This window comes from Ruditapes philippinarum, unplaced genomic scaffold (genome assembly GCF_026571515.1).
Source record: "Ruditapes philippinarum isolate M1 unplaced genomic scaffold, ASM2657151v2 ctg1159_1_1_1_1, whole genome shotgun sequence".
Lineage (NCBI taxonomy): Eukaryota > Metazoa > Mollusca > Bivalvia > Venerida > Veneridae > Ruditapes > Ruditapes philippinarum.
This window is the reverse complement of record NW_026866302.1, coordinates 24,507-96,595: the sequence shown is the minus strand read 5'-3', so window position 1 is coordinate 96,595 and position 72,089 is coordinate 24,507. Positions and strand designations below refer to the sequence as shown.

The window sequence follows — 72,089 nt, the reverse complement described above, 5'->3', positions numbered from 1 at the left end:
GTTTACTGGCTTATAATATATAGATTTTTTGGGGGTTTTGATTTTAATTCATAAATAGAACCACTGATGTTTTGTAAGCCAGCTGGGTAGCTCCCTCAGATGGCCATGTTTGGTTTCGTACCCAAAGCGGAATTATTTCTTTAAACAGAATGAAAATCTGAATGAATCAACATGAAAACTTTATATAAGATGGCTCTAGAAATGCTGTACTGAACATGTAACCAACTTTCTTACTTGTTACCAGCACTTAGGGACAACCATGACTTTAATAATTGAACAGTTTAGCATTCAATTATCAAAACAGTGATCATTTTTTACATTTATTTCAATAAACAATTATTCTTTTTACTTTGGAACTTTTTCCCCAAGGTAACAGAGAAAGAGACTTTGAAAATTTTTTAACAAATCTAGCAAATCATACACTTTTATCAAGATTTTTATACATATATATAATTAACGTTTTTCATAAAGAAACAATTCATTGTAAAATTATGCCCTAAAACACTGCTGAGCCACTTGCAAGGGGAATTTTCAAATATTTTGGAAAATATTCTAATTATTATATTTTTGGGAATTTTGGACAGTTTTGTAATATAGAAAAAGGCCTGCTGCCCCCTCCCCCACACAATATACATCACCGACAATGTATTCTGCATAATATTCTCCACTGTCTAATAACCAACAGAATCTCCACCATTAGGCAGATAATAACCAACCGAGCAAACTAAAAACTGAAAGGAACAAAAAAACTCTGGAAGATATTATGGAAACCAAATCCCCACAAAAATTGCGCCTGGTAATGAAAGAACTGCAGGTAGACCTACTTTGGAATGGGTTGAAAAGTTCAGACAAAACTGTTACAAACAGAGGTATATCATTAAAGACATATCTTCCAATTTTTTCTCTCAACTTTTTTATGATGCAACTGAATGCAGCATGATATCTCTGACAGTAAGCCCAACTGATAAAACCTTTGTATCCTCGAGCTACAGAATGGTAGAAATCATCGAGTATATTTAGTGTTTAAATATATGTATTCCAATAAATCATTCTTTACTTATGTATTAAACATTATGATTTATTATCTCTTTTCTCATAATAAGTTGATCGGGACTCTTCAGAGGTTTTTCCACATGACAGACTGGAAATATGTTTTTACGATTGGATGTACGTCTGGACCAAAAACTTGTGTGCAAAAATTCACATAATTTCCTCACACCATTTTATTTAAAAAATTAACACAAAAATAAAAAAGGATTTAAACAATACCTCAAATCGGGCTAAGAAGCCGGAAAAATATTCTGTAGTATATTTCTTTATTATTTTTGTATACCTTGAAGTTTTGTGTGCTCATGCTTTTGTTAGGCCTCAATTTAGCCCTGTTAAGATTAAAGTAGACTAAAGAGGAAACCTAATGAAGGTTATTCAACAGCTGAAGACTTTGTTTGAATTAAACTCGGAGTTCACAGTCGGCTATAGCTAATGCATGCCTACTTTAATCATTGGATCCAAACCAACTACTCTTTAAAATAGCAACTGAAACAACAAAACTTAAAGCTGTGATCCTGTTCAATGTAACCAGTGACTGAAACATCATTTCTTAATGTAGGTGACCAATTCAAACCAACCATTGTGATCTTAATGTATTTGACCAAACAAACTGAAACATCCTGAAAGTCTGTCAAGTAATATCAGGCTTGTGTCCAACAGTCAACTCTCTCACCACTGCATGCTACCTCTCGCCATGTCTACAACAAACAATTCTATCCTGACAATCATTAATTTTTTGGGTAATGAAAACAACACGATAAATTGACTAGATCAAATACGCAGAAGCGAATAATTTTCACATTTAGCCTAGCCATTCAATGTGTTTCCCTATCAGTGTTACATTAAACAACACAAACTGCTTCCTATTATTTCATGACACAACTGATAGAGATTTTTGTGTTTTTAAAAGAATGCTTTCAAAACTTGCTCACGTCAATACTTAGATTATATATTGTTAAGTGATTCCATGTGATAAAACCAAAACTTCATAAGCCTTCACATCAAAGACGTGCTCTAACATTTTGTTTGTTTTTGTTTCACAAGTTCCAGATAAAACCAGCACAGATTCTCTCCATTATTTTCCCATCATCTCCATTTGTTTGGGAAATATGTTTGTTCCTCATCATATGACACATCATTGTCTCATTTCTGTAAAAAAATCCCCTTCAAAACACACTCATAATTTCAGGCCCTTCGACATTTATAGTATTTCTTCATTCAAAAAATGGAAGATTGGTGGGCCGTGGGGGCATGTGGGCTCCATTAATCCACTCACATTGTGAACAAGTTTTTAACATAAGGTACATTATAATGAAGCTATTATATGAAAGTCAAATGAATATGCAGTTATGATTTCAGTTATGTAACAGTCATATCATAAACTTTAACCAATGATCCTGGATCCTGCACACACAATGTTACAATCTTTAAAAATTTCCCTGCTATAGGAATATCACGAAAAAAGGACTTTAATTGTTACAAAAGCTATAAATTGCAAACACTACATGTATTAGTTCTCTGTTAATTTTAATGACCATCTGATTAATTACAAAGCACCTTAAGTATCTTGATAAATCAGCATCAATAAACTCCTGATTAAAAACCAAGCATCTGTAAGACTGAGATGATCAGCAGCAACATGTGACTTCCAAATCTATTGCATGCAGAAGTAAATCAAGCACCTCGTGACAGGCGGATTCCTTTGATCAATATTTTAATCATATCAACATGTAAATCTAATCATTAACAAAGTCTGCCTGGAAAAAACAAATATAAGTGACTATTGGTAAATATACTCATCCCTCAAGTGTTTAGTTCTTCACACTGCAGTCATTTGGGAGACATCTCATCGACAGATATGGCTTGCCGAACTACATCACCAGATTTACATATTTCCAGGAGATACTGAGCAGTAATCCATCAATAACATAATCTGTCTTTCATAGATTGACTTTGCCAAGAAAAAAAATGCATAATCAAATTTTCTAAAATTAAAAATAAAGTTTGACCTGTGTGATGGGGGCATGCTTGTTTAAAAAAAAAAAAATACAGCCAGCGTTTTGCCATTCCTCCAAAGCTCAGTTTATCCAAGAAAACTGATAATTTTTGTGAAAAATAGCAACATTTTCTTTGCACTTTATATCAAAATGTATACAACCTCAAAGAGAACATTGGTATTTTATTGTATAAAGGTAATATCTCAGTTTCTGACATGCTATAGGATGGTGTATACAATGTGTCTTCAAGTGCAGGTTCATTAACAATAAAACTCCTGGTGACCATATGTCTGACATAATACATGGTGATGATCAACACTTATAAACCAGTCAAATACCAATATTACCACAGCAAAAGCTTCACCGAGATTTGATTTTTGGATTTTCAAATGCTCAGCTTTCAAAGGCTTGTAAAGGCTTGTAAAGGTTCAGCATTGAGGAGCATGACAGTAAATTCATGTTTAAATCTCAGCACTGCCATTTGGACATATCTTTATCTTTTTTAGCACTGACCCAACAGTTAAGGGACAGACAGAAAGTACAAACTCGGCTCAATATCCCCGTCCTTCCTAGAGGCGTAGGTGGCCCATGGTAACAAATTATACTGGTGCATATCACCAGAGTTTAATAGAACTATTTCATAATCTCTAGTGCCAGCACATGATAACCATATGTAAGGCAAAATATGTGAAGGATTTATCATCATCTTGAAGATTATTGACAAACTCATGACAAGTTTTCAATATTAAGGCAACATACTTTAGATTCAGTTTACTCTCGTTTATAACATATTCTATTCACAATGAAAACTCCAGGGACTTATTTCCCAGTTAAGCTCAGAGATATTAAACTGCTTTCGAAAGTTGTTTTATGCACTGCTGCGTGGATTTTTAGATTTTCCCGATTAATCCTTAATTCATAAAACACTCAGCAAAGAAAATATTGTTACAACTTTAAGATAACATTTTTATCTATTACGAACAAATTTCTCTGTTAATGTTGTGTCTATTTAGATTCCTAAACTCTATTATTGTAACTAGTAAAAGGAACATTTTACCGAGACCGAAATCTTTTCATTAGAAACACGAACTTGAGACCAATTTGTTGCAAAGACTTAATCAAAATTGGGTTCTTTTTTTAAATGAATAGAACTATATAATCCTTTTGTATAAATAAGAGAATCATTCAACTCTTCATCAGAATTTGGCAAACAGTGCTTACACTGCAGAGCTATAACAATTTAAATGTTTATAATGAATGGGGGAAGGCCGAAGTTTGTAACAAAAATAGACTTAATCAAATGCCTATTACTTGTAATTTTACTTCTATTAACTCATGAAAGAATGCTTTTAAAAAGGCAAAATTTGGATGCAAAGTTGATTTCTTTTCAGTTGCACATTTTTTTTTCTTTTCGGAACACTTGAGTACAAATTTACTGACTTTTAACATTATTTTATATCTTATTCTTGTTAATACCTGCAGTGAGATCACCCAATTTCCTGTTATTTTTTTTCCCCACAAAATCAGTGGAAACATATTCCTCCTACAAAAATTCCAAACAAGCTAACATAGTTATAGACGCCCTAATAACGCAAAAAATTAACCTGTAAGAAAAAACATTTTTATTTCTATGTCCTCATTTTATAAAACTAACTCCTGAAATATGTATGCAAGCAAATCAGCCTTGTGTATTCAGAGACAAATGAAAAGTACCTTGGTTTGACATCACTGAATTTTTGTTAATTTGCTGCAAATTCCAGCTTACTTTCAAGAGAAACAAATCGTAACTTCTGCCACAATTTATTTTGTTGACAACTTGAACTTATGCTCCATGCCATTATGCTCATCAAAACTGAACATCCCCTTTCTACCAATCAACTATACATGGCCCACATACAATGAATATATGAATCTAAGAAATCATTTATGTGAAAAGAAATAAATTCATTTTAAACATTATAAAAACTATGATTTTATTCATGATTTTATTCATGTTCTCACGTCATTTCACCAAGGTATTTGGATATACATAATCAAGTATTACCATCAGCAGTCCGTTACCACCTCACCCAGAAGATTTCATTCAGCCTGTAACTGAACCGAAAGAGTTTATCCTTTGCAACCAGGAAAGAGCCATGCCAGCCTGCACGTCCGTGCAGTCTGACCAGGCTCTATACTGTTGGCTGACTAACTTTAAGTTTTTATCTTAAATTAGCAAGTAAAGGGGATAACACAGCCTAAAACTGGACAAGAGGAAAAATGAATCAAACATTTTACAATGCATTCTCGTTTGTTTTTATTTCCCTTTCTTCAAAAGGACAGAAATTCCTTACATGTAACACGACTCTTGTCTACAATTATTTTTATTTAATTTTTCAACTTGACCGTTCATTCTGCATTATAGCCTTAAGGAAATATTTAAATAAATTGTTATTATTCTATGTAACGACAGTCCATTCCAGCCCCACAGGTGTCTTATTTTACCTATGTTACATCAAGGTATAATAACAATTTTGTTATTTAAAACTCGTCTTGAAAACCTGATATAGCTTTAGTCCAGGTATATAATGAAATGTCACTTCGCAATTTATTATCAATAAACATCAAATCATTTTATCAATTTATGGTAAACACTTCAGGTCATTTCAAGCCGTTTGCATAAATGATAACAGTGGTGAGGTGTTATTGAAATTCAAATAAAATATGACAAATAAAACAATCTTTTTTTGAAAATAGATCATCATAGTTTCGACTCCAAGTGCTTGAATCATGTGACAAGAAGTAGAACGAGTTTACAAATTTTAATTAGATAAATTTGTTGAACTTTGTGTGTAACGGTAATTTTGATATGCTAACAGGTCATTCTGCACTGTGTAAACTTGTTGAAGAAGACACATGTTTGTGTTAAAGAAATTTGTTTTGAAGTTCATGTTGACATGGATGAAAATTACATAGATTTCAGTTCATACCTCTCTTGATGACATTGTTGAAGAAATCATTGTAAAAGTGCTAACCCTTACTACACTAATAATCTTAAATGGACGTGCCCAATTTTTCAATCTGGACAAAAACCATTAAACAATGATTGAGGAAATTACAAATATGAACTGGCCAAATAGGGAACTCTGTAGCAAGGATGTGCCAACTGATCTGAGACTGCACTGGTCACATGAGTATAATCTGGTCCTGCAAGCAGAATAGGCATTAAATGGGTCAGTATCGCAAAGTGATTACAACGTATATTGTAACTACATGTAATAAGCCTTAACTTAAAATAAATGCAATACTGTAAAATCCTCTGAATCCAAGCGGCTATGATAACGAACCTGCTTGTGCTACTAACTACTGAGTCAGTTTACCAGCCAGCTCATTTGTTCAGTCTGTCACCAGGCCCTGTATGTTGGCTGCTCAACCTTAGTCTTTTAACCCTAAAACCTGTTGAATTTCGTAAATGAATTTGCCAATCATCAATTTTAGAGATTGTCCATTATCAAATTTGGGGATATCAAAAAGAAAATTTAAAGTAAGTCAGCCAACATTATAGCTAGCTAGAGCCTGGTCAGACTGAACATATGTGCAAGCCAGTCTGGCTCTACACTGGTGGCAAAGGCATATTTTTTTGGTTTTAAACATGTCTTATTTCACGAAAAGAAAGAAATGAACTTGATATAATTACAAAAGCTCCTTTTTTCTTTAGTAAAAAAAGGTTCAAAGATTGGCTGATGAGAAGCCAGGAGTAAGGAATTGAATGACAGAACTACTGCCATGCATTACAAGACTTACGTGACAACATTCAGACTGTCTCCAACACCTCTGAGCGGAAAGACAAGAACCAGTCTGTCAGGTGATGTACACAGTCTGGCACATTTCTGGGCTGGTTCCAGGATGTTACAACATTTACACCACTAAACCTGCTCCAACAACTAAAACCAGTCTGAATTATGTAACATAGAAGCATCAGATGGAATACAGGTGTATTTCTTGTAGTATCAGGTGCAAAACAAACACAAGAGCTTCTACAAACACAAATATTTGCTATAATTATCATGTCATTGAAGGTAAAAAATATACAGAATGCCTGATAACAGATCTTGCAAAAGCAAAAATCTGCCAAACATGTCTAAATGGCAAATATAAAAGAATCTTAGACTGTGCAATATACAAATAACTTCTATAATGCAAACTTTCACATTATAGGGATCTCAAAAACTGTTTTTTGACAAGCAATTAACACAGATTTTATAAATAACTTTTCTGTGCAACTATCCATAAATTATAAAAAACAACAAGAGAAATTAAGCCATTCAAAAAGGTTATCTTAATATTGACATGCATTCATTATTATATTGGCCGTCAAGTTAGCATTCTGTAAAAAGATAACGAGGTCTATAAATAAGAGTCAATACCAAATTTAAATGTTTTTTCCAAAGTATCATAAGATCATACCATTATTAGCATGACTAAAAATTAAAAATAGCTAAGTGAAACAATTACTAAAATTCACAAAATCGTCATGGTAATTAGGCAATGGCATATTCAAAAAAGTTTTGTGAAGCTGAAAGGTAAAGTTTCAAATTGTAATTATTTTATTCATCCCTTTAAACATGTATGGGAACTTTCACAATATGAATAATCAATGCATAGTAAAGGATTTATTTATCACAAGTTCTCATGGACCAATTGAAATGCTTTAAAATGCAAATTTTCAGGAAACGGATAAATTCACGATATTTACATATTATGTATCCGAGAAACGACATTTTATAGGATTTAAATGCACAATAAAATGAAAATTGTGATAGGTTTACAGATCAATAATCTGAGTGAAGCACCTGTTTCTAAAACCGTTACAAGAAAGAAAGTAACATTTTTTTCCGTGTTTTAATTTGTTTTTGTAACTTTTTTTTCAGTGAAAATGCAGAGATTTCGCATTAGAGCGTTTAATATTACGATACACAATGGTATCATAAAAGATAGCTACACTTTAATTATCCCAGTATTGACAAGCCGATGACAATCTACACGTGTGTATCACAAGCGCTACAGTCTTACTCATTCAATTGGAAAAACGGTCTATTCTAATGCATTGAATATTTAATGCCCCTTCGGTCGCGATTCTTTTCATGCGAGGGTACTTGTGTTACAAACTGTAACAATCTATGCGTTTATTAAAACTTAAATGTCATAAGTGATCGGTCTTTGAACTTTGATCGGTCATACACTGCTCCTGATTATGCAATATTGATGATTTTCATTGTCGGGAGCGGTAACTTATCAATATTGAACATTACGGTTGAAAAACAAAACAGATTTTTATTACATTTCTATGCCATGTTTATGAATTACTGCTAGTGGTCTGTTAAGTCTGTATGAATACTTCTTAAAGGAGTAAATTTAAAACAGAATGTATAATGAGTTATAAATGCAAAATGTTTCATATTCCTCCGATTATTTGCTGCATTTCATTAGTATTGATTGAAAGAATTTCAAGATGGCAGAATGGGGGGGATGGGCTTATCATAACATTATTTCTGCATACATTTATTCTATCATGCCTGAATTACTGTCGAAAATCAAAAATTGAGGAGAATTTGAGAATCGATTTATTAAACGATGTTCAAAATTTCATAAAAATTATATGACCATCATGATTATAAACTAAGGAAATCTTCTCTTCATTTAGTATTACATCTTTACAAAATATTTTACATCGGTCCTTGTATTTTCAATATAAAGGAAAGAAAGATTGACCTAAGGTATTATAAATTGTTTTTATGGTAAGGTCCACTTAAAATATCCTGTCCATTGTTAACAAAAAGGAGAGTAAATCCGCTTTGTGTGAAAAACCGAAGAAAAAAACCGTAATTGTAAATCAAGTTGCAAGTTGTGACCTCTTTCTGATCGTAAAGGATTATAATAATGCCTGTATATACATGATAATAATACATTCTTCCAAAGCTTCAAGTTCTTAAGGAATAAAAATATTATTTCATGAATGAAACATTTCCATTCAATGTACTGACCATAGTTTTAACTTAAAGATACATTCAATTCCCTCGAATAATGCTGTAAAAGTGTAGGACACACAGTTGAATATATATTCATACTAAAGTAGTTATACTTAAATTTTACAATAAAGTTAGTTGTGTGACAATTACATTTGTAATTTTTGTGTAATGAACTTTAAGGAAAAGCCTTTGGCCCAAACATATCAGAAGTATACTACAAGTTCATGGTCATTTTCTACATGTATGTAGTTTGTCTTAGTGATCCAGAGTAAAAACCAATGCTCAATCACTATTTGGACACTTGATATTCACCAGACAACAAATTACTGCAGCAGACGGGATAAAAACAACATTATAGAACTTTTCATTAAAAATATCTGTCTGGCCTGAATAATGTTATCATTACAAAATAGTGTCCTTTTTATTAAATGACAGCCAAACAAATTTCCCAACAGTACATACCTTGAATATCTTAAGCAGTCGTTTCAATGCAAATTTATGCATATAAAAAAAAAAAAAAGATTTTAAAACGTATACCTGCAGACCCTAAGAAAATCAATGGAAACACCCTACAATGTTACACCTAGGAATTAAAACGTGTACCTGCAGACCCTATGAAAATCAATGGGAACACCAGGTACAATACACCCCTCAGGACTTAAAACATGTACCTGCAGACCCTTAGAAAATCAATGGAAACAGCCTACAATGCAACCCTTCAGGAAATAATGATACCATCCGGCTCATGTATCAGATACAATAACACATTCACAGGTTCCAATTAAAGACCAGTGTAATGAGAAATACCAATCGTAAATATGTTTAGATACAGAAGCTAAATAGTCCATAAACGTTTTTCCAATCAATACAAGCAAACTCATAGGCAGTAGGCAGTTTCGTGTCAACAACATGTTGTGTAACGTTACAATCTATAGTGGTGTCATGTGGGAGAAACATATGACAAAGTTTTCAACAACAAAAAAAGTAAACTAGAACTATGGATAAACATTGATAAAAATTGAAAAACATAAAGAAAGTAAACTATTTGAATACCCAATAAGACAATTCCAGTCTGGATTATTATAAGCTACTATAATACCTAGGGTCTGCAATTATTTTCATTACCTCGAAAAAAAAGCATTTAGGCTAAACAGTCTTGTTTTTTATTGAAATAAAAACACATAAAATTTCAGAATGTTATTTTTTTTCCTAATAATTTTTTTCACCTATCAGAAGTACATTTCGAACACGAGGTATAATAACTCAAAATTTGATTAAAAAAAAGCACCGGGCTGCAGATCGCCTTTTTTGTACAAAATAGGATTTTTTTTTTCTTTCCCAAGAAGTTCATGGGTGTTTTACAACAGACCATTTCCGAAAAGAGATCTTAAAACACGCGGAATTGTTACTCGTAATGCAATTTCTACTTAAAATGGAGCTTAATTGACAGAATAAACCTAAAGCTTGATTTCTATTGATTGCCTTGTCGGCTTTCAAGAAAACACTAAGGTTTTGAAATGGAAAAAGGAAATCAATTTAGAATCAATTTTATACCAGGAGAGACAAAATATCAGATAATGCTTTGAGGGACAAGGCATTCAATGCTCAGCTGTTTCAGCTAAAAGAAAATTTTAGAAAGGCGTAAGCAATATGATCAAGAAAATGGAATCAATATCTCATTTAGAGGTTTATTTATGGTCATATACTTGGTAGTAAAACCTGGGTTCCACAGACTGTATTTATAAAAGGTGCATTATGTGTAACTCTTATGTTTACATGAAGAATAATCACAATAGTGTGGTGTCCGAGAATCAAAAAAGCAAAGTAAATTCCTTATTATTTTCTCTTTTATCTTTTTGATAATCAAATCGAAAACACGAAATGCTCCAGTATGAAAATAAAATTTCAATTTTGCTTTAAATGTCACAATTTTAGTGAAACTAAAAATTTTACTCAAAATTTTTTTTTTAATTATAAGATATCATAATTATGCATATACTATACACAGTAGAGACAATGTTGAACAATTTGTAGACCGTAAGGATATTTAACATCTATATTCATCTAATATTTGGCGAAAATTGCAAAAAAATGGCGTTCACATGCATAACGAGTACAACAAATCAACATTACAAGTTCAGATCAATGTATTCTCATAAATCGATGAGCCCTTAAAATCTTCAATCACGTGTAAATAAACTATGATAGGTAAATCAAGCATCACCTTAGCACGATTGGCATCTGAAACATACAGATCGTAGAAAACCTAACAAACGAGCATTAACAGCTGCTGAGTACTGAACCATTATTTATGAATATAACGTTTTTCTGATGAAATTCATCTTGCATCTTTTATGCCTCTTTTTTTATATACCGCAGTTTGCGTCAATTCTAATGTCGGAAACTTTATTAAACAACCAGGATGCTTAAAAACTCGAAGTTTACATTTAATAACTAAAACATTCTTGCAAATAGAAATCGAACAACTGTTTTTTTTTCCAGAACTAATTATTGCTCGAGATTTATTGGTCCACCTTTTATATGAAAATTTATCATTTTTCAATTTATGAAGCATTTATAAGATCAGATAAATAGAATGATATACTATCACTGTAAAGATAATCAAATCTTGTGCTCATCTTGTCCAGATATGTTTCCAGGTGCTAAAAGAAAGTTGATTCCGATCAGATACCCCTATAAATACATTCATTATAAGTTTTATATAAATATATTTTACACATCATCGGTTTGAATACTATAGAGAAAACCTTTTGCGTTCCATTCGAAACTCATACAATTCAAAAACACAACAGATTTTTTTTCCTAAAAATTTTTTTTTCTCAATCACATCATTAAAATTGAATAGGTAATATTCTTGACATAATTATAACCTGGTTTAAATTTAAAAAGATGACTGATTCAAAGGAAAATTATTCGGAATAGATTAAAAGCATTTATCATACTTCAAAAACATACTCAGTGAGGCCATACCACATTTAATAAGCTCTAAATATAAACTATAATCTGTAAGAACAAAATCTCATATTCATGTATTTATAAAAGCCTTACCAAAACACCTGGTGTAAATAACCATCCATTAATTACAGTAAGAGTTTATCTGAAACAAACAACAACAACAACAACATTAACTGGCCAGCAAGGAATTTTTTAAAGCCTAAATGAAAACAGAGCTGGCTGCTCAAAATACCTTCTAATCAAGATAGCATCCCCTGTGAAATAGTGTTCTTGAAATCATGAACTTTTCAATACATTTAAGAACAGTTCATGAACTGGTCCTAAACAGTTCATAATGATTGTTCAAGAACTTATGTTCATGAACAGTTCTTCAAGCTTGTTCATGAACTGTTCATTGACATAAAAAGAACAAAACCGAATTCTTTAAAGGTTCATGAACTTAGGATCATGAATTATTGAAGAACTTTTGATGAAAACCATGGGTTCATGATTTGTCCTTTAATAATGTCACAAACTATTGAAGAACTTTTGATGAAAACCATGAGTTCATGATTTGTCCTTTAATAATTGCTGAAATAGAAATGATTACTGCTCAAGAACACTTGATGACCTAAATACATTGGTTAATGAATTTCTGAAGAACTTTTGATGAAGACCATGTGTTCATGATTTAATTGTTATTAAATAACTACAGAAATAGAATGATAACTGGTCAAGAAAAGATATAGACCTGGGTAGATTAGCACAGGCCCAAAACATTTTTTTGCATAAAATAAAGACATCAGTATTTTTTTTTATTGCTTGACCATGGAAATTCAATCAGTCACTTCTTTAATAAAATTCCCCATTTTTTACTCAACCAACTCATCTATCTATATATTGGATACTTATACTGACGTAGCAACACAAATTTTTTGGAAACTATGGTAGCTTTGTTTGAAATTCAAGTGCCTGTTGGGCTTAAAATAATACGGGAAAGTCAAAGACCGGGCCCGCGAAGCGGGTCCAGGCTTTGGCTTGCCCGGCTATAGACTACACGTGTATATTTAAAAGAAAATCGAATAAAAAAACATAAAAAATATACTGTATAGAATTCTATACCTATCAATGAAATTTTCAGTGTCAGTTCTAGTCGGGCGCCGCCATTTACAATGTTACTCAATGATAATAGGCGGGGTATTCCGATAACGGAACAAATCTCAACTTTTCGGATAAAAGATAATCGTCGAGTATTCCGAGTGAAAACGGAAGCGGTGCATGTAATACCGAATGACACCTTTAAAACGGAAAGAATGAAAGGAATTTTTAACGACTTCCCCGTTCATAGGCTTTGCCTAATTTCATATTAGGTTTGTGAAATAAAATTTGTAGGCCTCAATGTTTTAATTGAAATTATTCAGTCATTGTCATACATGCCATAACGTCCCGTGTCCGGGACAATCCCGGAAATAAGGTGTCTGTCCCGGAGATGATTTATGTCCCGGTAAAAAATCTAAAATAATCTACATTGAAGCAAGAAATTTTACTTTTTTATATAATTTTAATGTCAAGTTTTTGTAAACTTATCTAGAACGCTAATAAGGAACGATTATCCCCTAAGTGGCCTAACAGCTTTGCAATGGTGACACTTATCCTTTGATTGGTATATCAACGTGCCCCTTCCAAATAACAATTATCGGCAATAATTTTGATCAAATAAAAGATTAATTACCCCAGTGAAGGTGTCATACACTGGCCAACTGGCCATTATAAATTAAATTTTATAAGTGGTCAAACACCGTGAAAAATACGCACTAAATATGAGGTGATAAAATCTACAAGATTCAGTAAATGTTTCAAGTAAAGGACATTCAGTAAATGTTTCAAGTAAAGGACATGGCTCATTGTCATTACTTAACATATCTTCATTCTATTCTGTGTCTGATTGAATTAACGATGCCTAAGTACTTTAAAAGATAGAAAAACTGTTAATAATTATTGACATTCTGACTTTGTTTATGGTGTCATTAAATTTGCAAGTTGTAATTACCGGTAATAGGGCCTATAGGCTGTATGCCACTATGTAAATTGAAAAAAAAATACGTTTGCTGATCAATGCCCCACCTTCAAATAAAAAGTGTCTCGGAAATGAGTCTAAAAATTATGGCATGTATGGTCATTGAATTGACGGCAAAAACAGCGGAATTACACGAAATGATGAGAATCGAGCACATGTTGCTGACGTAGTACACTGGTTTATTGCGTAGTACACAGATTTATTACGTAGTACACAGGTCTATTAAGCGCGCAATATTCAATATTCAAAGACGGCAAAAACTTCGTCTCATATCTAATATCATCTCCCCAATAAAGACATATAACGAGAAAAGTGAAATTGCTCAAGCAAATTATCAGAAGAAGACCTTCAAAGCTGCAATCGGTGAAATTCACTGTGAGTATTATCATAAATGCACCCGTTGATTTTTTTTCAAACAGAGCCGGCGTGTTTATGACTCCTCCAAGAAAAAAATGAAGAGTCTATAATTATTTTAATGAACTTTCTTCACTTCTAAAAGCATTATTTTGTAACAATTTGCCGACTGTAACAATAGAAATAATAATTGTATTTCCAGCTCATTCTTAGTTACAGTTTAGATACTTCAACCTTACTGGAAATATTGCGTAAACGGACATTTGTCACATATTTTCGCGACCCGTTTTTATTTATTTCTTTATTGTTGAACAGGATCAATATAAAATGAATAAAAAACAAAGCATCGTTGAAGATTGAACATGGTTCTGCTTCCCTGCAGGAACTTATTTGCTAATGCCTTCTAAAAGATAGAATCTAGTTTAAAATAGTTTTTTGAAAAATGCATGGCAGCAAGTCTTTTTTATCCCCAGACAGTTCAACACCCTGGTATGCTGACAGTTGACTACCTTAGCCAATTTTCCTTTATATCAGAAAAAAGTTTTTCATAAAGAGACAATATTTTTATATCACCATTATTTATGTAGTTTTATAATGGAATATGATCAACAAGGAAAATACCACATGACTGACTGTATTTTTAAAGCAAATAAGATACATCCAAAATTTTAATTGAAACAGAAATCACGATTTCTGTTGTTATTTTTTTTATTTTTTTATTTTTTTTGTTGTTGTTGTTTTTTGGGGTGTGTTGGATTTAATCTCTCTATATATATAATATTATAGGTCCTGCTGACAGTGTCAAATGTGAAAGTGCATCAAAAATGCAGGAACTGCTGGGGGTTGTGTGGTTGAGGCTAGATCTGACGGGTAAGCAATATAGTTGAGGTTACAAGGACCCAATTTTACAATTGTCTACAGTAGAACCAGATATTTTTGCATGGCAAAATTCCTAGAATTTTAATTCAGTCTAATTTCACTAGTATTAAAATTCGCATAATTAGCATTTTCTACTTAAATATTAATGAAAAACTTATATACCCTGATATCGAGGTATAAAAATAGGTTTGAAGGGTACTATGGAAACGCATTTTTTCGTAACATTTGTGTGATGTTTAAAACTGTCATTTCAAACACAAGACGTTATATTGTTGTTTTTTTTGTTGTTATTTCCAAACTAGATGGGAGGATGAGTGCAGAAGCCTGCGTAGAAAGATTCGACGCATGGAGGAGCCAATTACTGCTTTAGAGAGTCAGAATACAAAAGTGGAGGACCCCGAATTATAAGCTGTGGAACATCTTAGTGATACTCAAGAAGTCTTGGTTACAATAGCAAAGACTATCTTCACTGTGGAGGAACTTAGAACCCACTCTAGGACTGGAAAGATGACCAATAAGTATAAGGATTACCCGAGACCACCACTTGAACCCTCGAAACTCAGCAATCTTGAAAGACTAGTGAGGAGGAAAACCGGTGTATCAAAAGAAGTATTTAATAAAAAACTAGAGACTTTGCAAAAGGTCATCAGAAGGAAATAAATCATAAAATAAGTGAAACATTGGAAACTGTTCTAATTTCAAGTTCTTGATTTTTGCACTTTTGAAAATCAGCAAGCTGTATTGAAGAAACTATTTCTTAGTTCTTGTTAAACAATGATGTGTAGTTTTTAAATTTTACAAGCAGTTTTACATGTTTGTGGTTTACTTTTGAACAATATAACTTAGAGCTTATGTTGAGTACATATTGTTTAGACTTGTTAGTCCGCAAATTGATTGGTATCATCTGTCTGCTCTGTTCTTGCATTTTTCATGAATGTGAAATAATGTAAATGTAGTTTAGGAACTGTTCATGAACTGTAGTTCTTGAACTGTTCTTGTACTTTTCGTGAAGATAAAATGGCACAATGAATTTGCACTGGAAAAAGTGCCAGAAAAGTTCATGTAGAGGTAAAATTCATGAACAGTTCATAATTTACTGTAAGTGAACAGTTCATGAGCATTTCATTGCATTTTGTTCAAGAACAGTTCATGAAATGTTCATGTTTTATTGAGTCATGAACTGATCAAGAACATGGGACAGTTCAAGAACTAGGTGTCCTCTGAACTTTTCAAGAATTTGTGCCATTTTGTCTTCATGTACATCCCATGAACTATTCATGAATCTAGGTCATGAACTAGAATGAATACTTCATGAATTATTCATGAACTGTAAGCATTCATTTCACAGGGGATCTATAGGAATGTTTCTCCCATATAAATTAAATGTTCTTCAACTGCCTGCAGGGGATATATAGTACAAAATACTAGAAACCAATGAACATACTGGATAGTACATGTATTAGCACCTTTTATTGTATCAAAAACAGGTCCCCAATTAAAATTAAATTTCTTTTATATTGTACTGCATCATAATGTAAAAATTTCTTTATCTTTCAAGCATCATTTATTTCCCCCAGAGCAAATTGGTTACATAATTGACCAATAAGAAAAATAATTTTTAGAAGAATGTTTTAAGTTGATATTAAGACAATTTGTTCCTACAAAATACAGGATAATTGTCTCAATAATTTATCTTTATTAAAATCTTCTGAGCAAAATGTCTACAAAGTAATTTAAAAGCCAGTCACTGAATCAATTTCAAGGTATTCTCGTTAATATCAAACTGAAATATTCATCAGAACTTTATTGTCAGTAAACGAGAATTTTATTTTATAATGAAAATTTTACATTTTAAATGTCAGCAAAAAAGATTTGCTCACAAGATCCACCAATCCAGAGACAGTTCACATCCATTCAGTTTGACCAAGTTGGTCTGAGATTATAAACAAGTTCTCTAAGCTCTGTGCAGTCAGATCTTGGGTACCCGGTACATTAATGTATTTGATTGGTCAGAAATTAGCACAGAAAGAACTCAAGAACTCTGACCAATGAAAATCCTAAGATTTTGAGACAGAACCTAGAAACTCCGACCTTCGCATCCATTCAGTTTGACAATCCGGTCTGAGGTTATAAACAAGTTCTCTTAGCTGAAACTCAGACTTTGGGTATTTGATTGGTAAGAAACTGGCACCCAATGTACACTGACCAATCAAAATCCTCAAAAGTTTGTATAACCTTGAGGCCAGGCTCTATACTGTTGGCTTCTTACTATGATTTTGATATCAAAATCCCTTAAACTTTGGCTTTGATGATGTATGCCAAATTCACAAATACATAGTTCTCCTTACTAAACAGACTAATATACAGACCCCATGTCTTTCTAACTGAAAGCAATTTAGCCCTTTTCAGAAAAAGAGAGTACTTGTTCATCTTTCAATCTGGACAAAACCATTCATCATTTTTCAGGGAAAATTTCTAAATAAATACTGATGCAAAATAGCGAATAGTTTAGACCAAGATCAGACAGCATGGATGCACAGGCCAACGAGTCACATGGAGTGAATCATTTGCCATCAGAGTCAAACTAATGTTACAACCGACAGCCATTTTGATTAATATGGCTTGAACCCATCCATTATAAATAGTCTCTTGCAAAGTTTGGCCACCGAAGGCCTCTATAAATAACTACCCCTGCAGTAGAACTGGCAACTGAACTTGCCTTTTGTACAATGGTACAATTAAATGCTGTTTTTCTTCTTCTTCTTCAAATTTCTGCCAGACAAAACACAGGTCTATGTACACACAGTTGTAAGACAGTCTGTATCTTGTCAATGAGTTAATAAATTCCAGATGGTTGAAGATGGAAAACTGTTTTTTTGTACACAAAATAATTTATACAAACATTATGTTGAGAATGAAATGCACTAAAGCTGCATAAATTGGTTCTATTCCATATTTTGTTTATATTATGAATGCACTAAACATACTTTTTCACTCAAATGCCCCAACCCCAATGAAGCCAGCTTTTGTCTCTATGAAATGAATGTATCGATGTTCTTTAGCTTTAACTTTCATTTACAGACATTAGTTGCCAAATATTCAAAATATATGGAAAACTGGGTTATCACTAATTCTTAACCACCATGGCAATTTTTCATGATTTAAAGAGTGCATCTTCAGTGCAAAACAAAAATGTATCTTTTGCCATTGATATACTGAGACGTAAATTCTTTAACTTTGATGGTAATTGACTTTAAACAGCTGTGAAAGAAATTCAGTAATTGTTATTTTGCCCTTGTTCTTTTTTTTCATTTGAAATAAGCAACATAATAACATATGCGAAAACTATAAATATAATTTTGAAAGGCAATTACATTTCACGCGAAATAGTAATTTGCTTAGAACTTGGAGAAATATTATGCGTTTTGTATCTTTACTTCTTGTAAACAATGCCTAAGTTAAAACTACAAAATCAAGGATTTATATTGAGCCAACCATACTCTCTTTATACTTTAATCTGATATATGAATTTATGATCATTTTGCCTAATGATGTCGTCTGTAATATCTTGACCAAATAAAATCTAATATATCTTAAATAGTTATATATCTTATTTGGCTCCTCCAAATAATCAATGTTTGCTTACTAATTTACTTAAGCTGTCAATTAAATCATTTCAATAACAGTCTTAACACATTGACCAATTTTCAAAACAACCCAAAAAAATAAACAGGAAGGGTATGGCATATGTGACAGTGTAACTTGTACTTGCCTAAATAAGTACACAATTATTTCCTTTAAATAAAGTTACATTACTATTCAAACTAGATAATTATGGAAGCTGATAGCTTTCCCTAATATTAACTCACATGCCCCTTGCTGGACTATTCAGTACTTACAATGCCAGATGAGTAAAATAGTAGTAAAACTACAAGCAGCGAAGCTACATGGCTTTTAGTCATTATAAGTTGCTATGTTAAATGGAAGGTATCTTTGCCTTTAAGGACACCAATTCTATATATATGTAAAGTTTCTTGCTCAAGGAAACAACGACTTGCCCCTGACAGGGTTTGAACCCACGCGGTCAGCAATCCTTAGATTACTAGTCCGACGCGTTAACCACTCGGCCACGCCGAATATATCTTTGCCTTTAAGGACACCAATTCTATATATGTACATTGTTTTAGATATTTAGGACACCAATTTCTTATAAGAACATTATTTTAGATATTTAGGACTCCATTCCCTGTAAGTACATTATTTTAGATATTTAAGAAAACCAATTCCCTTAATGTACATTATTTTATATTATTTTAACAGATGTTACGCAAAATGAATATATATGTACAACTTCTCTATTCAATAATTATATATACATATGTAACATAGTTAATCATATGATTTGTATCATAATTCATGTAGGAGAGCTGTCTCAATAAAACCTATTGTTTTATCATTTTCTACCACAACCATATGTTTCCAGCAGTGATAAAGGCAAACTTATATCTTAGAATAGGCCAATGTATGTTATAAAAGTGTTTTACATCTTTAAGACTGGTGCGCCAATACCAGTAGTAACTTTATGCCAATAGTAAAGTGCCAGGCAAGACAGCACCTCTGTGCAGACAAAATACCATTGACAAGTACTTAATTTTGTTGGCTACTTGATTTTTAAACTTAGTTCACAACATCTTGAAATTATTTCTTAATATCAACAATGGCTGATTTTAGATGTAAACAAATTAAAATTGTGTCCACAAAGTTAAAAGCAGAAAAGAATAAAGTAATATTCCGGTCATTTTTATTAGATACATGTATCAGTTAGATAATGTTTAGTCATTTTCATGATAGATGCATGAATCAATTATAAATAAATAAATTGCTAAATTTATGTTTTCGACTGTTTCTTAATAATCAGTGCAATAAATTCTCCCAGGTTTGGGTGCTTAGCTTTACGTTTGTGACATGAGTAACAATATAAATTATGCTTGAGACATGTTTATTTCATAAATATTTGCATTTAGTATGAAATATGCAAAAACAATAGTTACATGTATTTCATTAATAAAGATAAAGCAGAATATCTGTGAAGTAAACACATATTAACACCTTATTTTAAACTTTTCAAGTCTGGCCTTAAAGATATTAGCATTTCCAAAAGGCCTATGTGCCCTATCTCAAAACTATTACTAGAATGTATTCCATAGAAACAACCTACATGATTATTATATTGCCTTTGTTTTCTCTGAAGATAAAAAACAGAAATAAAACTAGAGCGTGTTTATTATTTCCCTGGAAAAAAAAGTCTGAGAGAAAAAAAAGAGCACCCAGTAAATCTGGGAGTGGGAAAAAATGTGAAAAATATACAACAATACCATTTTGTCTGACATTTTTATCTATAAGATTCTAAAGATGTGACAATCATATTAAAACTCCCAGAGAAAATGTTAAGTAATAAAATCCCCATGCATTAATAGATTTACCTTACTGACAGATTTCCCTCTAAAAATATATCTAAATTTTTTAGATGTACCCAGATTAAATATTTAAAGTTCTAAAGGTATAACTATGTCAAACGGAGAAGAAAAATGTAGCCGGTAACCTTACAAAACCCTTATCTATTGATATATCTGTAAATTTTGCCACTTTCGTTGACACAGACAGTACTAATGGACAGTTTTACCCCTTTTTAACTCCACTCAAGAGAGAAAAATGAATTCCTAAAGAGATTACCTAATCTTAAGACATATATGACAAATTTAGAATATATAATAACACACTCAAATTCTAATTTAAAGACTTGCATAATTTAAGAACTTCAGGAATTGGGTGTTATAAACAGAAAAATTATAAACCATACCAATAGACCTTATCAATGATTCTCAAAAGAAGAAAAAAATTACCTCAATTATTTTGTAACATAGGGGCTATTCCACATTATTGGGGCTTTCAGCAAAACTAGTTTATCTGTACATATATACAAATAACTATATAGGATGGTTTTGCATTGTGTCCAAATCTAAATGGGGATTATGATACCTGCAAGAGATTAATCTCTTTTTGTAAAATAATTCTTGGAAGGTTAAGACCTTCTAGCAGACACCACATGCTAAAAAAATGTTATTAATAAATCAAGAGTTCCCATCTAAATTCTCACTACAGTTTATGCTTGTTATTTACCTGTGTATTTTTTTTTTCTTCAGATTTTTCTGTTTGAAATACATAACTATTGTCCTATATTATGCAGATATAAAAGATTATCTGTGGCATGTATATAAAAACTTATATATCACATAGCTGTCTTTAAAAAAAAAGAGTATAATTATAAACAAACCTCTCAGCTTTACTGCAGTGGTTACAAATTTTAAACAAGTTTACAAAAAGGTCAAGCTACCTGGAAGAAAAACAGCATGAATATATATAAATGTACTGTAAAATAATGAAAATCAATATATATACACATACAAAGATCCGGTTAAATTAGTTTTGTATGTGATGGCTGTGTAAAGCATCACCGATATTGTCACTTTCCATCTTGCAGTTACTGGCGATGACGACGTAATATTTTGTTCAATTTGTCTCGCAATGTAACAATTGACACGTTAACCTATTGAGAAGTTTTCGGGCATCATTTAAAGTCTACACTAGGTGTGACATTCTCTTGTTTGTATGTACATAGATAAAAATCTGAATTGTTTTCTTTTACTATCACTCAGTCTTAATTAACGTTGTTTTTTATTCATTATCAGTTTTCTAATATCTGTTACAACAATACTCCTTACAGCTGTCTTGTGATATATATGTATATATAAAACAACTGTTACATTGATCTATCACTATTTTCATATAAAATAAAACTTAGTTCACAACGTTTAGCTGTTTATACCAATATGAAGTTGTCCAACTCTCCATGTAGTATCCTTTTGTGCATTCACTGGTCATCCATGTGTGGTAAATCCAAATGTTCCATTTTTTCCAAGACATTTTTCTCCGAAAAAACATCTTCACAATTTTTTTTCCGATTTTTATTTTCTTTTATTAACCCGTCTCCATTGCTTGCGGGAAGGGGTATAAGGAAGGTGTATACTTGGGGGTTTTTGTGGCTGGGATACTGTGTCAGGTAGGTCAAACCAATAATTATGGGAATATATAATAACAATATAAGAGGAATCTACGGACGAAGGACAATTCCCAAAGCATAAAAGGTATGGTATTTTGATGGGTAAATTTTACTATATAAAAGTCACAGGTGAGCAGATTGGGAGGAATTGTTGAAGCAGATGATAAAAGATGACGGACATTGAGACAGTTATGTATTACATAATTAAAACATTTTAAATCTATAATTAGGCATGCAAGGACGATGATAATATGGTCTGCAATTTTGATCTGACATGTTAATATTAAATCTCAGAGGTAAACTAAAATAAAATTTTTAAGCCCAATAGTCAATATTTAGAAAAGGAGAAATTGATCATAAAAATAAATTAAGTACGCCCACCTTTGCAAAATCCCCAACGAAATCACTTTGAACCTAGGTTAAATAATCAATTTAAGATCAAAATTGCAAAACACATGTGCTAAACATGAAAATTAAAGTTTTCCTTACTTTAAAATTACCTTTCCCTGTTTATTGAAAATGATAAAATTTATAACTTCAAACAACTTTTTTTTTCTTTCTTTAAAAATAATTATTATTTAATTAATTAAGTTATTATCAAAGTATAATTTTGAATAACAATGCATTTATAAAACTTGTAACATAAATAAAGACTAAAATAACTAACAATAACAAAGCAATAAACAGGTAAAGGTGTCGACTCCAGTCTTGTACAATAACTCAAAGTTGCTATTATATCTAATGTGGCACAGAGCCGCAACACAAGGCGAAAATGCTTCAAAATGATCATGAAAAAAAGAAAGTTAAGTGTCGAAAGGTGAAAAGCTACAATGGAAAAGTGAATAACATACCTGGGAGTCTAGCAAAGGGATCTGGATAAAATATGAGCAGGCAAATATCACATACACAAAGTGACAGCCAAAGGAAAAATAAATAATCTAAACGTGCTAGCTAGGAGAGCGAGTTTTCACGTCAATGAAGGAGCCGAACAACAGCTCGCCGATTAATACATTCGTGTAAAATAGTCCTGCAAACATATTGGCAGAGTGTCCACAAAGATGCATCTATTTACCATCATATTTAAATTATTTAATGAAATACATTATTTTTCTATGACTGGTTCAAATTTATTCTTTGTTTATACAAATTAAAACTGACAGGAGTACATCGTATTAATAGTATGTAAATAAAGAACTACTTTAGGTCAAAAGGTCAAAATGTGTTTTGATCATGTGACCGTTCAAAATGGCTGATGGTGGAGTCTGAGAAAGGTGAAAAATGGAACATTCGGTGAAATTCCTTGCTTTTAACAGGTGTCAAGAGTTTCCAGCATTAAGGGGTGATTATCTTTTTATAACACACATTTTCGTATGAAAATAAATAGTCAATGATTCTTTGTTAGAGTTTTTAACGCTATAAAATTGCACTGATTTCATAATAAATACTGTACATAGTGAAAATAATTTGATGTCTGGAGAGACTATGCATTTTTGACAGAATCTTACTTCAGGAAGGGACTGACCATTACATAAATCACTCATAATATTCTAATTACAAGTAATGAGTGTGGTATCAGAAGAAAACTACCAATGCGATTGCTCAGTATATAAACTTACTGCATGTACCCTGTCTTGTGATTACTTCTGATCACTGTACCTGTTTTGGGAGCCTAAATTTTTTTAACTTGAAGCTTTTTTGCAGTAACACAAAGGAGATGAAGTCTTGTTTATATAATGTGAATTAGATCAACAACAGTCCCCAGGTTGAAATATGAGTGCAATTTTTTCAAACTTAATCATCTTTCATGATGAAGATCGAATTGAAACCGCAGAAAAAATGTAGCCTATAATCAAGTATGCTCTTTATTATCCCAGAAAGACAGTAAGTTAACTGGGGTGCAGGTAAATAATACATGCTTTCCAGGTAACTAATACCTTCACTCCATTTAATAAACTGTGCATTTATGGGTTACATTTTAACTTTTGACACATTTTCAATAGAAAGGTCTACAAAATATTCTTTTTTTATGTAATGTATGTGAATTCATTGAACCCAACAATCAGTGTCTATTCTATGAGGGGCGATTGGGGGATTCACCCATAATTTTGAAAATTCCACCCCTATTTTTTGAGAGGAAGGGGGAAAATTTTACATAGACAAAGAAGGAAAAAGATCAACAAATGTAATAAATTCTCACTTTTCGATAAAAAATGTTTTTCGAATCCTAGAATAAACACTGAACAATACTGTATATTCCAGTCTAGTTACAAGGTAAAAAATAAAACTTCTTTAACATTTTCATTAAAAATATCATCATATAACTTCTTTAACATTTTCATTAAAAATGTCCTCAATTAATGCAATGCCAGTAAAACACTTCCTTGAGTGAAATTAGTCAATGCATTTTTTTTGCGCTTTCAGATGGGCTAGCAGACAGATTAATCCATTATATTTGATGGTTTTCTCTAAATATGCCTACAATGTATAAAAAAATATGTACAGAATATCTCAGATTATTTTAAAATAATCACCAGAATCATATTTAAATAGTCCTGATTAGGAAGCTGGCTTCCATAAATGACTTAATCCTTTATAAATGTTTATAAAAACCTGTATGCTTATTAAATGCTATTTCTGTTTTGTCATTTCATAAAGAAAATTTAAGGTTTAAAATACCTAAATAATTTCATGGTCCAACAAGCAGAGACTACTTTAGATGATATTCACTTGTATCATCTTTATTATTAAGTGAGATTAAAGTTCTTTGCTGGAAAACAGACTAAAATTAGTAAAATGACAAAAAGGAAAATTGAATACCGGTAAAGTAATTTTTAAAATAAAAGAAAATCTCATTTTTATAAATTTTGTATTTAACAATTACAAAGCCCATGAAGAAAGGAGTATTAGGATGCACATCTAAGTTTATAGTGTTTATTACATGAAGTTTTAACAATTTAGAACCCCAAAGGATGGGACAGGTAGGGAGTTTTAATTGTTAAAATATCACGTATTTAGTGTTTAACCTCATTTGACACCACTGGAACAACTCAAACATATAGAAAGTTGTTTATAATACAATGTGTGGAGTTTAGGAAGCACATTTCATTTATCAGTTATATCAAACAATATTTAAATAGCAAAGATAATAATATTATGCACTTAAATGCATGTGAATAATTAAATTACTAAGAACTACATTCCTTTATAAGTATTAATTACAGTTATTCCAGGCATCATAAAAACATACAAATATAACTGATGCACTCATAAAACAAAAATCAAAAACATAAATAAATGATTCATGCTCACTTTATTATTATGTACTTGAGTCATACATTCTTACATTACTGTTGCAAAAATATATTGTTTTATACACACATACAATATTTCAGTACAATTACAATTCTTATGTACACATTACTGATACTAACATGACTAATGTGCATTTAGAGTATTTGTGTTCACCTAGTATATTACTAATACACATTCAGTGATTTTACACCTGATATGACAGGGGCCTATAAAAGGCCATTCCCAATCAAAGTTCTCTTTAAATTAAAATCATGCAATTTTCCCAAAAATCTTATCCTACACCAGCTTTTTATTTCTCAAAATAGCAATTTTAGGGACAATTTCCCTCCAAAACCAATAAGATAAGGCCTCTTTCCAGTTAAGTGATGAAAACCACTTACACTTACATGATTAATGCACACTTACATTACTGAAATGTACACTTACAGTAGTAATGTACACTTACATTACTAAAATATACACAGACATAACTAATACACACTTACATGATTAATGTACACTTACATAATTAATGTACATGTACATAACTAATACACACTTACATAACTTATGCACATTTACAACACTAATGTACACTTACATTTCTTATGTACACTTACATAGATAATGCACACTTACACAACTAATGCACACTTACTTAACTAATGCACACTAACATTACTAAAATGTACACTAATATTTCTAAAATGTACAATTACATTACTAAAATGTACATTTACATTACTAAAATGTACACTCACATTACTAAAATTTACATTTCCATTACTAAAATTGACACTTACATTACTAAAATTGACACTTACATAATTAATGCACACTTACATGATAAATGCACACTTACATTACTTAAATGTATACTTATACATTACTATTGTACACTTGCATTACTAAAACATATACATCTATTACTGATACACACTTTTATTATTCATGAACAGTTACATTACTAATGTACACTTGCTTTTATGCAATCAATTTTCATTGTTGAAATTATCAATGAATTCTTTTAAGTCCAACACTATTTTGACTTATTTATTAAGTTTAATTTGACTAGAATTACGTAATTAGCATTGCTTTTTGTGTTTTATCAGACAAAATTCTTTATAATTATCTGTCATGTGAATTTGATATTGGGATTTAGATTTTTTGCATTTCTAAGTAGAAGAGAATCTTTAGAATGGAAAAAACCCTAAGAACATGTCTTACAGGGTCAAAAAAGTGAAGACAAACAGTATTAAGAAAGTGATTTATGTGCCACACACACGGGGGAGGAAGTGTTACACGAAGGATGGAGTTCTTATGATAACTTGTTTGGAGTTCTTATGATAACTGTCACGGAGTTCCTGGAAAACGTTACGGATTTCTGTGGAAAACTTTTCTATATACTTAGAGAACTCGCGTAAAAATGGTTATTTTTAACTTTAAATGTGGAGTTTGAGGTGCTAAATTAAACTTTGATAATTAAGCTTGCCCTACATATTGTATTATGTTTCCGAAAAAAATATTTTAGTCCATATTTCGTCGCCGTTTAAAAAAATCTGGTAGTTTTGAGAAAAATTTCCAAATTACTTGCTAATTCGTACATATTGACTTTTTGATTTGTGATCTTCTTCGTTGCTATACATAATCACCTAATTATAGTAGAGAGTTGCAAACATAAAGCCCGGGCTAATAAATGTATACCCGATTTTTCAAATGTTACGGAGTTCTTGTGATAACTCAAAATATGTCCTGGAGTTCTTATGATAACTTTTGTTACTGCCAGTGTGTTTCTTGTGCTTAATTACGGCACGTTTAAGCGTATTTTATTAGTCAATAAGTGTGTAAATCATTATGAAGCATAGTACGCTTATCATTTGCACAAAAATTTGGTTATATAACGTTGGTTTTGATCGTGTTTTAGTTCCTAATTAAATTGGTGCGAAATCATATTGACATTATAAAACCCAACGAATGCACTAAATGTTTCTGTGTATACTGTTCGTCAACAAAAGTTTTATGTCATAAGTTTCCGCAAATGCAACATTGAGGCCATGTGGCAAAATTAAAACACGATCAATGAATATATCTGGAGAAGACATGAAACTGCTTTGGTGTACAGTCTACATAGGATAAACAGGTGCTAAGTTATATCTTCAGGAACGACCGCCTCCGTGGTCGAGAGGTTTGAGTCGATGACTTCTAATCCAGTTACCTCTCTGGCGTGGGTTCGATCCCCGGAAGATGCTTTGGTAGTTTAGCACGGAGGAAGGTAGTCTAGTACTGGTGTAAATCTCCAGGAACAATGGAAACTACCCGCCCATATGACTGAAATACTGTTGGGAAAAGGCGTAAAATGAAACAAAGAAACAAACAAAATTCTTCAGGAAAACCTGAATCAGCGGTCACCTGTATTCAGCAGTAACATGGCTTAAACCGCCAAGGAAAAAATATTTAAAACTTACACTTTTTTTCTCAGATAACTTGTTTTAAGCAACCGCCTTTCTAAAGCAGACCATAAGTAGTTGGGCTTCCCTCAAGAAGCGGCTAAGTAAATTGTATCATTATATACCATGTAACGTATATAACCGGGATATCCTTCACACCCATGCACCCGAAATGTATGATCTTTTTATGAATAAAAAATCAACCGATTACTACCGATCTCTTCGACAGATTTGCACGTGCCCTACGTGTTCGAGCGAAAGAAGTTCGACAATATATTTTTGTAATCAATTACAGCAAAAGTTGTTGCAAAATTTCCACTAGGACTCCAACTTTGATAAGAAAAATGTATGCAGTAATTTTCCGAAATATGGAAATTGCTATACGTCACGTGATGCTACATTGGATTTAATAGAGAAAGGAACAAGGTTGATAAACGGCATGAACCTTACGGTGACTCACATATCTTATTAAAGACTTACTTTCTATCGTCATATCATTGTTATAGACTTTTATACGTTTCTATGACAAAAACTGATATCTTTAAGAAATTGAAATACCCGTTGAATACATAAAGACGACACCCACCTCATTAAATTTAGATAAGGGTAGTGCATACTACCTACTATTTTTCTGATAACCATTTACATGCATACCGATAGCATAGTTACTTAATGTTCTCTAAAACTGCCAGGAATAATGCATATATGACGAAATCATGCTTGAGTATTAAATTCAAAGCGTATTTTTATCCTGTTAGTAAATGCTCTACATCAAGTATGTTTACAGTCATTCCAATAAAGTAAAAAAAAAAAACACACACACACAAAGACCAAAACAAACACACAAAAAAAACCACAAGAAACGGAGATAAGAAAAATATCTCTTGAACTGAAAAACACGATCAAAACCAACGTTATATAACCAAATTATTTTGCAAATGATAAGCGTACTATGCTTCATAATGATTTACACACTTATTGACTAATAAAAATACGCTTAAACGTGCCGTGATTAAGCACAAAACACACTGGCAGAAACAAAAGTTATCATAAGAACTCCAGGACATATATGAATTATCGCAAGAACTCCGTAACATTTGAAAAGTCGGGTATAAATTTATTAGCCCGGGCTTTATGTTTGCATCTCTCCATAATTATTAGGTAATTAAGTATAGCAACGAAGAAGATCACAAATCAAAAGGTCAATATGTACGAATTAGCAAGTAATTTGGTAATTTTTCTCAAAACTACCAGATTTTTTTTAAAAGGCGACAAAATATGGACTTAACGATTTTTTCTGAAACAAAATACAATATGTAGGGCAAGCTTAATTATCAAAGTTTCATTTAGCACCTCAAACTCCCCATTTAAAGTTAAAAATAACCATTTTTTACGCGAGTTCTCCAAGTATATAGAAAAGTCTTCCACAGAAATCCGTAACGTTTTCCAGGAACTCCGTGACAGTTATCATAAGAACTCCAAACAAGTTATCATAAGAACTCCATCTTTCGTGTAACACTTCCTCCCCCGTGACACAGGCCTTAAAATGGGTGCTGTATTCTGTCTTCTTGACTGGACTTGTGATTGAAAATATACAGATTGACAAATTCTGTAGACATCTTTTATTGCTTGTGACAGTCTGTTTTCCTTATATTTAGAGTTAATGGAACTTTTAATGAAGGAAACCTATAATCTGTCTTCCATATGACTGTAAGGTTGATTCTTTTTTTCTGAAGATGTTGTTACTTGAAAAGCAACCCTGATAGCTAGAATCTGCATTTAGATTTACTTTTTTTAAATTAATGTATTTTGATGAAACTGTGTAACTTTGTGGTGCATAATTATACATTAAAGATTTTCACAGAGTTAACTGTTTGATTATTTAATTATAGTCTTACTAAATTTGTGAAATGGAATTGCATTGCTATGACGTTAAAATCATTCTTTGTGACTTTAAAGGCCCATTAAGCCTAAAAATGTTATCACTTTATTTTTTCAAAAGTTTTTGAAAAAAATTGGTGTCCTTTTACAGTTTCCAAATTAAAAAAACTCTTTTGCACTTTGGTATTAATAAGCACAGTTAAAGCTAATAAGTGTTTTGTATGGAAGTCAAAAGACATGTACCAGTTTGTTTACATTTTGCTTCCTTAACACAAATTATTTTACATTCAACATTATTTTCATCAGGTGTTACAACATTATTTTTAAACTCATTTTTGCACTTTTGGCAGAATGAAACATTTATTAATTTCTTAGGCATAATGGGCCTTTAAGGTATTACAAGTACATGAAGTTACATATTTACTTGCAACCGCTGACAATAGTGTGACAGAAATTGATTCTTTGACTGATTAGTTCAAAGTACTGTGTTTGTTTAAATGTGGCTATGTTTTCGTATCCTTCTTGAGAGTGGATTTCTTGAGAGAGCTTGAGAGAGGGCTGGGTTTAAGTGCTGTATACGAAACCATTGTAATAGTTATGTCCCCTTCGAAGAAGAGGTGGTATATTGGTTTGCTAATGTCGGTCGGTAGGTAGGTCTGTCTGTCTCACATGGTTTCTGCTGATTATCTTAAAAACTGTTTATCACAAAGTCTTCATATTTCACATAGTGATTGGTCATAACAAGTAGATGACCCCTATTGTTCTAATATATGTTCAAAGAAAGATTTAAAGCTGAAGGTTTGACTGTATCGAGATCCACTACTTTAACTTTTTTGTGAAGAGGATGTATATTTTTAATTGAATTTTAATCACATCTATTAAGATGAATGTTTGTCTTAATTTCAGGATGTAGGAGGAGTCAGCCATTTTTGTATTATTTATAAAGCGGAAATTGGTATAAATTTTATTTTCAGATATATAAAACTGCCATGAGTGGGCTATTTATGTGCTTCATAGTAAAAGATTGTGTTGGTAATGCCATTAAAAAAGATATGAAATAGTTTAATCCTCTAGGTGCTAATGGTGAAAATGATTTACAAAATTATGTCCCTATATTGCTGTGACCCAGGCCATGCAGCCTGCATAAAGGTGCAGTCTGACTGCATGGACTCTGTTGCCAGCCCGCATAGCTTAATCGGTTAGCGCAAGACTTGTAATCTTGACACTGTGGGTTCAATTCCTGGACTGGCCATTTAAAATTACCAATCAGTCTTTCAATTAAGGTCCTGTGTATGAGTGCTTAAACACTTGGCAAGTGAAACAACCAGGAGAAGCTTCTAGAATTGGGGCATGTTTCTGTATCCATATCCTCTGAACAGTTCTCCGATATGGGCAGCCGGTGGCAGTTATAAATAAACACAAAAACACACACTCGGCTGTGTTTCTGCTTAATTTTAATATTTTAATTTTGATGTCCCTTTAATCAAAAATGGACTGTTTCGAATTATAGGGCAAGTCGATTATCCACATTTAGCAGCAGCAGGATATAAGGTAAAACTGCTGTGTCAGAGATGGGTTTTTTCATGGCGAATATTTGCTGAGACAGATTCTTCCTTTTTTTATTCTACTAGTTTTATCATGTTTATATTTTATACAAATATATTTTTTATATTTCTAAACAAAGGTACTACAGAGATTCACACAAACTATAATACTGACTGTTTTAACACAAAAACTCGCCTAAATTATGACTTGTATTAACTTCTTTGACTTGTTCTTATGATGCTGTTTTATTGTATTAGTTCTTAAATCTTAAGCTTTGTTTGATAAAGGTTTTATTGGATCATTTGATTTGTCATAAAATCTAAGATGAACATTTGTGTTGTTTATAGAATCAGAGCTGTTGGCTTTGATTGCCACAAGTGCCTGGCTTTTATACACGTTTTGAGGAACATATGGTAAAAGACCAAACGGGCAGCGTACTGCTTTCAAGAATCAAGGGAGGTTATACGTCAAAAACAGCTGTTGTAGAACTGTTGTATGCATTTACATGTATTTGTATGTTAAATATGCCCTCTTATAATACTGAAATTGTTTTTCTTTGTTACATTCACATGGTATTATAATGGCACACTAATTTGTGTGTCGCATTTCACAAGATATCTTCATCAGAATAAAAAAACTTGAAATGGATATGACGTCAGATTAATATTATGTAGCATGTAGTTATAATCATTTGGCAGCAAACTTAAACATCACATTTGTAATGTACCTTATTATAGTAAAAATGTTTAGAAATATGTCACGTTTACTAAATTTTATTCTCTCACTTTTTCACTTCCAGACTAAAATTTAGAGCTTTTGCAGCAATATCAACAGGTCTTTTTCATCAGTACAATTCAGACGCACAGGGATGCAGACCATCAGTTGGTTATGAATGAAAATCCCTTTACCCATGTGTAGTTACATTCTGGCAGGTACTTGAGCCCATATTTAGTACCCCGTACCCTGAGTTACCTGATCAATAAGATTGATAATGCAATAAGCAAAGCAACAGTTTAATAACCATTTCCACACTAAATATATTAAATAGACTTGTTAGTTTTTTTAATCTGAAAAAAAAATCATATCAGGGATGCATTACTGACTGAATAACAAACAGAAGCATGCCATGATCATATGGCATAGATGTGCTGGCTGATTGGTTTACACTAGCCAGTCGCATGGGTTATAATAAGATGTCATTACCAGCCAGCAAGGCTTAGAGAATGTGGGATAGATTCAGAACAAAAAGAATGAACAAAGCCTTGCCTCTAGTGGGTCATTCTTTACTGGAAATAAATCATGCATTGTACACATACTAAAGAGAAAACAACACAGATAAGACAGTATTTGATTACGGAAAAACAATGTAAATAATTCATTTAACAGACCTGCTAATTTTCTCTAATGTTTTGTACACCTTTACCAATTGGACCTTCATAATTAATGCCGGTATTTCTGACACTTTTGATGATTTCTCAAGACCTTGGCTATATAACCTTCATGAAAGACCAATAAAATTGTCTCAAAGGATGTGCTTGATTCTTACTGGAATTAATTCCTTGGTTATTTATTTAATCACCATAGATCATGAGATCAACTCTAGCCTTTTCTCTACCTAATTAAATATTAACAAATCATGAAGCCAGTTACGTTCCTTGCTAATCTAAAACAAGGTAATTGCAGTGAACTGGTTACAGTTTTGTTAGATATTGATATTAACCTTTAAAGGTTAATTAAAGGACAAGTCAAAATTATTACTTATTTACTTGTTTATAAAATTGGTTTCTATTTGTTAAAAATTCAAGATTTGTGCAATAGATTTGCCTCCCTTTGAATTCAAATGCATCTAAAGTTAAAGGGCTGGGTCAGACTGTGTGGTTTTACAGGCTGGGCTTGGCGGTAAAGGTGCTTTAATTACTTTCAGTTTCAGTACCGTTAGATCATGCGTTGACATTTGTCACAAACATTGTAAATGTCTGTAATATACAATTATAATTAATAGAAAAATGAAGATCAGTATTACAAATTAAATTCATGACAAAATTATTTGAAATTGAAATTTGATTTGTTTCTATTACCGGTACTCATCTGTTTTGAAGAAGAAGTGAAGCTATAATAATTGCTATTGTGGTGTCATTATATCCCCACAAAAGAAGTTTAGAGGGTGGGGGGTGTATAATTATGGGAGTCAGCTTGTCGGTTGGGTAGGTCGGTCCAAATCATGTTTTTCAGACAATAACTAGAGTTTGAATTGAAGTATTGTAATCAAACTTGGTATATAGCAACCTTATGTTGAGACCCTGGTTGGTATTGCATTTGGCCCCCCTGGAGTTAAGGTCAAGGTCTTTGTTACTAAATATAAAAAAATGGCTTCTGGACAATAACTTGAGTTAGGAATGAGATTTTGTTATCAAACTTGGTGTATAGCAAGCTGATATGAAGACCCTGATTGGTATTTCATTTGGAGTATTGCATTTGGACCCCCAGGAGTCAAGGTCATCATTGCTAAAAATAGAAAAATGGTTTCCTGACTATAACTAGAGTTAGGAATGAGATACTTCTAATCAAACTTAGTGTATAGAAAGCTTATATAAAGACCCCGGTTAGTATTGCATTTGGACCCACTTGGGTCAAGGTCATTGTTACTGAAAATAGAAAAATGTTTTCCAGACAATCAGAGTTAGGAATAAGGTTTTGTAATCAAACTTGGTGTATAGCAAGCATATATGAAGATCGTCAGGCTGGGATCGCAATTTATTGAAATAATTCTTTGTACATTTACTATAGGTTGAGTTCAAATTTTTCTTCAGACGACTTATTTTTCAAAAAGTTGAAGTTGCTGGTGGGGGTATTTATCACCTTCAGTGATAGGTCTAAATGGTGTTGTCATTGTGCAAAAACTTTAAAATGACATTATGCCCATCCAGGTGTTAATGGTAGGTGTACAGGTCAATGTCAAAAGAACTTTAGATTTTGCTATAATTGTTTTCAATTTTATTGTCTAGTTCATGTGTATAGTCAATAACCAACGTGACACACGGAAAATTCTATTAATATCTTTCAATATGTATCATTAACATTTTATTGATAAAAAGAATATAAAAAAATAGTTGCATGCTGAAAATGACAGTGTTGTTTATATAGCAAGAATCAAAAATCCCTGTAGGATTTGAATCCACAGCCATCAGACACAAGTGGTTCAATGTTAGGGACCTTTAACCACATGGCCACAACTGTTTAGCCCCATTTTAATAAGTTCAAATATCTAGTTTGTTCTGTTTGGGGTTTTTTTTGTGTCAAAAGTTAAGACTGCCACTAAGCCATTTAAAGTAAGGTACAACGATGTTTCACAGTTAAGAAAAAAATTACAGGAATAATGTATTCTCCTATATATTCTAGAAATGATAATTCAGGCTGACAAAGTCATACTTATTGACAAAGGGAAAGTAAAAACTGAACAAGAAAAAGGTGCTGATGATCCACCATGTTTTGACAGGATCAGATTAATATGTTTACCAGGCCTGTTATCTTCATCATCTCCATTCTTTCTGTGATTGAGACTGTTATGCTTTGAGACTTGGAAATTCTTGTCATTTATTTGCCTTTTTTCATAGTTACCGTAAACCTTTATATAAATGCACAAGCCCCACCAAGGTTATTTATCTTTCTGCAGCGAAGGAGTTTATTTTTATTGGGACATAAATCATTTCCGGGACGTTTCCAAGACAGTCACCTGATTTCCGGGACAGTCCTGAATGTCCGGAACATTATGGCATGTATGTCTAAATGGACTTGTCAAATTTTCAATCAGATGTGACAACTGATCTAGGTCTGCACTGGTTGGATGGGTAGAAGCTGTTTGTTTAATTTTGTACAAGGATGAATATGGATTCTACAAAAAAGCCTGTAATGCAGGCAATTGTGTTGATGTTTTGAAAAAATACTGCAAATCTTCCTGGGTGTGTACCTTAAGTTTTGCACTAAAAAAAAAAGATATTCCTGTTATTTTTTTTGTTGTATTTTTACGAAGGTTTAAAGATTTTATGAATTTCTTGTTTTGTTCTCAGAATATTCTGTTAAGGAACATGTGCTTTTACAAAGTTTTATTTTTTTAAAGAAAAAGTTTTATACCCAAAATATGCGATAAAGATTGTCATTATTTATTTCAACTGATTTGGATAATTATAATAATAATAACTACAATAATACATGTAAATATCTTTAACAATTTGTTGTGTAAATGTCAAGTGTTAATTATGAATTATGAACAATAAAATTTGGGTTATCAAAATCCTTTGATTTCTGTTGTATGAGTTACAATGTATCTTGAATACCATCCAAAGATTATTTCAAATGATTTGTATCAGAGACATATTCATAGTTTAATGTATCAATCTCATATTATTATAGTTGACATTTAAAATTCCCTTTGTGAAATGAAAACTCAGCTGTATGCATGGTCTTTTAATAGGGAGTTTATGGTATTTATTGTTTTTAGTTATCTTGCTTCCAATTAGGTTTACGAAGCTGTCAACATTTTCTCACATCATTAGTTTTTCATCATTCCAATTCTCATTGTTTTCTTGCAACACAGAAAATACCGCTTTTTCTTTGTTTTGTTCCTCTCTTTCCAGTTGAATGCATAGATGAATTACTGCAATTTTGCAAGGAAAAAAACAAAACAACCTACATTTTTGATCACAATATAATCTAGTTTTGGGCAATTTTAACCTATTTAAGGAAACTTATTCTGCTTGTCTTTGAATAATACCTCATGTAATATTTTACATGTTACAGTATATTATAAACTAATTTTGCCCCCTAGCCCCCCCCACCCCCCTTCCACACACACACACCTGTTTATGACCTGAAATCAAGATTAAGTAATGTCAAAAAAGTTCAAGTGGATGCCAGTTTTGCTGACATTTCTTTGTATTGTTCAATTTAAAATGAATTAAAAGAAATGTTTCTCCTTAGAATGTTAGACAATCTGGTACACAATGTTCATGGCGAAACTAAACAAAGGGAAGAAACTCTTAAATTTTCTAGTTAAATATCAGAAGCTTCAGGTTATGAATGTGTCAAAATTTCATTATTGATGAAAAAAGATTGTTTTTGTCAGATAATTTAGTAGTCACAGATGAACTTCTTGAAAAGAAAAACCAATATTAAATAGAATAGTGTTTTTTGTTAACTACCGGTATATATGTAAAAGTTTATATGACATTTTTTTCTCATTCACACTCTGACCATAAATGAAGCACCTGAAAGACATAAATTGATGGAGTACTCTTAACATACCTTTATGCAATTAACTTGAGTAATAACAAAACAATTAAGAACATTTTTATACCCCCGCACAACAAAGTTGTAAGGGGGGTATACTGGAATCAGCTTGTCCGTCCGGCCGTCTGGCCGTCCGGCGTCCGGCCGTCCGTCGGTTTTTTCTTGTCCGCCCAATAACTTAAGATTCCTATGACCCACAGCCTTCATATTTGGCATGGTGGTTACTCATGATTAGTAGATGACGCCTATTGATTTTGAGGTCACCAGGTCAAAGGTCAAGGTCACAGGGGCCTTGACTTCAAAAACCTTGTCCGCCCAATAACTTAAGATTCCTATGACCCACTGTCTTCATATTTGGCATGGTGGTTAGTCATGATTAGTAGATGACCCCTATTAATTTTGAGGTCACCAGGTCAAAGGTCAAGGTCACAGGGGTCTTGACTTGACAGCACATTAAGTAATGACAGCATGAATATGTCAGTAATACAAAATCAGCTAGACTTAATGTCAGAAAATCTTGAAGAGCTTAAAGGAGACTTAAAAGGTATCATAAAAAAAAGAAGACATAGAATCAATAATTTCAAGATCAATCACAAATGCCATGACCCAATTACAGCAAAAAATGGAAATCATTATAAAAAAAGAGATTCAAGAAAAAACTAAAGAGTTAAATGACAAAATAAGTTCACTTGAGTTTGAAAATAATCATTTGAAGGAAAGTCTGACAAAAACAAAGACAGAGACCGGAAAAAGGCTAAGCACAATAGAAGAAAGAATATCTCAAAATGAAAAAGCTGTCAAAGATGCCAACAAAAAAGCAAATCATAATGAACAGTACTCTAGAAAAAATAACATAAAAATAATGGACATAGCTGAAGATAGAAATGAAAATATCCAAATATTGACAGATAAAGTAATAAACCTTCTGCAACAAAAAGATGTCAAACTCGAGAAAAAGAAGAAATAGCAGCTATCCACAGACTACCTTCAAGGAATCACAAAATAAGACCTGTCTTAATAAACACAATCAACAATGATGCCAAGTCCAAAATAATGAGGAAAAGGAAAACCATGAAAGACGCTGGACACAAGTTGGTAGATGATGTAACAACATTAAACTCTGGTTTAATAAACCGTTTACTGTTGCACCCTACAATAAAAAGTGCATGGTTCTTTAATGGATCTGTCTATGGACTAACTGAAATGGATGAAAGAATAAAATTTGACTTGTATGACAATATTAATGAAGTGATAAAAAACTTTCAGAGAAAAGAAGACCCATGTAAAGACAACATCTACAAGATAAATGTATCATAGACAGGATGAAGAGAAACAGATGAAAATATATATGTAATTATAGACTAAAATATAATGATTTCTTTTTTTTCAGTTGTTTTTCAAAAAATTAATGTGTCCAGCAATTAAAGACAATTAATTAAAAATGTTAAAAAGTACATATTTCTAGATTATTTTTCAATAAATTCTTATGTTGATATAAGCAAAAATGGCTACATTTAAGTAGCTTTTTAATATATTTATTATTCTTAACTAAGTGATTTTCTAAGCAGGTGATAGTTAATTCTTAATACCATGCTATACCTATATACATGTAAATTATTTAGTTATTTATAGAATATTGGAAAAATTGTATTATCATATATAGGCCATTTCATGCTATAAATGATAAATCCTATTTGCCAAGTAATGCTTAAAATAGATTTGTGGATTGAAGACCTTGACAATTTATAAATTCTTGTATAATATACGTTATACGTAAAAAAATTTCTATTTTTTTAAATACAATAATTGTTATTTTGATCTGGCAATAGGTATATTTATTAAATAAATGGTCTATATCTTAAATAAAGTACTTGTTATTTTGAACTGGTAATTATATATTCATAAAAACTGTGAGTGAAATATGGATGAAATAAACACTTACTTTTATTTTCATCTTTTCTAAATAGAAATTTTATTTGATTCATTATCATATGATATTTGTGTGTATTCATGTATCACTTTTAATGTCATCATACTGTAAAGAATTCCAATTTCTCTATCTACAAAAAAAACCTGTCCAGTAAGTATTTAGTTCTGCTGCTGGTTAACATCTATCCCTCGCCTTTATCGGGAGGGAGTTTTACTTTCAGTGGGATGGTTAGACTCACTGGGTAAAATATGGTATACAATATCCTGTGAGGTTGCCAGTAGTAATTCTATTACTGCTATGATAGAGAAATATTGACTTATTACTTATAACATTATTTTTTTTGTCTAATATTTACTCTAAGTTTCATATTACACTTTATGTTACCATGATCACATGATGTTATAATTGTTTTATTTATCTATTTGCATAACAAAGTCTAAATAAAACATATTCTCTGTTCTATATAATTTACAGAAAATTCAGTTTGTTAAATTGTTTATGAATAAAACATTTGTTTCTGTTTTTCATTTGTTTACTTGTGAATACCACAACAAGTGAAAATTGTTTGTTTTATACATCTCTAAGAGAATGAACCACACGTTTATGAGAAAATCTTTGATATCCTCTAATTTATAATTTTCATTCATTGAATGTGTTATTCATTTAGAAATAACAATGAAAAAGAATGTTTCAATTTTTGATATAATTAGATGAAACATAAACATATTATGCATCTTCTACAAAAAGTTTTTTCTTCCATAAGTAAATTTTACTTGTTTATTGGCAAAATGTATTTCTTTCTTTATATACAAGCACATTTTTTTATATTTTTGAGGTCATTTTGTAATTTAGAAGTGTTTCTCTGGGTTCATGTACATATTGTATTTACTTTACTTAAGTGTAGCTATGTATATTGTAGATATAGTGTTTGAATGTATTATTGTAAATATTAGTTATGAGTAGTCTTAATATTTTCTCTTACAATTGTCGAGGTTTACACGATAGTATCAAGAGAAAAGATGTTTTAGATTTATTTCAGTCAAAAAAAGCTGATATTCTCTGCCTACAGGAAACACATTTTATAAAAGAAATTGAAAAGAAAATTTATTCTGAATGGAATGGTTTATGTTTTTACAGCCATGGTAGGTCTAATGCCAAAGGTGTGGCTATTTTTATGCAGAAAAGGTTTAGATATAAAAAATTAATTTCTGTTAAAACTGATGATTCAGGAAATTTCATAATTTTACAAATAATGCTTGATTCTATAAATTTCACATTTAGTTAATATTTATGCGCCAAACATAGACAGTCCTAGTTTCTTTAAAAACATTTTTGATACTTTAGATTCTTTTGATGATAATGACTCTCTAATTATTTGTGGAGATTACAACCTTGTTCAAAATCCTGACTTAGATTATTATAACTATAAATCAAAAAACAATAATGTAAAGGCAAGAAATTTTTTAATAAGTATTATTGAAGAAAAAGACCTCATTGATCCCTTTAGAGAACTGCATGGTAATATGAAAAAATATACATGGAGACGAACCAACCCTATAACAACAAGGTAGACTAGATTTTTTTCTTATATCAAATAGTTTATATCAGTATGTACGAAAATGTGATATTGACATTAGTTATAAATCTGACCATTCAATAATATATTTAGATTTTTGTTTTAGTTCTGTAAGTCATGGAAAAGGTTTATGGAAATTTAATAATGCTCTGTTATATGACATTGAATTCCTTGATATTATAAATAAAAAAATAGATGAAGTAAAATTACAATATTGTTTACCAGTATACAATATAGACTATGTTTTAGATCCAAAAAACAAAAGATGTAAATTTTGTTATAAATGATGAACTTTTTTTAAGAAACTCTTTTGATGAAAATAAGAGGTAAAACTATATCTTACAGCTCTTATAAGGTCAAGGAAAGAAATACCTATGAAAAAAAGTTAATTGAAGAAATTATTCTTATAGAGCAAAACCTGAAAATTGAAAATAAAGACAAACTTTTACACTTACAGAATGAATTGACTGAATTAAGAAATAGAAAAATAAGAGGTGCTATGATAAGGTCAAGGTCACAATGGATTGAATCTGGAGAAAAGCCTACTAGTTATTTTTTAAACTTAGAAAAAACACATTGTTCAGATAAAATTATTCCTTTTCTAGAACTTGATGATGGATCCTTTATATATGATCAAAAAGATATTCTTACAAAGACATGTAGTTATTATGAAAATTTATATAAAAATGTTGATATAACTGAAGAATCTAAGATTGATATGGAATTAGAAAATTGTAATGTTACCAAGTTGTCTCAAAATGAAGCATTGAATCTTGAAGGTCTACTTTCATATGATGAAGTTTCTTTTACATTAAAAAAACATGAAAAATGATAAAAGCCCAGGTTGTGACGGATTTACAGCAAATTTTTTAAAAAATATTTTGGAATAGAATTGGACATTTTGTTGTAAAAGCTATAAACTTTGCTTATACTGTTAATTCTTTTTTCTAGAAATCAAAAGCTAGGAACAATAACATGCATTCCAAAAGAAAAAAAACCAAAACAATTTTTAAAAAATTGGAGACCAATAACTTTATTAAATGAAGTTTATAAATTAGCTTCAGGTTCCATAGCAAATAGACTTAAACTTGTTTTAGATATTCTAGTTTCAAAGGATCAGACAGGGTTTGTTAAAAATAGATATATTGGTGAGAACACTCGATTATTGTATGATATTATGAAATATACTGAGGATAATGATATACCAGGTTTAGTAATGATGATAGATTTTGAAAAAGCATTTGATACGTTATCATTTACATTTATAGAGAAATGTCTAGAAACTTTTTCAATTTGGTCCTATGTTAAAAAATGGATATCTTTATTTTTATATAATACTGAAACTTGTGTTATTTTAAATGGATATTTATCAAAGTTTTTCAAAGTTAAACGAGGTTGTAGACAAGGCGATCCTATTTCACCTTATATCCTAATTCTGTGTGCAGAAATTTTAGCGGTTAAAATAGACAATGTAAAGATGTTAAAGGTATAATAATAGATGGCAAGGAATATAAAATTACACAATTTGCTGATGATACTTCACTTTTGCTAGATGGATCAGAAAATTCCCTTAATACTGTTTTAAAGTTATTAAACACGTTTTCAGAAATTTCAGGATTGAAAGTAAATTTTGATAAAACTAAAGTTATTTGGATAGGCTCTCTTAAATACAGTACAAGATCTATTAAGACAAAATGGAAACTGACATGGGTGATACACAGTTTAAATTGTTAGGTTTGATATTTGATGTTGATTTAGAAAAAATGATAGAGTTAAATTTTAATGAAAAACTTCAAAAAGTTAAAAATAGTATAGGATACTGGAAAAAAAGAATGTTAACACCTATAGGAAAAATTACTGTTGTTAAGTCATTACTCCTTCCTTTATTCACTCATTGTTTTACAAGTTTACCAACACCTAATTCAGCATTTTTGAAAACACTTAATGACTTATTTTATAAATTTATATGGGAAGGTAAAGCAAAGATAAAGCAATCAGTAGTTATTAAAACATATCAGGAAGGTGGTCTAAATATGATTGATATTGATAGTTATATACATTCTGTAAAGATAAAATGGTTTAAAAGATATGTTAGTAATAGTAACAGTAAATGTTATAAGCTAGTGATGGCTTTATTCAATATTGATAAAGTGTTTAGCACAGGTAAATTGTTTTGTAAATTGACAATTGATAAAATTAAAAATGCTTTTTGGATAGATGTTTTAAAAGCTTATATGATTTTTACAGATAAACTTTGTATAGACAGTTTAGAACAAGTGTTACAAATGCCATTGTTTTACAATCATAACTTGTTAGCAGGAAATAGATACTTTTATATCAAAATTTTTTATGAAAAAGGAATCAGATTTGTTAATGATATTATTAATCCCCAAGGCGATTTTGTAGATTTAACTTACTTAGAGCAGGTGACACAAAAACAAGTAAATTTTTTTACAATATCATAGTTTGAAAAAAAGCAATATTATTATATACACAAAAGCTTAACATTTCTATTTGTAAAGATTTTATTAATGTTCAATACCCTATTATGAGTTGTTATATAAAACCTATTTTAATTACACAAAAATATCAAAAAGAAATATGTTTATGATATTCTAGTTAAAAATCAAGATGTACCAACATGTCAAGAAAAATGGAACTCATTTTTTACAAATTTTGATATAAATTGGAATTTAATATATAGTTATGTATTTAAATGTACCAAAGATTCCTATATTCAGTGGTTTCAGACAAGAATAATTCATAGAACTTTAGCAACAAACTCACTTTTATTCAAAATGAAAATTGTCAATAGTAAAATGTGTACTTTTTGCAATTGCCAAGAGGAAACTCTGTTGCATTTTATTTTTGGGAATGTCCAAAAATTCAATTGTTATTTCAATATCTGAAAGACAAGATAGATAATTTGGATGATAATTTTAATTGTAAATCATTTATTTTAGGTTCTGAAGTTAATGATTTTAAATATGATATTTTGTTTTTAGAATTGAAAAGATATATTTATTTGTCAAAGAGAAAAATCGTGTTACCTACAATACCTGGTTTTAGAAATAGTCTTAAATTGGCGTGGAATATTTACAAAAATACAAATTTGACCAAACATGTAAATGAAGGATGGCAAATTGTAAGAACTTTAATAAACTAATAGGCTACACTAAATCAATTTACCCCAAACCAATATTCTTTGTTTGTTTTGAAGCTGTTGCATAATACATTATCATACATAATTGTTATACATATTATATGAAAATTGATTGAATGTTTGAATATAATGTATATTATAATTATATAAAAAATATTATTATAGATGATGATTTAAATATTATGTATATATCATGTAAGGTATTAGAGGGATGACCCCGACCCTCTCATACCTATTACGGGGTAAATAAACGGGGTTACCCAGTTGGGGCCTCAAAAAAAAAAAAAAAAAAAAAAAAAAAAAAAAAAAAAAAAAAAAAGATTCCTATGACCCACTGTCTTCATATTTGGCATGGTGGTTAGTCATGATTAGTAGATGACCCCTATTGATTTTGAGGTCACCAGGTCAAAGGTCAAGGTCACAGGGGCCTTGACTTCAAAAACCATGTCCGCCCAATAACTTAAGATTCCTATGACCCACTGTCTTCATATTTGGCATGGAGGTTAGTCATGATTAGTAGATGACCCCTATTGATTTTGGGGTCACCAGGTCAAAGGTCAAGGTCACAGGGGCCTTGACTTCAAAAACCTTGTCCGCCCAATACCTGAAGATTCCTATGACCCACAGTTTTCATATTTGGCATGGTGGTTAATCATGATTAGTAGATGACCCCTATTGAATTTGAGGTCACCAGGTCAAAGGTCAAGGTCACAGGGGCCTTGACTTCAAAAACCTTGTCCGCCCAATAACTTAAGATTCCTATGACCCAAAGTCTTCATATTTGGCATGGTGGTTAATCATGATTAGTAGATGACCCCTATTGATTTTGAGGTTCACCCGGTCTAAGGTCAAGGTCACAGGGGCCTTGACTTCAAAAACCTTGTCCGCCCAATAACTTAAGATTCCTATGACCCACTGTCTTCATATTTGGCATGGTGGTTAGTCATGATTAGTAGATGACCCCTATTGATTTTGAGGTCACCAGGTCAAAGGTCAAGGTCACAGGGGCCTTGACTTCAAAAAGCTCGTCTGCCCTATAACTTGAGATTCCTTTGACCCATAGTCTTCATATTTGGCATGGAGGTTAGTCATGATTAGTAGATGACCCCTATTGATTTTGAGGTCACCAGGTCAAAGGTCAAGGTCACAGGGGCCTTGACTCCAAAAAGCTTGTCAGCCCAATTACTTAAGATTCCTTTGACCCACAGTCTTCATATTTGGAATGGAGGTTAGTCATGATTAGTAGATTACCCCTATTGATTTTGGGGTCACCAGGTCAAAGATCAAGGTCACAGGGGCCTTGACTTCAAAAAGCTTGTCCGCCCAATAACTTAAGATTCCTTTGACCCACAGTCTTCATATTTGGAATGGAGGTTAGTCATGATTTGTAGATGACCCCTATTGATTTTGAGGTCACTGGGTCAAAGGTCAAGGTCACAGGGACTTTGACTTCAAAAAGTTTGTCCACCCATTTGTGACCCACAGTCTTCATATTTGGCATGGATGTTGATCATGACTATAAGGTGACCCCTATTGATTTTGAGGTCACTTGATCAAAGGTCAAGGTCACAGGGACCTTGACAAAAAAAAGCTTTTCTTCTTAATTGTTAAAGAATGTCCTGTCCGCAATGTATTGATTTTGATATTTTCACATTTGAAGCATGTAGAATACATAACTTAGCAATGCACTGGCTTAGTAACCCCAGATTTGGCAGGGAGGTTGTCCTTGAGCTCTAAATGGCCACTGTTGATTCTGACAAAGTGGTATGCGGGGGTATTCACGCCATGATAGTGGCAGTTCTAGTTTCTTTTAAGTTTATAGGATGAATGTATAAGTATTCCTGTAAACATGAAAAGAATAATGTACTGTTACTGTTAAAAAAAGTCAGTACAGTTTTTCTGTTTTCTTTAAATTAGTGGAATTCATCAGCTACTTTTGTTTTGTTACAAAATAGGCACATTTTATGAAACAAAATCTTGTGGAATTTGATAAGCTTGACTTGTGAATATTGATCGCTCTTTACTCAAGTAATTAAATCGATTTGAATTTTAATGAAACATCTACAAATTGTGACATGACAGGGCTTATGTTTTTTTTATCCTTTAATGATTTTGTTGTCTTAAAGTTAATTTACCCCAGGAAAATTTCCAAATATAACTTTCGCCTCATCTGTTTAAATCTTGATAAGTCAATATTTAAGTGTTATGTTTGAAAAATTAAAATAAAAAGCAATTTAATGAAAACATTTAAGATGGTGGAATTATTATTTAATTACTCGTTCATTTGATGATGAAACCTAAATTGTTACTTTGATTTTCTCGGAATTAAGTTTAATTGATGAAAAATTTGCTTTGCACTGACATTTAATTGTAAATGAAAGAACACAAGAACATTATAAATTGCTGAAACTTCTTTAAAAGAGAATACAACCTGTCATTTAGTTGTTTACCACCTCTTTATCATCAAAGAACCAACTTTCAAACCAGATGAAAACAAAAAGATAATTTGTAAATTGAGGCTTTTGCATCGAGAAAAAAATACTCATAATGAGATGTTTTGCATCAAAGTTAACACCTAAGGCAAACAATTATTGCTTCGATTTTAGTTTTTTCCTACTGGTAAGCATTATTCTAAGACTAGATAATTGTCAATTAGAACAAAATTATTTGATGTTTATATACATTTTGTACCAGGTATGTATGTATATAGTTACATCAACACATAAACATGAGGGTTCGTTCATCAAATCTTGAAGACTTAAGATCATTATAGTGATGCTGTGTTATTCTATAAATGTACTGAAGACGCCATTGTTTGAAGTCAATTGCTTGAAGATGGTAATAATTTGTACGTTCTTCTCTCGCTAATGATTTACATTTGTTCAATTTATTTTTCGTCTGTTTGTTAATTGATGAATTTGTTGGTATTTTAAGTTCGTTATTTTATATCGTACAGCCTGGTTATATTGCATACCAGATTTATGCCTTTTTTTTCAAAGTGGAATTGCATGTCTTGGTCAAAGTAAACTCCCTTGATAAGTTGAGTTGATTCGGGATTGTGCCCCTTGTAAAGCTTATTTTAGTGATAATTTTTATGGGTTTTAAACCATACTGTCACTGTAAAGGAAATGTTGCAATTTTTCAGCTTTATTGGCGGGAGAATGACCTCAAGTGCCTGCTTATTATTGTATTTTCAGTCACAAGTGTGCTCATGAGTTGAGTCACTGGGCTTGGATTGCCTCATCGCAAGAATTTATTAAATAGTCCTTGGCGAGATTCAAACTTACAGCAGTGATATGAAAGTGGCTCTGGTCACAGAGGTTCCCGGTGTTTAATATTAAGCATTGCAACCTTAAATGTCAATATAAAATACATGTGTAATGATTGATGTTTACTTGTGCCTCAGAGAAAAGGCTCTAGGGTACCTGAGGTCTTCCTCCACAGTATCTCAGATAGATGTGTACTTTTGTGACTGAGGAAAGGTTTGTAAGGTACCTAAAGTCTTCCTCCACCATATCATATAGATGCGTACTTATGTTCCTGAGGAAAGGTCTTTTTCGACCATCTCAGAAAGATGTGTATTTATGTGCCTGAGAAAAGGCTCTAGGGTACCTGAGGTCTTCCTCCACCATCTCAGAAAGATGTGTTCTTTGTGCCTGAGGAAAGGCACTTTGGGTACCTGTGGTCTTCCTCCACCATCTCAGAAAGATGTGTACTTTGTGTCTGAGGAAAGGCACATTGGGTACCTGAGGTCTTCCTCCACCATCTCAGAAAGATGTGTACTTATGTGCTTGAGGAAAGGCACATTGGGTACCTGTGGTCTTCTTCCACCATATCAGATTGATATTTACTCAATGAACCTGAGAAAATGGACAGAGGGTACCCAAAGTCTTTCTCCACCATTTACAATTGGTCTTAATAATTTTGGGATATGTGACTCTAAATCCCACTTGGTCACTTCTCAGGATACCCTAGCACTGTAAAGATAAAAGAGGACAATCAATCACATAAACAAATTTGATCAGTAAATTATGAGCAGTTATTCTGCATTAAAACTGCATTCAAGACTGTACATAACAAGCATGTAATTTTAAAGTACAAAGAAACATGTAAACAAAGAAGCCTTATTAAAATTCATTGAAATTATTTGAAATAACATAGTTTACAGACAAATAGACGGGGGAATAACAGTTTTTAAAAGTACACTGCAGCACTTTCTTGGGAGAATGTTTGCCAGCAGTTGACATTTTCCTGGAATAAATGATTTGGCTTTATTGACAGGAAGCTCAAGCATTGATTATCCTTATTTGCCTTCGATTTTCCATCCAAAATGGAGACAAAACTCTCCAAATAAATTCTGGTGGTAGCAAATCTAATAATGGGGGTATATTGTTTGCAAGTTAAGTGGCAATTTCTCAGAAATGCCTGAAAATCAAATTAGATGTTTCAATTTGAGAACTTTGTGTACCTTTTAGACTCTATTAATATGCTCGTATTTTTTGTTTAATTTTACTCAAAGCCTTGCGTGTAATGTAAAAGTCAAATTGTGTCATTATTATCAATTATGAAATCCCCTATGAAATGACCTTTGAGCTGTCTATTATAAGATTAGTCTAAATAATCATGAATTTAAGCTTTTAGCTTACCCTTAACACATTGTGAGCTATTGTGATTACAATTTGGCTGGTGTGTGACAAGTGTCTGTCAGTCCGTCTGTCTGTCATCAACTTATCAATTTAAGGACATCTCTTTTGAAACTATTGGGTCAGATTTTATGAAAATTGTCAGAGATGTTCCTAGTATGAAGCTAAAATGATGTCAGTACATATAAGTCATGTTCTTATAGTTCTTTAGGGAAGTCTTCTAGAAGTTAATAACCTTTCATCAAATATTTCTTGACGGTGAATTAAGTGGTGAAAAAAACTTCTGATATCGCAAGTATCGCTGCAGTTAAGATATTTAGATTAAATGCATGCATCCAGTGAGCAAAAAACTTACGTATCATGTAATCTTTAAAGCTAAAGATCTGATAAAACCTCTTCAAGACTTTTAATGGCTTTTTGTGGTACATCAATATTTCAATTAATTAATTAAAAATCACTCAGGAAAATACACTGAAAAACAATAGGTTCATTTTTTGATGAAGTATGGATATAGAATTCCCCTGTTGAAGTAGATTGAGAGAGAAAGATAAATTTGATGCAGGCATGCACTGGTTTCTCAAGCTCTCAAGCCAACACAAGAAAAACAAATGCAAGTTAATAGCACTCAAACAACACAAACAACAATAGACAATGTCACGATAAATGAGAACCAGATTGAATGTAAGCCACACAAGAAAACTACACAAAGTCATGAGAAAAGGACAAATAAATACGGTATCATAATTTTGAAAAAAAACCCCAAAAAACAAGGAAACTATAATGACATAAGATTTAAGAAAACAACACAAGGAAACTATTACACACAGTTTAAAAAAACAACACAAGAAAACTATAAAGCAAGATTGAAGGAAACAACAAGTCATGAAGAATCTAGTAGATGATGTAAGAAATTACAATACAAGCAATCAACAACCACTCAAGAAATATTGCCAGGATTTATTTCACATAAGAAATCAACACAAGAAAATGATAAAAGAAAATAGCACAAAGAAACCACACAATTTAAAAAGAAAATAATGCATGAAGTCCACAAATATCAACACAAGGAAATGAAAGGAAATGATAGAAAGAAAAACTATTGGACAATATTGCAAGAAAATCTCTTTTGAAATCAATACAAGAAATTGGTACAAGAAAACAACAACAAAAAATCAAACAGGAAAATCATGTAAGAAATCGAAAAAATAATACTAAGAAAACAACAAACAGAAATTAAATGCGAATATTGCAAGACTTTCTCAAAGAAATCAACACAAGAAAATTAGACAAAACAACAAATTACTTAACAAAATAACAAACCACAGGAGAACATAATGCTTGTGATCACATAAGAAATTAACACAAGAAAATGATAGAAGGAAACAACACAAGGAAAACAAGCTGGAAATAAAAAAGTCACATACAAGAAACACAAGAAAATCATAAGACAAAGAAACCACACAGGTAAATAATGCAAGAAATCAACATACACATATAAGAAATCAACACATGAAAATGAACAAAGAAATCACACAAGAAAATTATGCTAGAAATCAACACACACATAAGAAATCAACACAAGAATAATGAAACAAGAAACACACTTGAAAAAATGCATGTAGAAATGAAGCCATGTAAGAAATTAACATTTGAAAATGATAGAAGAAAACAACACAAGGAAACCAAGCAGTAAATAAATGCAAAAAAGCCACATACAATAAACACAAGAAAATAAGACAAAGAAATCACGCAAGAAAATAATGCTATAAATCCACAGTCATAAACATAAGAAATCAACACAAGAAAATAAAAAAAAAGAAAACATATTACAAAAAGAAACCACACAAGAAAATAATACATGTTAACCCTTTCCCCCATGAGCATATTGTGAAAAATGGCCATTTTCACTGAAAAGCCTCCTCTTACAAGTTCAAACTGCTATGAAACTATAAAAAATGCTTCAATAATAATCAAACTTGGCACAAAATACATGTTGACTGGACCATTGCCTTTGTAACGACATGCTCAGTCTAAAATTTCCTGTTACCATGGCAATGAGGGGACATCTCAAAATTGCCAAAAATCACTATTTTGCCTCGATTTTTTCCATCAAAATTTATTTCAAAGTGCTGCAACTTCACGAGGGATTGAGATAGAGTCAAAGGCTTTTCAGCGTTGGTTACACGTTACCTTATGATCGACCTGGGGTCATTTTTAGCCTCTCACAAGTCCATAATTTTCATAAAATTATGTAAGAAATCAACACAAGAAAATGAACAAAGAAAACACACAAGAAAATAATGCATAAAATTATGTAAGAAATCAACACAAGAAAATGAACAAAGAAAACACAAGAAAATAATGCATAAAATTATGAAAGAAATCAACACAAGAAAATTATGATACAAGAAAACAATACAAGAAAATATGATCATTTTGAAAAATGTTTTATTAGGTGTTCTTAATTTTCTCAATTTTCGATAGGTTACCATGGTAAAATTTAGTTATGTGAGACTGGTATGCATTATTGCAAAAATAGCAGTAAAAACAGCAGTAAAAAGAACCTGGTTGAAGTTAATCTATTATTTTCAGGAAATATTGGTTGCTTTGACAGCCAATTGCCATATAGCAATACTTAAAGCCAATGAGAAATTGGACAAGTTTCTTTTCTTCTCCCGAGTTAAATTCATTAAAATTTAATGCTTCCTCTAGCTTTATGTATAATTATGTCATCGGAAATAAGCCACAAGTGTGTATGTGACAGGTGTGTGTGACAGCAAATTTGGAAGAATAATGATTTAATTTGTCATTTTTCTGTTTCACAATATAGTTATATTATAATAAGCATGTAAAATGGTAATAATGATATAATTTATTTTAGTAAGTCATATTATGAATTTGCTATAATAAGAGGTTATTGTGTTTTAATGGGAAATTTTAATGAAGTAGCCCTGAAAGGTTTGGAATCACTGAGCCCTGAGCACTGTGGGTTCAAAATCCCAAATTCTGCCATGGCAGCTTGGACTGAATGGCATTTTTTAGCAAGATTGTTTCAAAAAAAGTATCAACCAGCTAGGTAATGGAAATTTTGTGATTCTTCTCAGATACCTGGTTGTGTCAACAAACTTTACCTTAAAAAGACCTTCACCAATAGGGGAAGTGAGAGATCATAGTTGCACAAAACTATTAGTCTCTGATCCATTCTGCAATTGTCAACTATTTCCTTTGTTCATCTCTTAAAGCTGCATTATCTCCAGATGAGCCAAAATATTTCAAGAAAAATTAACCTGAATTGAGAAAAATTTACTGAGATATTTAGTATTAATATTCACAATAAGCTATCTTTGCTTTTCCTTATTTCTTGATCTAATTTTGGTACTTTTCATATATTTTAAGTGCCGTACAAAATAAATGTGTAAATTAACTTCTAATATGTTTACATAACAATATTTCAAGCTTATTATATTTTAATATTTATTTCGTTAATGAGTTCCCCCTTTTCCAGATTTTTTACAGTGTTTACTTTAAAAATATTACAACTAAAAAAAAAAAATAAAAAAAAAACAAAACACTTAATAACACAAGAAACTTTATTTTTAAAATTCATCATGTCCTTTTCCATTTCCAAGGTAACAAATATCTTAATTCATGTACATGTCCATCTTTCTATATTGACATAACCATTCATCATTTTTAGGGAAAAATTTCAAAATTAAAATGTACTGCATGCAAACAGTGCAGACTTAATTATCAGACACTACTAATACACAGTTGCTCTGGTTGAATAGTGATAGAATCCCAGTTGCTGCCAGCAGGAGTTTTTTCCTTTATCTAATTAATTGCAGACAAAATAATTTGGTTTGGTGAATTGTGAAACAACTAGGAATTTGTCAATGATTACCAAAGTATAGCCAAACGTCTACCGGTATTTGTACATCATTAATTACATGTACATGCAAGAGCATGCATGAGTTTGTGTTGTTGTCATGTGCCGTTACATATAATACTGCTGCACTTAATCACTACATATTACATGCAATAAAAAACGGCAAAACATTTGTTTAATTTAATTACAGTTTGTCTTGCATGAATATTACATTTATTTAATATTCATACAGTTCATTAATCAGTGCACTGGTGGAAACATCATCTGGTATCATTCATTTTAAGTGCACGAATTAAATCGTAACAGATTTGAAAACTTCTAAAATCATGAAATTTTCTATCATAACAAAGTATAGAATATTTGCCAATCATTTGAAATTGATAACTTATTTTGGAACACACCATTTTGAAATAGAAAAGTTATCTGAAGTTATGTATCATTAATTGAAATAAAATTACTGGGCTGAATTTCTTTAAATGAAATTGTCCAGCGCTTCCATTTTCTAAAATGTCCATTATAATATAAATTTTGAAGGTAATCCACCAATAGTAAAGCTGACAGACAGACAGACAGACAGACAACTTTTATTATTTCACTCAGGTATCTTAAAGTACAGGTATACAACATAAGCATTGAGGGTTACCAATATGTTGAGGCTATTATTTTGTCCGGTATTAAAAAGCAGGTCCATACCATGGTAAGGTTTAGAATTGAATATAATCACATGTTGTCATACTTACACAGTAAGATCAAGAAACTAATGTGTTTTTTTTTGTGTTGTTTTTTCAGACAACGTGTATCTAGATCATGCCGGTGCAACTTTAGTTTCACGTACCCAGCTTGAGGCTCATCATGCCGACATTCTCGGGAATATCTACGGCAACCCTCACAGCAGAAGTCCGAGCAGTCAGTTGACCACGGATACCATCGACCAGATCAGATACAGGTAAAACTGGGTCATAATTAGGTTTTTACCTTTTAATAAATAGTTCTATTACTAAAGTTAAGTAATTAATAACTACCTTATGTATTTTTTAAATCTAGTTTATTTTAGCTCAATTGTGAATCAAGTTCTTCAAACATAATTATATTTATCCCTATTGAGTCTGCTTCCTGGAACTATTGAACCATCACTGGTGTATTTTTTTTGGCCCCAAAGGAAAGGTTAAAATTTTCATGATTTTTTGGGGTTGAGGGGGCAAAACATTTTTAAAATTTTTTTAAAGGGGCCACTGGATTTGCCCCTTACTTTTCGTTTTTGGGAAAGGCAAAAGAGGAGTCGTTTTTTTAGCCCCTAAGTAATTTTGTTGTGAAAATCCTGTAAATTAAGACAAAATCCATTTAGGTTGTTGAAAACCCCTCCCTGAAACCCAAAAACTAAAACTTACCCATGGCTGTTTCCTCAACCAAAATTATAAAGGATTGTTCTTTTAATAGTATTAGTAACGAATTTACTGAGAAATTGAAAAGGTTTCTGCGACAGAGCGTGGAGTTTGAATATGTTTTAAGAAATTAACTTATAAAAAAAATTTTGTCTTCCAAGATGTTTAAACTTTTCCTTTAGTCAAAAAAAGAAAAACATCCAATTTTACACATTTTCTATTCCTTTGCGTTTCAATAAAAAAAACTGTCAATTTATTAATTGTATTCTAATTACTTGCTTTATACTTATCATCAGGATTACTTCAAATTTTATGAAAAGATTGTCTTTAAAATAAAACAAATATATTCAGTTGTTAAAAGGATCCAAGCATTTTCAATTATGGTTTTAGAATAATGTAGTGTTTGTTGGGCAAATGAAAATCTCAGGAAAAGAAAAGTAAATTAGTGGCTTTTAAGTCTAAATCATAAGATTTCTGTCTTTTTACTCAATGATTGAAGTATCAAAAAAAGAAGCAAAATTGCAACAAACAACTGCTAAATAATACTCTTGTTTGCACAGAGAAGTTCATTAAATTGTTTATTCCATCTTATGTTTGATGTAAATCAAATTTTAATTTTAAAATCTGTGAGAAAATCTTTGAACAAAATGGTTTATAAATAATTTGTTGTAGGTCTTTCTCCCTCCCACTTTGCAGAGCAGTATTGTTACAGTTTCATTCCATTTACCAGAACTTAACTAAGCATTATATTGCAATTGCTTTAGGTTCACCAGAAGTCTGCTGAACAGTAGATTGCAATAGTATTAGGTTTACCAGAACTCTACTTAACAGAAAATTGCAATAGTATTTGGTCTACCAGATCTCTGCTGAACAGTAGATTGCAATAGTATTAGGTTTACCAGAACTCTGCTGAAAAGTAGATTGCAATATTATTTGGTTTACCAGATCTCTGCTGAACAGTAGATTACAATTGCTTTAGGATCAACAGAACTCTGTTGAACAGTAGATTGCAATTGCTTAAGGTTCACCAGAACTCTGTTGAACAGTAGATTGCAATTGCTTTAGGTTCACCAGAACTCTGCTGAACAGTAGATTGCTATAGTATTTGATTTACCAGATCTCTGCTGAACAGTAGATTACAATTGCTTTAGGTTCAACAGAACTCTGTTGAACAGTAGATTGCAATTGCTTTTGGTTCACCAGAACTCTGTTGAACAGTAGATTGCAATTGCTTTAGGTTCACCAGAACTCTGCTGAACAATAGATTGCAATAGTATTTGGTTTACCAGATCTCTGCTGAACAGTAGGTTACAATTGCTTTAGGTTCAACAGATCTCTGCTGAACAGTAGATTGCAATTGCTTAAGGTTCAACAGAACTTTTTTGAACAGAGATTGCAATTGTTTTTGGGTTACCAAATCTGTTAACAGAAAAGTTGCAATTGCTTTAGGTTCACCAAATCTGCTAAAACAATAATGCAATAGTTATTTGGTTTCCCGATCTCTGCTAACGTAATTGAATATTATTGGGTTTTACCAAATTATTTAACAAAGATTACAATGTATTTGGTTCCCAAATTTCCCTGCTGAAAGTACATTGAAAATAGTTTTACTTTACCAGATTCTGATAAACAGTAGATTGCAACAGTATTAGGTTTACCTGATCTCTGCTGAACAGTAAATTGCAATAGTATTAGGTTTACCAGAACTCTACTTAACAGAAGATTGCAATAGAATTTGGTCTACCAGATCTCTGCTGAACAGTAGATTGCAATAGTATTATCTTTACCAGATCTCTGCTAAACAGTAGATTGCAGTAGTATTAGGTCTACCAGAACTCTGCTGAATAATTGATTGCAGTAGTATTATCTTTACCAGATCTCTGCTGAACAGTAGATTACAATAGTATTAGGTCTACCAGATCTCTGCTGAACAGTAGATTGCAATAGTATTAGGCCAACCATAACTCTGTTGAACAGTAGATTGCAGTAGTATTAGGTTTACCAGATCTCTGCTGAACAGTGCATTGCAATAGTATTAGGTCTACCAGAACTCTGCTGAACAGTTGATTGCAGTAGGATTATGTTTACCAGATCTCTGCTAAATAATTAATTGCAGTAGTATTAGGTTTATCAGATCTCTGTTGAACAGTACATTGCAAATGTATAAGGTCTACCAGATCTCTGCTGAACAATATATTGTAGATCTCTGCTGAACAGTACATTGCAATAGTATTAGGTCTACTATAACTCTGTTGAACAGTAGATTGCAGTAGTATTAGGTTTACCAGATCTCTGCTGAACAGTACATTGCAATAGTATTAGGTCTGCTAGAACTCTGTTGAACAGAATATTGCAATAGTATTTTCTTTACCAGATCTCTGCTAAACAGTACATTGCAATAGTATTAGGTCTACCATAACTCTGCTGAACAGTACATTGCAATAGTATTAGGTCTACCAGATCTCTGCTGAATAATTGATTGCAATATTATTATGTTTATCAGATCTTTTTGAACAGTAGATTACAATAGTATTATCCTTACTAGATCTCTGCTGAACAGTACATTGCAATAGTATTAGGTCTACCAGAACTTCTGAACAATAGATTGCAATAGTATTAGGCCTACCATAACTCTGTTGAACAGTAGATTGCAGTAGTATTAGGTTTACCAGATCTCTGCAGAACAGTACATTGTAATAGTATTAGGTCTGCCATAACTCTGTTGAACAGTAGATTGCAGTAGTATTAGGTTTACCTAACTCTGCTGAACAGTCGATTGCAATAGTACTAGGTCTACCAGATCTCTGCTGAATAATTGATTGCAGTAGTATTAGGTTTACCAGATCTCTGTTGAACATTACATTGCAATAGTATTAGGTCTACCAGATCTCTGCTGAACAGTACATTGCAATAGTATTAGGTCTACCAGAACTCTGCTGAACAGTTGATTGCAGTAGTATTAGGTCTACCAGATCTCTGCTGAACAGTATATTGCAATAGTATTAGGTCTACCATAACTCTGTTGAACAGTAGATTGCAGTAGTATTAGGTTTACCAGATCTCTGCTGAACAGTACGTTGCAATAGTATTAGGTCTACTGTAACTCTGTTGAACAGTAGATTGCAATAGTATTAGGTTTACCAGATCTCTGCTGAACAGTACCTTGCAATAGTATTAGGTCTGCTAGAACTCTGTTGAACAGTAGATTGCAGTAGTATTTTCTTTACCAGATCTCTGCTAAACAGTACATTGCAATAGTATTAGGTCTACCATAACTCTGCTGTACAGTACATTGCAATAGTATTAGGTCTACCAGAACTCTGCTGAATAATTGATTGCAGTAGTATTATCTTTACCAGATCTCTGTTGAACAGTACATTGCAATAGTATTTGGTCTACCAGATCTCTGTTGAAGGCAGTAGATTGCAATAGTATTATCTTTACCAGATCTCTGCTAAAACAGTAGATTGGCAGTAGTATTAGGTTTACCAGATCCTCTGCTGAACAGTAGATTGCAAAATAGTTTTTTAGGTCTAGCCAGAACTCTGCTGAATAATTGATTGCAGTAGTATTATCTTTACAGAAGATCTCTGCTGAACCAGTAGATCGCAATAGTATTAGGTCTACCAGATCTCTGCTGAACAGTAGATTGCAATAGTATTAGGCCTACCATAACTCTGTAGAATAGTAGATTGCAATAGAATTATATTTACCAGAAATTTGCTTAACAGTACATTGCAATAGTATTAGATCTACCAGATCTCTGCTGAACAGTAGATTGCAATCATATTAGGTCTATTAGAACATTGATGAACAGTAGATTGCAATATTATTATGTTTATCAGATCTTTTTGAACAGTAGATTACAATAGTATTATCCTTACTAGATCTCTGCTGAACAGTAGATTGCAATAGTATTAGGTTTACCAGGTCTCTGCTGAACAGTAGATTGCAGTAGTATTAGGTCTACTAGAACACTGATGAACAGTAGATTGCAATATTATTATGTTTGCCAGATCTCTGTTGAACAGTAGATTGCAATAGTATTATCTTTACCAGATTTTATCTTTACCAGATCTCTGCTGAACAGTAGATTGCAATAGTATTAGGTCTACCAGATCTCTGCTGAACAGTAGATTGCAATAGTATCAGGTCTACCAGATCTCTGCTGAACAGTAGATTGCAATAGTATTAGGTTTACCAGATCTCTGCTGAACAGTAGATTGCAATAGTATTAGGTCTACCAGATCTCTGCTGAACAGTAGATTGCAATAGTATTAGGTTTACCAGATCTCTGCTGAACAGTAGATTGCAATAATACTTAAGGCTTTATATCTCTGCTGAACTGCATTTTGGTGATTTCTGGTTTTTCAGGAATACAAAATTTAATGCTTATAAGGTGATTTTTTTGGTCCTCATATAAATACAGGGAGAGGCTTTTTTGTTTTCATAATAGTGCATTAAGTAGATATATAGGTCTTCTGCAGCTATTTGTCTGGAAAGGTGCCTAAATCCAAGTCATAACTATGATAATGTTTCCTAAAACTTAACAAAATGGTATGAAAAATTCATTATAATTTATGTTCAAATTGTTAAAAGGGCCTGAAAGTGTCATAAAGTGTTTGTTAAATACATAGAAATAATGTAAGTGTGTTTACAAGAGTCTGTTTCAATATCTTCAATGGTTAAAGAAATAAATAATGCATAAACAGACAGTTTGCTAGACAGCTTTTATCTATTTTATTCAATGTAAGTCTTTTTGAAAGATAATGAAAATTAAAAGTCTCAAAACTGGGTTTTTTAATCAATTATAGGAAAAAAATAATAATAATAAAAATAAATGGAAAAAAAATCACCGAAATCTTATATCTTGTTAACACTTCCTAATGTTTATAAAAAATGTAAAAACAAAATTAATATCATGTTATTAATCTATAAGACTAGAAAATCAATTTTTGTTTTAAACTGTTTTAATTAATTTGATTCATAAAGAAAGGGTTAAACCCCTGTCACACTAGGACGGCGTTTTCACGGCGTCCAAAGAAAATTCAGAACGCCAAGGTGAGCGCAGTAAGATCGCAAACATCGCCACAGCATCGCCGTAGCATCGTCATGGCATCGCATAGAACGCCGACCAACGGCGTGCATTTTGAACATGCTCAAAACAAACGCCGTCACTCGGCGTTCTAAAATGAGCGCAGTAGCATCGCAGTAGGGACGCAGTAGCAACTCAGTAGCATCTCCTACAACACAACAGGAGCGCCGCGAAAGCGCAAAAGAAACGCCGAATGAACGCCCTGGTTATCCATGGCGCTTGTACGGCGGTTGTGCGACGTCTTTACCGCGCTTAAACTGCGTGTGCACGGCGCTTTTACGGAGCTTTACGATTTCAACGCAGTGTGAGAGCGTCGTATGAGCGTCGTAAATGCGCAGTGAAAGCGCAATGAACATCATAGAAACGCAGTCCTATCGTAGACAATCGCCAACTAAAACGCCGTCGAAGCTCCGTAGCATCGCCATTATCGCGGTGAGGACGCCGTGAAGACGCAGTGAAGTCTTCATGACATCAACAATATCACATTTTTTATTGCGATCTCGCGGCGCTTTGTTAAATTTAACAATGTTACAGTTTCATTCCATTTACCAGAACTTAACTGAGCATTATATTGCAATTGCTTTAGGTTCACCAGAACTCTACTTAACAGAAGATTGTAATAGTATTTGGTCTACCAGATCACTGCTGAACCCGTAGTTTGAAATAGTAAAAAATTTTCCAGAACTCTGCTAAAAATAGTTTGGGGCAATATTTTTTTGGGGTTTTTCCCAGATTTTTCTCCCCTAAAACAGTAATTAAATTGCTTTAGGATAACAAAAATCTTTTTAAAACAGTAGTTGGGCAATTGTTTAAAGGGTTTAAAGAACTCTGTTAAACAGTAAAATTTGAAATTTGGGTTTTAGGTTACCAGAATTTTTGAAAGTAGATTGCTATAGTTTTTGTTTTAAAACCAGACCCTTCGGGGCGGAAAAGTAATTAAAAATTTGGGTTTGGGTTTCAACAGAACTCTTTTTGAAAAAGTAGATTGCAATTGCTTTTGGTTCCCCAGAACCCCTGTTGAACGGGTAGATTGAAATTGTTTAGGTTCACCAAAAATCTCTGAACAAAGATTGCAATAGTTTTTTGGTTTACCAGATTCTGCTGAACAGGGGTTTTAAATTGCTTTGGGTTTAAAAAGATTTTGGGCTGAACAGTAGTTTGGGAATTTGGGTTAAAGGGTTTTAAACAAAAATTCTTTTTGAACGTAGTTCCCAATTTGGGGCTTTTGGTTCAAAAACTCTTTTTAAAAAAGTAGATTGAAATTTTTTTTTTAGGTTCACCCAAAAACTTTTCTGAACAATAGTTCCAATAGTTTTGGTTTACCAAAATCTCGGGGCTGAAATTAGATTGAAAAATTTTTAAAGGTTTTTCCCAGAACTCAAATTAAACAGAAGATTAAATTTAGTATTTGGTTTTACCAGTTCTGCAAAACATACTTTTGAAATAGTTTATTTTTTTACCAGATATCTGTTTAAAACATAGTTTTGAAACAGTAAAAGGGGTTTCCCTTGACTCTGCTGAACAAAAAATTTAAATAGTATTAGGTTTCCCAAAACTTTTAACCTTTAACAGAAGTTTTGGAATAAAATTTTTGGTCAAACCAGATCTCGGGTGAACAGTAGTTGCAATAGTTTTAAATCTTTCCCGGGAATTCTGCTAACAGTGGGTTTGGGCGTAGTATTCTTTTTTACCAAACTCGGGCTAAATAATTGTTTGGGGCCAGTAGTTTTAAATTTTTTTACCAGTTCTTGCTAAACATTTAGATTAACAATATTTATTGGGTCTCCCAAGATTTTTGGCTAAACCCGTAGATTGCAATATATTGGGCCCAAAACCAAAATTTCGGGGTTAAAACAGTACATATTGCAGTAGTTTTTTAGGTTTACCAGATCTTCTGCTGAACAGTGGCATTGCCAATAGTATTAGGTCTCTACCAGAACTCTGGCTTTAACAGTTTGATTGCAGTAGGTATTATGTTTTACCAGGATCTTCTTGCTCAAATATTTGAATTGGGGGCAGTAGTATTAGGTTTATCAGATCTCTGGTTTGAACAGTACATTTTGCCAAATGTATAAGGTCTACCAGATCTCTGCTGAACAAATATATTGTAGATCTCTGCTAAAAACAGTACATTGCAATAGTATTAGGTCTACTATAACTCTGTTGAAAAGTAGATTGCAGTAAGTATTAGGTTTACCAGATCTCTGCTGAAAGCAGTACAATTGGCAAATAGTATTAGGTCGTGCTAAGAACTCTGTTGAAAAAGAATATTGCCCCCAATAGTATTTTCTTTACCAGATCTCTGCTAAACAGTACATTGCAATAGTATTGGGTCTTACCATAACTCTGCTGAAACAGTACATTTTGCAATAGTATTAGGTTTCTACCAGATTCTCTGCTGAATAATTGATTGCAATAATTATTATGTTTATCAGATCTTTTTTTGAACAGTAAAATTACTAATAGTAATTATCCTTACTAGGATCTCTGGGGGCTGAACAAGTACATTTGCAATAAGTATTTAGGTCTACCAGAACTTTGAACAATAGATTGCAAAATTAGGGCCTACCCAAAACCGGAACAGTAAGATTGCGAGTTATTAGGTTTACCAGATCTCTGCAGAACAGTACTGTAATAGAAGGTCTGCCAATAAAACTCTGGTTGAACAGTAGATTGCGTAAAGGACACGCTGAACAGCGATTCAATAGTACAGGCTAAAGCCAGATCTCTGCTGAATAATTGATTGTCGAGAAGGACCAGATCTCTGGAACATTACATTGCAAGTATTAGGTCTAAGATCTCTGCTGAACAGTACATTGCAAAGTATTAGGTCTTACCAGAAACCTGCTGAACAGTTGATTGCAGTAGTATTAGGTCTACCAGATCTCTGCTGAACAGTATATTGCAATAGTATTAGGTCTACCATAACTCTGTTGAACAGTAGAGCAGTAGTATTAGGTTACCAGATCTCTGGAACAGTTACGTTGGCAATAGTATAGGTCTAAAACTCTGTTGAACAGTAGATTGCATAGTATTAGGTTCTACCAGATCTCTGCTGAACAGTACCTTGCAATAGTATTAGGTCTGCTAGAACTCTGTTGAACAGTAGATTGCAGTAGTATTTTCTTTACCAGATCTCTGCTAAACAGTACATTGCAATAGTATTAGGTCTACACCATAACTCTGCTGTACAGTAACATTGCAATAGATATTAGGTCTACCAGAACTCTGCTGAATAATTGATTGCAGTAGTATTATCTTTACCAGATCTCTGTTGAACAGTACATTGCAATAGTATTTGGTCTACCAGATCTCTGTTGAACAGTAGATTGCAATAGTATTATCTTTACCAGATCTCTGCTAAACAGTAGATTGCAGTAGTATTAGGTTTACCAGATCTCTGCTGAACAGTAGATTGCAATAGTTTTAGGTCTACCAGAACTCTGCTGAATAATTGATTGCAGTAGTATTATCTTTACCAGATCTCTGCTGAACAGTAGATCGCAATAGTATTAAGGTCTTTACCAAAGATCTCTGTTGGAACAGTAGATTGGGCAATTAGTATTTAGGCCTACCATAACTCTTGGGTTAGAATAGTAGATTGCCAATAGGAAGAATTATATTTTACCAGAAATTTGCTTAACAAGTACATTGCAATAGTATTAGATCTACCAGATCTCTGCTGAACAGTAGATTGCAATCATATTAGGTCTATTAGAACATTGATGAACAGTAGATTTGCAATATTATTATGTTTTATCAGATCTTTTTGAACAGTTAGATTACAATAGTATTATCCTTACTAGATCTCTGCTGAACAGTAGATTTGCAATAGTATTAGGTTTACCAGGTCCTGCTGAACAGTAGATTGCAGTAGTATTAGGTCTACTTAGAACACTGATGAACAGTAGATTGCAATATTATTATGTTTGCCAGATCTCTGTTGAACAGTAGATTGCAATAGTATTATCTTTACCAGATTTTCATCTTTACCAGATCTCTGCTGAAGCAGTAGAGATTTGCAATAGTATTAGGTCTACTTAAGAAAACCGCTGAACAGTAGATTGCAATAGTATCAGGTCTTCCAGATCTCTGCTGAACAGTAGATTGCAATAGTGTCAGGTCTACCAGGAATCTCTGCTAACAGTATATTGCAATTGTATCAGGTCTACCAGATCTCTGCTGAACAGTAGATTGCAATAGTATTAGGTTTACCAGATCTCTGCTGAACAGTAGATTGCAATAGTACTTAAGGCTTTATATCTCTGCTGAACTGCATTTTGGTGATTTTCTGGTTTTTTCAGGAATACAAAATTTATGCTTATAAGGTGATTTTTTTGGTCCTCATATAAATACAGGGAGAAGGCTTTTTTGTTTTCATAATAGTGCATTAAGTAGAATATATAGGTCTTCTGCAGCTATTTTGTCTGGAAAGGTGCCTAAATCCAAGTCAAATAACTATGATAATGTTTTCCTAAAACTTTAACAAAAATGGTATGAAAAATTCATTATAATTTATGTTCAAATTGTTAAAAGGGGCCCAAAAGTGTCATAAAGTGTTTGTTAAATGCATAGAAATAATGTAAGTGTGTTTTACAAGAGTCCTGTTTCAATATCTTCAATGGTTAAAGAAATAAATAATGCATAAACAGACAGTTTGCTAGACAGCTTTTATCTATTTTAATTCAAATGTAAGTCTTTTTGAAAAGATAATGAAAATTAAAAGTCTTCAAAAACTGGGTTTTTTTAAATCAATTATAGGAAAAAATAATAATAATAAAAATAAATGGAAAAAAAATCACCGAAAATCTTTATATCTTGTTAACACTTCCCTAATGTTTATAAAAAATGTAAAAACAAAATTAATATCATTGTTATTAATCTATAAGACTAGAAAATCAATTTTTGTTTTAAACTGTTTTAAATTTAATTTGATTCATAAAGAAAGGGTTAAACCCCTGGTCACACTAGGACGGCGTTTTTCACGGCGTCCAAAGAAAATTCAGAACGCCCAAGGTGAGCGCAAGTAAGATCGCAAACATCGCCACAGCATCGCCGTAGCATCGTCGTGGCATCGCATAGAACGCGACCAACGGCGCATTTTGAACATGCTTCAAAACAAAACGCCGTCACTTCGGCGTTCTAAAATAGCGCAGTAGCATCGCAGTAGGGACGCAGTAGCAACTCAGTATGCATCTCCTACAAACACACAGGAAGCGCCGCGAAAAGCGGGCAAAAGAAACGGCCGAATGAACGCCTGGTTTATCCATGGCGCTTGTACGGCGGTTGTGCGACGTCTTTACCGCGTTTAACTGCGTGTGCACGGCGCTTTTTACGGAGCTTTACGATTTCAACGCAGTGTGAGAGCGTCGTATGAGCGTCGTAAATGCGCAGTGGGAAAGCGCAATGAAACATCATAGAAGCGCAGTCCTATCGTAGACAATCGCCAAACTAAAACGCGCCGTCGAAGCTCCGTAGGCATCGCCATTATCGCGGTGAGGACGCCGTGAAGACGCAGTGAAGTCTTCATGACATCAACAATATCACATTTTTTATTGCGATCTCGCGGCGCTTTGTTAAATTTAACAATGCCGTGCAAACGCAGTGAAAGCGCATTCTAGTGTGACAGGGCCTTAATGAATTGCATTTTCATATTTTATTGATGATTCTGAGAACATTACACATTTAACTCGCAATAGCAGGTGTCAAGCACTGTGAGGCAGCCATAGAAAGTTACCATAGCCATAAAAAGTTATAATGTACTTCATCTGAGTGTTGTTAGCTCACCAGAACCAAAGGTTCATGGTGAGCTATTAGTATCAAAAGGGGATGCTGCGGCATCTGTCTTCCGTTGTCATGCGTCAGCATTTGTCTTCTTCTCCTCTAAAACTGCTGGGCAGATTTACCTCAAACTTGGTATGTAGCATCCAAGAACTAATCAATGGATGACCACCAAACTTTGTCTGTAGCATTCTTAGGTAGTCTGTTATCAAATTTATTCATATAAATTTGATTGGCCCCTTTTGGTGTTGCTACAGCTAAAAATAGAAAAACCTTTAATCAGCCTCTTCTACTGAACTAATCGATGGATGATCACCAAACTTTGTCGGTAGCATTCTTAGGCAGTCTTTTATAAAATTTGCTCTGTTATTTTGATTGGCACCTTTTAGGGGTCACCAGAGCTAAGGGTCTAGGGCAAGTTCATTTGAAAAAAATATTTCTAACACCGAAAAGCAGTTGTTTCTGGTCTGCAATTCAGGGCCATATTATGGCCGTCTTGTTTTATACTTATCATTTGGGATCATTGATTCCACTACTTTAGTTTTTAAGGATTGAATCATTTGGTTACTATTGACTTTAATTATTACTGAATAATGGCTCTTTATTAAGAAATCTGCATAAAAAATCTTCTAATTAAGACTAATTCTGCTTCTTAAGAAGATCACAAAAAATGGTTGGTGTGAAATTGAGCATTACGTTGCATATACTGAAAAAATATTTTGTTCAAAATTCCAACAAATTTCTGAAATACTGGCAAAATCTTAGAGACTGGATACAATGTAGTGACATTTTGAGGTTAATAACATCAAACAAACAGACTTATTAGTGGAAACTGATGACTCTTTTCTGTTCTCATGATTTGTTAGTTTTAATGAAGTACTAAAGGAAGAACAAAGCAAGTTAATTAATAGATGGCGTATGGAAATAGAAAAGATACATTTATAAATGTCAGTGTCTGTGCCAACCTCTTATTAAGGAGGTTCCCAATTTGTAAATTCTATTAATATATTTTATCAAACTTATTTTTTTTTCATTTTCAAACAAAATACAAAAATTTTATATGTCTGAATTGAAAATCTAGTATTAGCAGTTTTGAGTGAGTGCAGAAAATGTTAAGGGTGCAACAAATGAATTATTAATCAAAGCATTCACCCGCCACAGCATGCTCAGGGTGACCTTTTTAGGATCGTTGATTGTCCGTCCACATTTAGTTCGTTAACACTCTAGCGGTCGCATTTTTGCCTCAATCATCATCAAACTTGGTCAGGATGCTTATCTAGTTGATAGCTCGGATGAGTTCGAACATGGGTCATCTCGGATGAAAAACTAGGTCACAGGAGCTAAAAATAGAAAAACCTTGTTAACACTCTAGAGGTCACACTTTTGCCTCAATCATCATCAAAGTTGGTCAGGATGCTTGTCAAGGTGATAGCTTGGATGAGTTCGAACATGGGTCATCTAGGATGAAAAACTAGGTCACTTGAGCTTAAAATAGAAAAACCTTGTTAACACTCTAGCAGTCACATTTTTGCCTCAATCATCATCAAACTTGGCCAGAATGCTTGTCTAGGTGATAGCTCGGATGAGTTTGAACTTGGGTCATCTCGGATGAAAAACTAGGTCACCGGAGCTAAAAATAGAAAAACCTTGTTAACACTCTAGCGGTCACATTTTTGCCTCAATCATCATCAAACTTGGTCAAGATGCTTGTCTAGGTGATAGCTTGGATGAGTTAGAACATGGATCATCTTGGATGAAAAACTAGGTCACAGGAGCTAAAAATAGAAAAATCTTATTAACACTCTAGCGGTCACATTTTTGACACAAGTGTCATCAAACTTGATCAGGATGCTTGCCTAGGTACTTGCTCGGATGAGTTCGAACTTGGGTCATCTCGGATGAAAAACTTGGTCACACCGCCCAAATATGGAAAAACCTTGTTAACACTCTAGTGGTCACATTTCATCAAACTATGTCAGGATTCTTGTCTAGGTAATTGCTCGGATGAGTTCGAAATCGCATGTGAAACTAGGTCACCGGAGCTAAAAATAGAAAAATCTTGTTAACATTCTAGTTGCTACTGTTTTGATCCAAGTATCCTGGAAATTGGTCTGAAAGTTTGTTTTGATGATTTCTAGGTCAAGTTTGAATATTGGTCACCTGGGTAAAAAACTAGGTCACACTGCTCAAATATGGATAATCCTTGTTAACACTGTAGTGGTCACATTTTTGACTCACCTATCATGAAACTTGGTCAGAATGCTTGTCTAGGTAATTGTTCGGATGAGTTTGATGGGTCAGGTGAGCGATCTAGGGCCATCATGGCCCTCTTGTTTATTATCTTGGACCCTGAAAGTAGTGTATAAGGAAGTATCACATTGTCAAATCTTTGTGCTCTTCTACCTTATTAAATATTGTATAGTCTTTTGGCTATTGTCATTAATTCTATGTTTTAATTAAAAAAACTGGTATTGCAGTTGCTCCAAGAAGCCAAACCGCTTTTTCTTTCAAAATCTTTTTATAGATATCGCTTTTCTAGCAATTTTAGTCCTTGACACACTGGTATTATGTCGTCAGTCATTTTAGCCTGAGACTTCTCCTATACTATCATGGTGATAGGAATGAGGTGTCAGGAATGACAGAAATTATTGTCTTCTTATTTCCCTGAGAGTTAGTGTTATAAGCTGTAGACCTTGTTTCAGTGTTCACCTTGAATTAATTAGTAAGAATTATATAGCTTATGATTTCCATAAGTTTTCTCAAAGAAGCGCAGCTCATAGAAATTTATAAAAAAAACAAAACTTTTTTGGCCATTTTGTCTTTGTCTTTTGGTTCATTGGAAATCTGCAGAATTATTGCATCATGAAATTAAAGCAAACTTTTCAGTCTGGGATCTTTTGGATTTTGGCAATTGGCATAGTTATAGTGATTTTTATTTTGTATGGAAGTAAAAATACTACTTTATTTACATTTTGCTTTTTAATGACAAATAATTTCGCAAACAGCACAAATTTCTTCATATAATGATAGGTGTTTAACATGCTCTTAAACCATTACTTAAACTTTATAAAACTCATGTTTGGAAAAAAATACATCTGTATTGGTTTGTGAGGCATAATGTGCCTTTAAGGATTTAATAGTAGTCACGTGATCAACAACTATCCATATGACGTCACACATAAGTGTGACGTATTAATTTGTTCTCGACTTGTTCAGGCAACTCCAACTCCAAAACTCCAGTAGTATTTATATGAATATATTTTCAGGATCCTCGAGCATTTTGGGACAACTTCTGATGAATACTCAGTTATATTCACAGCTGGCTGTACTGCTGCCTTAAAACTGGTTGCCGAGACCTTTGATTACCATGGCAACGAGAGTTGTTCTTGTTCTTGGACTGATTGCCATGGCAACAAGGACTGTTGTTGCAGAAGTGAAAAAAGTAGTTTGACTTCTTCTTATATCCATAGCAACGGTTGTGATGGGACTTTTGATGCCACAGATAACAGAGAACAAGTTAAAGATTCAGAAAATGAGATGCAAGCCTCAAGTCAGATGAAAGAATGTAAACAAAGATGCAATAAAAGAGGAAGTTTTAGCTACTTACTAGACAATCATACCTCAGTTCAAGGTATGAGAGAGATTGCATTTGAAAAGGCTGGCTGTGTTCAATGTTTAGACTGCGATTCTAAGGACGTTATCCACGTGAAAAATGTTCTTCTGAGTCAGCAAGGCAGTTGTTCTGCAGGAAACCACTTATTTGCTTACCCAGCACAGTCAAACTTCTCAGGGAAAAAGTATCCTCTTCAGTGGATTTCTTCAGTGCAAAAAGGTCAAATGGAGTGGCAGACGACAAGTCATGATTCAAGGTCAAGGTCAACTCATTGTCAAGGTCGTTTCTATACGGTTCTGGATGCAGCAAGCTTAGTCAGCACCTCGGCACTGGACCTTGGAAATGTGAAACCAGATTTTGTTGCTCTATCATTTTACAAGATGTTTGGGTATCCCACTGGTTTAGGTAGGTCCCAAAAACATTCACCCAACTTATTGAAGACAGCTTATGTTGATATTGTTGTGCCCCCACTATAGGGGAAGAGCATTTAGATTTACCCTTGTCTGTCCGTCCTTCCCCTAGCATTTATGCACCTGGGATTTGGTTTGTGTACTTTTTCGGCATTTGTAGAGTTTTTGCCCTTGACTTAGTAAAAGATTTGCAATTTTCAACTTGTGTTGAGTGTAGCCCATAAAAATATTTGACCTAGAGTCATTAGATTGACAAAACAGTGGAGTGTTGGGGCACCCGTATCCTATGGACACATTTGAAGTTGATCTTGTGCTATCATATTACCACTTGAATTATGTATGTATAATACTGATGTTTCACCAAATTGTAACCTTTGATGTTTCATAAACTTAGCTTCATGCCTAAAGATGAGCCAAAATATTTCAAGAAAGTCAAACTTGAGCAAAATGTACTTAGATTCTGAAAAAAGTAAAGGATTCAAGATTCAAGCAATAATTTGCCTATTGTGTTTGATAAATGCCTGATTTTGCAGCATTTTTAGCTCGACTATTCGAAGAATATGAGAGCTATTGTAGTCGCCCCGGCGTCGGCGTCAGCATCCGCGTCAGCGTCTGCGTTGGTTAAAGTTTTTTGTAAAGTCAGATATCTCAATTATTGCTTGAGATATTCAATTGAAACTTACAATACTTATTTATAGTAACAAGGTACATCAGATTGACAAGTTGGATAACTCTATCTACAATATTGCCAGAATTATGCCCCTTTTTAACTTAGAAATTTTGGTTAAAGTTTTTTGTAAAGACAAATATCTCAATTATTGTTTGAGATATTTAATTGAAACTTACAATACTTATTTATAGTAATAAGGTACATCAGATTGACAAGTTGGATAACTCTGCCTACAATATTGACAGAATTATGCCCCTTTTTAACTTAGAAATTTTGGTTAAAGTTTTTGTAAAGACAAATATCTCAATTATTGCTTGAGATATTCAATTGAAACTTACAATACTTATTTATAGTAACAAGGTACATCAGATTGACAAGTTGGATAACTCTGCGTACAATATTGACAGAATTATGCCCCTTTGAAACTTAGAAATTTGGTTAAAGTTTTTTTGTAAAGTCAAATATCTCAATTATTGCTTGAGATATTCATTTGAAATTTACAATACTTTTTTATAGTAACAATGTACATCATTTTGCTAAATTGCATATCTCTGTCTGCAATATTTGCAGAATTATTTGCCCCTTTGAAACTTAGAGATTTTGGCAAGGTCTTCAAAGATATTTACTTGAAACTTTACACATGTACTTAGGGTTATAATTTGAGGGTCATAATTGTATGTCACTGACCAAGTTCCATAACTCTATCTTGCATTAAGGCTGATTCATATCCCCTTTTCTACTTAGTCTCTTGGTTAATGTTTACATGCAAGTTTTACATATCTCAATAACTATTAAAGATATTTATTTAAAACTTCACATATGCATTTAGGGTCATAATTGTAGATCACTGACAAAGATCCATAATTCTATCTTGCATTTAGGCTGATTTTTCTTCCCTTTTTCAACTTAAAAAATTCATGGTAAAGTTTTGCTTGTAAGCTGTTATCTCCATAACTAATGAAGGGTTTGTGCCTTTTTTGGGACAATTTTATGCATTCGTAATAATAAAGCAGTGATTTACTTGATAAAACATCTTAATAACAAGCCTTTGTACCTTTTCTGTCAATTTTATGTATCCATAGGTAATTAGTATTATTATACTCAATAAAACACCCTTGTGACATTACCTTCCAAACAGTCAAGCCAATACTGTATAATTAGACTCTCTCTAAGACCTATAACATGAATTTATAAAAAAAAATTAGCCCTTTTGTGAACTTAAAAAATTTAACATTATCAAGGCTCTTTTACTATCAAGCAATTAGAATAGTCGAGCGTGCTGTCCTACCGACAGCTCTTGTTATAGTCACACTATTTTTGTACTGCGTGACTTGCACAGTAAGAGCTGTTTTTGGATATTTTGACTTCTTTTTGGTAATTTACGTAGATTTACAATGTATAAATTACTATGTTTACTTCACTATATTTTACTTTTCAAAACATTTTCAAGATTTTCATGAAAATTAGCATGAATATGGAGGCATGCAGCTTTAATTATGGCTAATTGGGATCCAGTTTTACTTTATCATTTTCATGGTGACTTGAAAATCTATGTCAGCATCTGGTGCAATAGTAATTTTGCTCAGGATTCAATTATCAAATCAATTTTTTCTTTAATAGGAAGAAAACACACATGTACTTAATTGTCATGCTCATTTAATGCTCAATTTTTTAATTGTTTCTTGCATAGTTAAACCAAACTTGAAAGGTTCATAGCAGATGTTTTAGTCCCATAAATCAACATCTTAGCATAGAATTCCTGGCAGCTACAGTGTCAATATTCATGATTTAAGCTTTTATCATTTGGAATTTTCTTGCTAAAGTTCACAATATGGGCTATAACAGTGCAAAGCCTTTAAATTATTGTGTACATAAAAGTTGCTATCTGTACAAATAGTTTGATTTTACTGCTGAAGCTGAAAAAGAATTAATAATTGCCCTCATTTGTCTATAAATAGAGCACAGAATTTGCTGTTTTTGACATGTAATGCCAGCACCAATTGTACATATTGTATAATCTAAACACTACAGTAAAATGTTGGCTGACAATTTCAGTACTCTCTGTACTAATAAAGGACTAATGTCTCCAATATAGGGCCTGACCAGGTCACTGAACCATGCTGTCTGACCAGAGCAGACTGGTTGTTGTTTGCAGCTTAATTTTGGTATTTTGTTATTGAAATCTCTGAAACAAGTATTGAATTGTTCTAGATTCAAAACAGTACATGTTGGTTAGACAATTCATGTGCGTGTATTTATCAAGCAAGCAAGACAATGGTCAAGTACATTGAGCTATTAAGTTTAGCTATTAAATTGAGCAACAAGGTTTAGCTAAAAGGTTGGTTGAGCTATAAGGTTGAGCTACAAGGTTAAGCTAAAAGGTTGGTTGAGCTATAAGGTTGAGCTACAAGGTTTAGCTAAAAGGTTGGTTGAGCTATAAGGTTGAGCTACAAGGTTTAGATAAAAGGTTGGTTGAGCTGTAAGGATTGTTGAGCTATAATGTTATTCAACTTCTGAGGAAAATGTAACTTTTTTGACTAGTTTCTTAGTTATATGATCATACATTATTTCTAAAAAAACAATTTATGTGTATGTTAGTTTTTAAACATTTCAAAATTTCTCAAATTTCTCAAAATGATGATTTTTTTCTTCCATTTCATGCCACTGGGGCCTAAATTTCTCAAAGTAGCTGGAAATTTAAGGCCCACTGGACCATCTCACAGATGTATAATTTACTGAAAATGTTTAATTGCACATGAAATTGATTTAGAATTTTAACACCTGGTTTTAATTACGTACATGTGTTAATTTATTAATTGTTATACAGTCAAACCTGTAAACAAAGGTCACCAAGAGAGACCAAACATGACCTTTACAGATAAATGGTCTTCTTTTTAGGTTTAACTCTGTTCTTTTTAGTAAATGAAAGGTTGTTGAAGAGTGGTGTTTATTTTCAGGGTGATCTTTATTCAGAGGTGGTCTCTTACACAGGTTTAACTGTAGACATGTATATATACTTCTCTTGATTAGATTTTGTATTGAAAATTTTC

At 32.4% G+C, this 72,089-nt stretch overlaps 1 protein-coding gene across 1 annotated transcript; it reads left to right on the top strand.

Moving 5' to 3' along the window:
* The first annotated feature begins 23,659 nt into the window (after positions 1 to 23,659).
* On the top strand, positions 23,660 to 68,450 carry LOC132732062 (molybdenum cofactor sulfurase-like). Its single transcript, XM_060718408.1, has 3 exons — positions 23,660 to 23,779; positions 52,878 to 53,034; positions 67,613 to 68,450. Exons 1-3 carry the CDS (start codon positions 23,719 to 23,721, stop codon positions 68,433 to 68,435), a joined length of 1,041 nt encoding a protein of 346 aa, XP_060574391.1. The 5' UTR covers positions 23,660 to 23,718; the 3' UTR covers positions 68,436 to 68,450.
* The last annotated feature ends 3,639 nt before the right edge of the window (positions 68,451 to 72,089 follow it).

Bases quoted from the DNA above. Each gene is read 5' to 3' on its own strand.
- LOC132732062 (XM_060718408.1), top strand. From the start codon at position 23,719: ATGGAACATTCGGTGAAATTCCTTGCTTTTAACAGGTGTCAAGAGTTT. The intron at 23,780-52,877 runs GTGATTATCTTT...TTGTTTTTTCAG, and splicing joins AGAGTTTCCAGCATTAAGGG to ACAACGTGTATCTAGATCAT. The intron at 53,035-67,612 runs GTAAAACTGGGT...ATATATTTTCAG, and splicing joins ATCGACCAGATCAGATACAG to GATCCTCGAGCATTTTGGGA.